The sequence below is a fragment of the Saccostrea echinata genome, unplaced genomic scaffold (genome assembly GCF_033153115.1).
Source record: "Saccostrea echinata isolate AGI-Se365-2 ecotype Australia unplaced genomic scaffold, CSIRO_AGI_Sech_v1 ptg000002l, whole genome shotgun sequence".
NCBI lineage: Eukaryota > Metazoa > Mollusca > Bivalvia > Ostreida > Ostreidae > Saccostrea > Saccostrea echinata.
In genome coordinates this window covers 18,637,496-18,709,584 of record NW_026889751.1, presented here as the reverse complement: position 1 = coordinate 18,709,584, position 72,089 = coordinate 18,637,496, and the positions used below count along the sequence as shown (strand labels likewise).

Here is a 72,089-nt window from a genome sequence, read left to right as displayed (position 1 = left end):
CGCACGTTTCTCACACGCTTCTCGCACGCTCGCTACACGGTTTGCACGAAACGCTTTGGAGCTTACACGAAACGCTGCACGGTTTACACGAAACGCTACACGGTTTGCACGAAACGCTGCACGGTTTACACGAAACGCTACACGGTTTGCACGAAACGAAAAGCGCACGAAAGTCACACGCTTTTTTGGGGTAGTAGCACGTTTCAGGGTCTGTATATTCTAAAAAATCTCTTGATTTATCATAGAAATATCATAAAAGAAACATATGATTTTGGCTCATTATAATGCTATAATGCTTTAATTTCCGTATTTATAAACTCTTTCCGATCTTACATAATGTGAACAAATAAAGACGTACTTTGACACTTCCATTCCTTCTGACTTTATAAACAGATCCCATATTTCCTTCACCACCATCTTGATTACCCCATTTCCAGTCTGGACCTTTTGAAATTCAAAAAATCATCCTAAAATATATATAGTTATCAAAAAAAGATAGTTAACGAAAATTTATTAAAAAGAAGGAAATTGTAACCTCGCACAACCAAACAACCGGTGCCAATTATCTCGCCCTCCTCTAAAACCCTTGGTATTTCACACACTATGACGTCATATATATCCCTCTCTATCGATGTTGTTCCGTACCTGTAGATTTTTCTAACACCGTTGTCCCACTCTACTTTTAGCCATCCGGCTGTAGAAAATAAATATCTATTTTTATTTTCACCTTGGAACTCCAGCTGAATTAGCGCTTTGCATACGCTTATAGCTTATAGCTAACGCGTGTATAACGAATTAACGCTTTTCATTCTCCATGGTTTTAAAATAGATTGTAAACACAACGGGTATAGTTAATTACATGTACGTTTGTAACGAAGCAAAATCGTTCGTCCTGGCACTTCGTTATAAGCGTGTTTTACTGTATACCGACGGAAGAAAGTTACTATGTATATTCACAAGCTGCGATATGTGATAATCAAGATAACATAATGGAGAACTGCACAAGAAAGCTAAACTGGAATAACAGGAAAAACACAATAATGATGTCGGAGCATCTTTTGTTTAAAAATCATGAAAATCGTGTGCAAGATATCAAACACACATGCTTTATTGATAATATTTACTTCTCTTTGAATATTTTGTGACCGTGCCTGGACCATAACTGTCTTGGTCTCTCCATTTCCAGTCTGGTCCCCGCTTTACTCTGGAACCTAACTCGGGCATGCAAGGATCTCTCTTTTCGTAATCACTATCACTAGAATCGCTGTCATCCGAGTGTAAAGGCTCGGTTTTGTAAAGGGATTTCTTCATACATATTTCAAATATGTCTTCCTAGATAATAAAAAAATAGCTTAAGATTTTAATCAATTCAAGTTATCAATTTGTTGATCAATTTTTTATTTAGGATTTTCACCTTTTATATAATGTTTGAGTAAAAACACACTGTATAACTTATAATATGAAAATGTTGCACTGTATATTTTCCTAAAGAAATCCTATAATCTATGTTTTATTTTGTGTTGTTTTTTTATTACTTCTGGAACCATAAACAACCATGAACGTTTATGGATAACCCTGCAGCAAGATTAATAGTCTGAAGCATTAGGCGCTAGATCTAGGATCTGAAGTTAGGAGGCACAACTATTCTGACAACGGATCTGGGACCGCCTGGCAGTGCCCCGGAAGCATTAAATTCAAGAGATTTGGTAGAGCAATAATAAAGTCTTCTAAGTGTTCTTTTTAAAATTCCATGTCATCATGATTAATGTTTGGAATTCATAAAATCATGAATATTTTAATATTTATGAAAACAAAGCTTGGGAATCAAACTTCCATACGTTTTAACCTTGCAAAACCAAAGAAATAAAGCCATAACTTAATTATCTTAAATTTGACATATTTTCTTTCGGGGGACGGGATGGGGTGGGGGTTAATTCCTCCGATAATTGTTAATAGTTAGATATTTAATTTGCTTTTAATTTTCTAGGTCTTCAAATCTTTGCTATTATGTTGGAAGAGAAGGACGAATATCTTAGATTTCGTTTTAATTTGACTTCCTATATATTGGCACGTTCCTACTTTATGAAAAAAAAACTTAAGTAACGGTGGCACAATTTTCTTCGGAAGAGATTAGAAATTTCGTAATGAATAAAGCACTGAACTGTACATATTGAGTACCATGAATTTTAATAGGGTTCATATGTTTCCAAATTTTCCATAAATGCAGATAACTATTTCTGTTTAAAGATATAGGAATACAAATGACTGGTACCTGGTCCATTTCGGTGAATATCTTTCCAGGGCATTTGAACGACAATTCAGAAAGTAGCAATCCTTTATCTGTCAATGGTTGCTTATTTGAAGAAGATATCACTGAAGCTGCTCTCTGTAGATACAAATGACACATAATTACCATTTTGATATCAAATTCCTCAAACAACGTACTTTATTGATACGTAAATTGTCAAAACAAAATTTCCAAAATACGTTCTTTTTCTCTGACAGCTAGCGGAGGACATATATATTTGTTGCAAAATTAAAAAAAAAAGTTAACCTGTCGCTTTCTGGCAATAGTATTCTTCAAAGCATTAAAAGCCCAATTACTTTAATTCGTTTAAAACTGGTCTGTTTATATTAGTATTACAAATACCAATGGTTTTAAATACTAATTCTAGTATTTTTATACTATTTATATTCTACATTGTGACTGGTCATATAATGTCAAACTATCAAAACTTGATCTGTGATTGATCCGGAGATGACGTTTACAATTATCATTAATTTAAGAAAAAAGTTATCATTCTTAGAGTTTCATTTAATTTATTTCTTATATTAATCTCTACCTAATTTTTATTCATGTTACGTAGAAAAATTTTCACTATTTAGACTTTGTTATGGAAGTGCAATATAACGTACATGTACGACGTCATGTGACGTCACAGTCTAGACCTTCCAAAGTCTCGTTCGGTTTCTTTTCCTTACCAAGAAAGTTTGATCACGTGAAAACCATCATGTTATTTAAAACTGAATGTCAAATAAATACAAGTTTTTTTTAAAGATTAGGTATGTGTTGACAATATGGAATATCCAAGAGATATTGGTCAAAACTCAAATTTAACACTATGAAGTCATTGATTCTGGCATGTTCTTATTACAAACACTATCTGCAGTCCTATCAAATTTCAAATCTTAGACTATTATATGCACAGGATGTGTGTTCGACGGAGTATATAGTCTCCTTTCGAGGCAGATGATTCAGACTACGCTCACATTAGAAATATGTTGTAAAGGTGAACTAAGAGTAACGCAGAGACATATAATGAATATTGTAGTAAAAATAATAATACTTTTACAAACTTAAAAGACATTGTATATATAGTTATAGTAATGCATAAATTAAGCAGAAAGGGATATGAATTTATTACAGAGTTCTTTTTTCTTTTCAGGAACATATGTAAATAAAAAAGGCATTTTCAAATACCAGATTTCTGGAATATCTTGCAAACTGTCTGGCTTCATATGGATGAACTATCTTCCCACCTCTGGACAAAGCACATAAAAACTCTTAGGTATATCTAGAATCAATTAATGTTAGTTGTAAGTTAGCAGTTTGGTAACTTTGACTTTTTGTTGACACATCAAAGAAAATTACAAACCATGTCAGGATTTTTTCCTATTGGTATGCAAAACACAGGGCTTCTTCTTCCAACTCGTCTAACTACCTGATGAAGATGATCTTTTGCCTACAATATTTACCTTTTCTTAATAATTTGTTTTTCCACCACTACCGTTAATGACATTTAAACAGTTAGTGATCTTTTTATTATTTTTTTTTCAAAATACCTGATCTGTTTCATTGAACGATGAGTCATTTTCATCACTCATGATATAGAAATCTGTAGGACGACCATCCGAAATAAGAATTATGCGAGGACGAACATTAAAGTCCCCCATCTTCAACGCATGACCTATATATAAAATTATATATATATATATATATATATATATATATATATATATATATATATATATATATATATATATATATATATATATATATATATATATATATATATAAGTAAAAGTAAAGCAAAACGTTATGCATTGTAATGTACATTTAAAACATCTTTACTTTTCGTTAAGCAGCTTACTTGCTTCATCGTTAGTGGATTCAATACAAAGTAGGAACGCTGCTGTTAATGGGGATAAACCTTCACATTCAACATTTTCTGAAAACAAAAATAGTAAAAGATAATAAATTATTCAGATGATTTTCATTTATTCCGAAATTCAAATTTAATAATCATGTTCAAAGGGGAAAATTCCGAAGGATATACAGGATGATAAAATACGTTGTAGTATTGAATGTGAATTATTCACACTTGAACTATAATTTACAGGAACATGTAAATTGCAGTATTTGTAAGTGTTTCCAGGACAGCATATATATAACATTGAGTGAATTAAACGTTGCATCATATGAACTTCATTGTAGAATCTAAGCATTTTATTGATTAATTAAGGGATGATGAGAGGGTATAATGTATAGCATTAATTTTTTTTTCACCTAGACACTTTATCAAATCAGAATACTGATTTGAGAAATAATGTTGAAATCTGGTGCATTTCCCACAAACAATGACAGCCACGTTTTCATCTTCATCTGGGTGATCTGCATACTCTGTAAAATGAACATTTTTCTATAGATTATGTATTTATGCCGTCATTTTAGAAGCATTATTATTTCTTTTTTTTAAAATAAAAAGAATGTGCTTGATGGAACTTCTATGCAATTTATAGTGTTAGATATCCCTTGTTTCTATTATGGTGCTTACACATCGGCAAGCATTCAATTTTGAAATAAAGATGTCTGCAAACTGTTATATTCTGTAACATATCTCACCATTTACTATTGTACAAAATGTTTCCTTCATTTGCATGAAGCCTTCGTCACCAAGACTTGAGGAGGTATCGAGTATGAATATATTACAAGGTCCTTTACCATGTTGTTGTCTACGATCACGATCTTTACAAAAGTATAGTAAGCACTATTAACATGTTGTTAAAAACATTCATAATTTAAATTATTGAATAAAATATCCATTTCATGGATTGGTACAGGGAAACACTTACTATTTTTAGCATCAATGAGTGATTGTTCCTTCCAATACTTTTCGCCATTTTTCAAACCAAAATCCATCCGTAAAAAAAAGAAATTTTAGACTGTCCACTCAAACCTGATAAATCTATGCATAAATTAACACAATTGAAATCTAAAACAAATTTGTTTTACCTCTTACTTTAGTACGGAATGTTTCTAATATCTGTAATTTAAACTATACATGATTCAATCATATTTGTATTTCCGTTTTCAACAGATTCTAGGAAAAAGTTTGTTACCATTTTTAATAGTACTATTATATGAAAATAATTTGAGGGACGGAACAAACTTTCCCTTTCATTTCCGTCTGCTATACTCTATGTGCAGAGTTTTCATAAGTTTATCTGAAAGCTTGCCAAGGGAAGAAAATGTAGATAAACAAAAGTTTGTAATCACTGAAAGCTTCATATTCCAGTTCAAACATTTGCAACACTTAAATTATAATGATACAACATTGAAGTTTTTTGTGTTGCAAACTAATAAAGTAAGGAAGACGTCGAATTTTTTTTACTGACCCAGCATTAAATCAATTTCTCAGGAGAAATTTACAGATTAAAGGAGCACTTTCAATTCATGACTTAATATATAAATTGTTCACAAGCAAGCAATTGATTGGCCTCTTTAAAATTCTGGAATTTTTTTTATGAAATATAAAAATATTGATTGTGGTTGTCACAATAGAACAATACGTTTTTAGTTTGTGTCCGATTAAGGGTACTGATTAATTATTTTACATTTCTTTGGGTCAATTTTTATTTTTTCAAAGAAATGTTTTGGATCGTCGGGATATTTTTCATTATTTTCCTTCTATTTATATACATATCAATTGGAAATGGACATGCAGCAAATTAAAGATACATGTAATTTATTAACAACGTAGAAATTGTCCTTCAATAAATAAATTTTCCGTTGTTATTACATTTACAACATGGCCGATCTTGTTAGTGGATGGTCTTTTTACTATCATCATGCCTGTTGAAAACTTGTAATGAAATATATTCAAGAAATTGCTTCCACTCCATATGGTCCTTGTGCATTAAGCTTGCAATGCGAATAATAATTCATATAACTCTGTACCAGCATGCAGTTATTCTCTTTGATCCGATACACCACTTTTGATATTTTTTTAAATTAAAAATTTATGTAATGACTTTGTCAATGTATCAAAAGCTGTCATAGTTTTATTTTCTTATCTAGCTTTCATTCACTATTTAATGATAAACATAATCATCATCACCAACACCAGCAGATGTTCATGTCCAAAATAATTTTAACAATCATCATTTTGCTCACTATTTGCAGTTTTGGTTTGTTTTTAAGTTAAAAAGTATTGCAAATGTACAAAAATAAATAATAAATCAAATCAAAGGAAGATTGATGATATATGCACTGTTTCTGACTATAAATGCACGCTGATAACATTATTTAGCAACAGTAGTCTCCCAGCGAAAATATTGTCACACAACACAGACGTAATAATGCGATAGAATACACCAATTTTTACTGAAAAATGGTGCATAAAAAGGCAATCAACATCAATAAATGAAGGACAGCTCAAAGTACTGCCTTGCTAAAATACCCTGTAATAGGGGAGGATATAAAGAAAACATGGTTTGGACAAAAAAACCTTATTTTTAGTTTTGTTCACTTTCATTATATTAACTGTTACCTGACGATGTCCCTGAAGTAAACTTACACTTATATACTTTTCGTATGTCAATTCTATTTATTTTTCTCTTATTGAAATATATACACATATAGAGAGAATACTCAATGTTTTGTAGTTGGATATGACATTTCTTTCACGAATGGGAAATGAATTTTGAGATTTTCACGAGTGCAAAGCAAGAGAGAAAATATCAAAAAATCTTGTCTCGTGAGTGAAATAATTTCCATATTCAACTATAAAATATAGAATTTTCTGTTCATTACATTTTCTTTGATTTGCCATTTGCCTCTGTCTTTTCGTAACAAAGTGTCATAGGCTGTGACATCATAGTTGAAGGCTTGAGACGTCATAGCTTAGCGATTGTGAAATTGAAAACACTGTAAACATGGATTTCAACAACAAATTTGGAGATTTTTTTTTACAGTTCTAGTCTCTTTCAGGATGGTTTATTTACTCTCTCCATCTTATAACAGACAAGAAAACAATTTTTACAACACTCTTCGTTAAGAAAAGGAACATCTGGAGTTTTGTCGCACTTCTGATATTCTTTCACACTGTGACGGAATATCATATTTGTATTATTTCACAATGTGACATAATTTCTCTAAATTTAATAAATTACATTATAAAAAGATTTGACAAATTGTTCTTCCTTTATATATGTCCACAAAGGTGAGTAGAAAAAAAAACAAGTAATTACATTTTTATAAGATCCAAGTGATAACTGCTTACAAAGGTGTTCAGGTCTGAAATGAAGGACTGTATATAATGAGTCAATTTGGCTCCCAAAAATTATCATTTTAAAATGTGAGTATGTTTAATGTGGTTTTTTCGTAGAAAAAAATTATATTCGAGATACTTTCAATACATTTGTCTCAATTATATGTACTCACTGTAAAGAATTTAGAAATGATGCTATTTTTGCAATCCAATCAACGTAAGATTTTTTCTTTGGAAAAATAAAGAGCGCATCTTTAAACAAGGAAAATGTTTCTGTCAGTAATTAATCTTGAAAAGATTGATACATCTGTGCTGAAAATATAAAGTTTGTTCAAGTCTGCGTTCAATATTTTCTGGAAACAAAATCTGCTTGAAAATAATCAATTTTATGAAAATATGCCAAAATGGTGAGAAAAGGTGAACTTCATGATCATGATGTCATATTTCTAGTAAATTAATGGCATTCCGATCAAATTGAAAATTATGAATAAACGTCACGTGTATAACCTTGGATACATTTACTCATTCTTTACTAATTTTACATCAGTTTTTTCCTTTGTTGTCAAGTTAATCTGGATACTTTTCGCGAAAAGTACTCTGTATCTGAAAAAAAAAGAAAATAACGTACTTTGAAAAGAGACTTCCTAATTCTTTACAACTTTTAAAGTAAAAAACTTGTTTTTTTAATATACAGGTCCAACTGTTTTGGGTAAAAGATTTCAGTTATTCAAATTAACTTTTTAAACCATATTAAATATATTATTTCAGCTGAAGAGAAGAAGTGTTATCATACTAGCCATTACGAAAGTCTAATAATTATCGGAAAAAAAACCAAAGAAAGTTTAATCTTACAGATGTTCTTTGAATAAGATCACAACAGTAGAATTAGGACTTCTTTTGTAGCACTTCATGATTTTGTCATTTATCTTCTTTGGATAATGATTCCAGATTCCATCTTTATCTTTCCATAACCAGTGATCACAATTAAGAGATAGTGTCTCTACAGCAGAACAATCTTCTTCTATATCCGAATGTATGTCATCATCTATAGAGTCATTCTTAAAATATCGTCCTTTCGGTGTTTTGAGTACTAAAACTGTTTTGGCCACTTCGTGATTTTGAGCCATTTTTCTGTTTGCTGTACCATCACAGTCTGCTTGAAAATTGATATCCAAAACTTTTTATCTTCTGTTTTATCAATACGAAATAAATACAATGTAAACTGACAATTTCATCGTAATAAAGCTAGCTCATGTACCTTCAGCTGTAGCATCGCAATAGATATACTGTAATGATTTGGAAAGCTTAGAGGCAGCGCGTCCCCTCTGCTCTTTCAAATAAATTTGTGCCTCCGGTGAGAAAGGATCACTGAAAGCGAAATAAGACGTTATATGCATTGTGGTCCACGCAGATGGATTTTAAATACCACCTTATACAAAATACAATACTTTTTGTAATAATTCCTTTAGTATCTTAAAATATACTGCTTAAATCTCTTGCATATAATTACCATAAAGTCAAGTCAAACTCTCCTTCTGAACCATATTTGTAGTTTCCTTTGCTCCCATTTGACCAGCTAACCTGTTCAATAATGCAGAAACGAACTATAATTATTCATTTCTCTGTCTTAAAACATTCATTTCCTGGTAAAAATATCAAAACTTACACAAAAAATTAAATGAATTAGAATTTATTTTCGTACGTCAACAACTCCGTCTGGTTTTACTTTATACACTGCACCAATACTTCCTGTTCCACCATCTTGATCGCCAAAATTCCAATCTGGACCTAGAAAACGATTCAATTTCAAATCATTTAAGGTTTAGAACATATCCATCCTCTCTCTTCTTCTCTCTTTGAAATGAAATTAAACAAAACATATATCAAAAATTGTCTGCATATACTCTCCTTAGTGAAGTCATGTGTTTGAACGGGAAAAAAGGCCGAAAATGGTTCAAGATGAAAAAGTGATCGCAGACATAAGCCCAGAACGAGTTCTTTTCTTTTTCTCTCACAAAAGGGATGGTTTTGATTTATTTTAATTCTTTTAATAAAATTATAAAATAATCAAAAATAAGGGAAAAAACTGAGGAGAACTGGAATTGTTTTCGGCATTGATTGCGTAGTTAGCTATGGACAATGAATAATTTATTGTTACAGAAAGCAAAGGTAGGGTAAGGGCTTCAACATTTTGTTAAGTAGATTTTCAGTTGCATCATGTAATTTAACAAAAGGTCATTGTATGACGTATATTCTAAAACAGAAGAATTTTTTAAAGGTTTTCTTATTTCATTACTTTTTAAATTTTATTTCTTTATTTTTCTTTTAATTTAAACCCATCTATCGAAACATGTTTGTAAGAGTGCATAATTTAAATTTATTTAATAAAAGATGCATTATTTTTAATGCAAAATTTTTGAAATTGATGTCGATTTCTTACACAAGATTCTTTATTAACCTACCTCTTCTTACCAAACATCCAACAGCAATTAGTTCATTGTGTAATATTCGTGGTTCTAGGCAAACAACAATATCGTATTTATCTTTTTCAGCAGTAGTTGTTCCATATCTGTAACTTGCTGAAGTGCCAATGTCCCAGTGCACAATCAACCATCCAGCTATTTGTAAAAGAGCAATAACAGGTAACTTAATAAATTTAAATAATAAAAAAGGGGAAAAACTTAGTCTTGCAACTTAATTTGATATAATCCGTAGTTTGTTTACAATTCGATAAAAACAAACACTCAGCTTAGCAGACAAAGATATTTTTCTTTCTCAGTCAAACCCTAACAATATATACATGTACTATAATAGACATTTATGCATTTTTTCGATATTCTCTGACAATTTGATAGTTTACTTTCATTTACCTATTAAATGATTAACGAACATTTTTTATTTACTTTGAAATTTTCCTTTTGAAGCAACAAGGTTTACGAAAAGTCTTCTTTGGCCCTGAGAGTTACCAAAAAATCAGAACTGCTCAGTTTTAGTTGAAAATTTGTTAGATTTCACTTGAACCCCTGATGACTGTATATCAATTAAAAATGACGTAATTTTCTCTCTAGTCCATGACTTATGACGTCATGAATTGCGTTATTTTCCTCAAATATTGAAAATTTCTTTAAAAATGGCTAGAAATGTTAGCTGTTTTTGAATATTTTACATAGCACACAACCTCTACTCTAAAATGTTTTATTACATCATGAAAGAACTGTTTCAGAAAATTCTTATCCAAGAATTTTTTTTTTTTGATCGCAGGGTGGGCTCATATTTTAAATATTAGTTGAAAATGCTCAAATTCACTCATTTTCTTCAAAATTCAAGAATATTGTTTCACAAAGTCTGTTTTTCAATACTTGGACTCTCAGGGGAATTTTTTTTATTGAAAATGAAAGCACATAGTCTCTACTTTATATTAATGTTCTAAATGGGACACCCGGACTCAGTTGACTGGTTTATGGACAGGGCCATTTTATGGAGTTAGTGAATCTACCTTTTTGTTTGAGTTTCTAATATATATCTAAGATAATTTAGGTATAGAAGTACATGTCATGCTACCTTTGTCATTAAAATCTTTTATGGTAATTGAATGAAATACAAAAATTATTTTATTAATAAAATTAGAGTAAAACAAACTTCGATTTTAATCAGAAACATCAACATGAGAAGCAAATTCTTGCTTTCAATTCGACTTTAGATATTCAACTATACAACGACGTTACGTCAATTAACAATATTTTCTTTCATTTATTTACACATATCTTGGTGAAATTGAAAATAAGAACCAAATAAGTCTCATTTTTAGATTTTTATTTTTTACTAACTTCAGTTTTTTCGACCGTTAACTTCCCCTGTTTCATAATACTTGTATTCAGAACTTCACCTGCATTTGATGTTGTCGTCTCCAAACTCATATGGTTAACAAAAGTGATCTCAGTTGCATGAATTTTAAATTGAACAGACTATGAAAAATACATGTAAGTTTATGCTCAGGACTTAATACAATCTCGATAGAAATATTGAGTATTTAATAAATTCTATGGTCGTTATAATGACCATGTACGCAAATGATAAACATTATTGGTTCGTTTTCTGACCGACATGTTTCATACAAATTGTTAGGTCATTGTGTATACTCATTTCGATTAGAAGATTTCTCCGTTTATCTGATCAACACACTCTTGTTTGATGTGACCATGAAGTTGGAGATGCTTACTTATTCTAGATACTTTTGGCCCTTTTCACAAAAATCTTACAATTAATTGAAACTTATTATTTTGTTCCTTTTCATAAAATTTCTTTCATTTTCTTAAGTGTAAAATTTTTCGCAAAATTACGGGAGACGGTTATCAAATTGTATATCTTATATGTATTTTTTGATTCATTAAACTGTATTTTCTAAAAGATCATCGTATTGCATTTGGTCTGTTTCACTTTTATATTTTAAAACTAACTGTAGTATTTAATACTGTTGATTTCAACAAAATCAAACAATCCCCCCCCCCCCCCTTTACCATATCTAATCGCAAAAAAAGAGAATTAGCTTACCATCATCGGAATGTGCAACTACTGTTCCGGGGCCGCGTTGATCCTGGTTTTTCCACATCCAATCTGGACCTCTTTTAACTCTACTTCCTAAGGGTGGCATACTGGGATCCATGAATTGGAAGAGATTTTGCTCCTCGTTCTTTTCATTCTCAGCTTGGATCTCATCCATTGATATAAATACTGATTTCAATGAACAAATTTCGAAAATATCGTCCTACAATGATTCACTGTAAAATTTACTTAAGAATGATGTGTGTTCTATCTCATACTCTAAGTTATTTTGAGGAGTAAAACAACTATTTTGCTATTGCAGACAGGAAATATTCATAAAAATTGCAAAAACCTTATCCATTTCGGTGAATTCCCTCGCGGGCATAGCTTGAGACATCAGCTGCATTACCGTCCCTCTATCTAGTATATCGAAGGTATTTGAAAATGTTAATATTGCAGCAATTTTCTGAAACGCAAAATATTGATCTTGAACCAACGTATTTTACTTGAAAAAATCCAACTTTTTTAATTTAAAGTGTGAAAAATCAGTATGATAATCTTAAAAAGGACATAATGAATCCTTTAACGGTATATCAAATATAAAGATTTGAACTCTTTTTCTGTATAATATTATATTAAGTTTTATTAGATAACATATCAATGTAGCTAAATAATTTTACCTTAATATAATAAAATAAACTTTACTGTAAGCTTTTCAAATCACATGTACTTTGGACAAAAAATTGGATCAAAACATTATCAGTTTAGAAGATATTCATAGCAATGTAACTTTATGATTTTACTTTAATATGATATATTATTTGCATTTCCAAATATTTTTTCCATAAGATTCTTTTCAAATTTGAAATAAGTTCCCGTTCTCATGAACTACCGTGGGATGAATAAGAATATTTCCATCGTGATGTAATTGAAGTCCAAAATAGTGCAATCTCTTTTTTCCTCAAAAATGATCGTTGAATGACAAAAACATGTGGAAAGTCATCAGAAAAATAAGGTAAATATAAGATATGAATTTTTATTTCAGAGATTCCATGAGGTACATGAACTACAACGCTTCACGCCTGCATATTTATCATGAAGCGCTAACACACTTTATGAAAAATGCCGGCGTGAAGCGTCGTAGTTCATGTCCACATGAATTCTCAAAAAATTAATTTAATTTCTGAAATAAACGTTACTTTCACTGGTAGTTAGGTTTTCAAATTACATGTATTTTGGGCAGAAATTTGGATTAAAAATATCAGTTGAGAAAATATAATCATAATGACCCAAAAAGGGATGTACAAAGGTACGTTCAAAGGTCTATCAAGTTAATTAATACACCGAACACTTTATATCATTTCTTGGGATTGGTAATGGTCAAATGTTCAATTCATTTTCTGATTTGAAAACTAATTCGATTGTTACACTTTGTTACACTTTTTGTGAAAAATTAATTGAGTGAAATAATCAAAACGCCACGTCTATATAAGGGAATGTATAATAGACGATGGAATCTTGGCAGATGATGATTTGTTACACACATTTATTATTTTTAAATAATAATTTTCATTTTACCATATTTTCTGAAAATCTTGCAAACTGTCTGACTTCAAATGGATGAACAATCTTTCCTCCTCTTGAAAGAGCAGAGATAAATCCTAAACTTGCCTGTTAAAAGTCGTTATACATTTTTTTAATTTCATAGCAAATCTTTAAAAATATGTTTACATATACATAATTACATTAGTAAAATATTGCCGGAATTCGTTACATTTTGTAGATTGATATACAGTTACGTTGTATTTATCCGTCGTGTATGAGTGATATTTTTACAGTGTGAAAATACGAAATGAAAATAATAAATATTTTCAAAGTGTGAACATATTCGTGGCAAAATGTCATTCCCATCGCAAAGTGAGTTAAAAAAATATTCCCTATAAATTGCAGGAGTGAAGAAAGCATCAAAAATCATAGTAAAACAGCCAAAGTTTCTTCAATTCTTTTTCTAAGAGCCGTGTTAAATGGTCAGTCTCATTAATGACATAAAAGCGTACACATGTGCGTTGCGACAAAATGATCAAAATGACTATAATGAACTTATTTTGTATTTGGACCCTGAATCTATTTCAAGAGAATTTTTTATATTAATGCTCATGCTTCACATTTGTGAAAATATATTTAAAAAATCTTTCTCACGCATAAAATTTATTCCACATCTAATCAAAAACATTGAACTTTTTATGAAAAATATATACATGGAGCATTTACGTATCAAATTAGGAAATATTTGTGCTGAAGGAATACATTTCATTGCGCTATGGAGGTTGTCCCAAAAAGTCGAAGACAAGAAAACAATTTAGTTTCTCTTTGGTAAATTAAATTTCTTTTTTCTTGTCTTAGAAAAAAGCAACATTTTATGATCATGAATTCAAAATTTCATGATAATAACACGTTTAATAAGAAAAGAATGTGAAAATGAAGAAAACACATGAATGTATAAGCATATGTCTGAAAAACAATCTTTATTAATTCTCTTTAAATCATATTCTCTATAATTCATTAACAAGTTTTTAAATTAAGTCTTGATCACAGATTCTCTGGAATTGAATTTAACTGCAAGAAACATGAAACATAATTAAGTAAACCTACCATGTCAGGACGTTTACCGACTGGAATACAAAAAATTGGATGGAATCGTCCTATATTTCTTGCCATCTGATACAAATGGTCTCTCACCTGAGCATAAAATACCTAATTTTCAGTAAGTGAAATTCACTCTGCTAAATCATTACAGTTTAAAAATATTGACAGATTACCTGTTTGGGTGTGCAAGAATGTTTGTTAGGATATAGAAAATAGATTAAAAAGGCTCTTTCATACTGCTCGCCCGGGTGTCTCGTCTCAGTGGTGAGAGTGAGTAGAACGTTTACTTAAAACTTTGCTCTAGAGCCGCAGAGAAAGGAGTTGAACCTTACGTCTCGGGTTCGAATCCGCTGGGTGACACACAGACCGGTTCTTTGGATGAGACCAAAAAACCGAGGTCCCGTGTCGCATTACGTGCTGGTACAAAAAAAAAGATCTCTCACTGCTCAAAAGCCGTAAGTCCCGAGTACAGGTCTAAATTTGCAACCTTTCACCGGGAAATGGTTGCGTTTCAATATGAGTAAAAATTCTCAATAGGACCTTGTACAAACAAACAATTATCTTTCATACTGAAATCAAAATTTGGTTATCACAAGATAAAATTCTTAAACCTTAGCGGGGCTATGTGCTGCCATATTTTTAAAGTCATTCATCGCGGTAAAATCCGTAGGTCTCCCAGAAGAAATAAGAATAAGACGTGGATGTATGTGAAAATGCCCCGTCATCTTTGAGTAGCCTGAAATGAATTTTAACAAGTCTTTGAAATAAAATTTTAGAAAATAATAAATAAATCACTGTTCTTTATCTTCACAGTTTACATAGATATGAATACAATTTCAAAAGTACTCCAAAATATTTTACGATAGATCTTCTTGACAATTTTGTCTTTCAATATAAAATTCATCTTCAATGCTTGCTTTGAAGATATATTCTAATCTTGGCATTTATAAATTTCATCTTTAATGCTTATTTTCAAGAGACGAAGTTATAGTATTTGTCAATGAAAATGTATCTCTAAATAATGAGTAATACCTGCACCCTCACAAATTCCTCCCTCAGACAAAATAAATGCTGCTGTAAGAGGACAAGGTCCACCATATTCGACATCATCTTTAAAAGAATATTTGTTGCTCGCAGAATAGATTTGTTACATATTTTTGTATTTATCATAGTTGGAGCAATTAAAGAAAGATGTATACGTACAATAAATAGTTCGAGAATCCGTACATTTGGAAAAATTAAACTTGGAATTTATTCCCCAATAACGTTATTACTATGACAACAGATAAAATTAGGAAATCCGAACAAAAAATTATCGTCAGAATCCTTTAATTCTATATATATATTTTTTTAATTTTCAAATCAAACTGCTTAGGGTGCACTGGAGTTTTTTGACAGGATAAAGCATCAAACATATTTTGAGATCACAAATTATAATTTTTTAATAAATGAAGAGGTATTTTTGTATAATATCAACGTTATACAATGCAAGGGCACAATAATAAACTTATGTAACAATGAACTCAAAATAGTGTAAAAAGAAAATCATATCAACAGATCTTATTACGAGGGTTGTTCGAAAAGTTCGTAGACAAAATCAATCCTCGTTATACTACTTTCAAGAAATTTAATGTAAGCACATTATCATATGTAAAAATATTTATTTTGTTGATGTGTGAAGTTTCATTCCATTCTATTTAATAGATATCAATTTACTTTATTTTAAAATCAACATGTTTGGTTACACCGGAGCAAACTAAATAATATTATAACGTCAAAAATATAGCGTCATGAGATTCACAGAATATCCCCCCTATACATTTCACACAGTCTGGTCCAATATCTGCTCATTTCAAACGTGTCTCTATCAATTGAAATTCATTTTGTTAACAATTGTTCCAGTAGCATAATTTTGATTGTCAATGTTTTCTTTTTTCACCGCTTAACTATGCTTTCACAAGACCAGCAACCGTGAAACGCCTTTCTCTTTCCAAGACATTACTAACTGAACGTTTTTGGATTGATTCTTTACAGATAATCAGTTTTCTCATAGATCGTCCTCGTCTGATAGAGAGTTTCTATCATTCAAACACCGCCTGGGCCATTTACACACACATATGCATAACTCGCTTTTGAGATATTTCATGTTTCTTACAACATTTTCAGATTTCATTCTGACGTTTTCCAGAGTACAACAGAAAATTGTATCGTAAACTGCTGCTCCGTGACGTTCTACGACGTCACCTTTTTCGCCTTTTTCAATAAGAACTACCTATCTTTAGTAATTGATTTCTTTTCCATGAAGCAATCTATTCAGTCATAATTTGGAATATATGAAACGATGTAACAATTCTTAATTTGATGGTCTAGATTTATTTTGGTTTTCAGCCATTTTACAGAGGATATGACTACAGAAATTAATTAGTGTAATGTTTGTAAATTGCTGAATTTTGACTTCCTCTGCGAACCAATTTTTGCAGTTTTTAACTCCTAATAAGTTTTAAATAAATCAAGACATTTTAATTTTTTTCAATACATTTGAATTTATTGTTAAAATGTTTCTACCAAATTTGGGTATAATGTGAAAATAAATAAAAAAGATATGACAGAAGTCCACGAACTTTCCGAACAACCCTCGTATTATTATTATTATTATTATTATTATTATTATTTATTTATTTATTTTATTTTTTTTTTTTTTTTTGATTTTGATTAAGAAAAAATTGTGAGATGGAACATATAAAATAAGTTACCGATACAAAGCTTTAATCGATTGTACTGATTAGAGTAATAATGCTTGAAAGTTGTTATTTTTCCACAAATCAACACAGCCACATTTTCATCGATCTCTGGATGTTTTGCATATTCTGAAATATATACATGTAAATAATTCAAGTAAAAAACTTATTTATTGTCTGGATATTTTGCATATTATGAAACTTAAAAATCAATCAAGTAATCAATTGATTACATAAAAGAAAAATTCAATTTTTCAAGACGGAGAACAGCTTATTTCAGTTGATCGGAGTTTCAAGATTGCCATACATGTATATGGATAATCTTAGATTGTTTGTTTCCCTAAACCCCTTTGAGAGTTCATCATCCACATTTATTATAATTACGCCGACAATTGCAGGTGTTGAGTAGAATTTTACATCTCTTATCGTCCATTACTGCCAACGTACCCTTTTCGTGCTGTTATGATTATCAATGTATATTAAGGATTTATAAATAACAATTTTACTAATTATCAATCCATTTTTATATATTTGTTCTATCAAATCTGGGTTCTACTTAATCTCTTTAATTGAAGTTTAATTGTTTCATTTGACATCTGTAATTGAATTTTGTTTCATTTGATGTTTGGAAATAGCATTTTGCATATGTTAGAAATTCAAATCCTTGACGTCTTTTTCCTGTCTCTAGTTATCCATGTTATGAACTATCAATTTTATGGTTAGGTCTTAGAATTGTGTTCCTTGAATTTGTTAAGCTTAGATTTAGCTAATTTCAGTCGTGTAAATTAATATTATACGGTTTTCCATTTCCTTAGTTTTCTTATCCTTTTGTTCTTTAGTTAATTGGCTGGTCAATACTTAAGTTGACGGAGTGAATGTGAGTTAATTTGTAAGTGAGTCAATCTACTAAATTCTTTGTAAAATGCAGTTTGTTTCTAAAATGTATTAGATTAAATGTGTGTGAATTTGTATGTGAGTCAATCTACTAAATTCTTTGTAAAATGCAGGTTGTTTCTAAAATGTATTTGTGAATTTATAATATTTTAGACTTTTAATAAATTCTGAACTTTAAAATCGTCTTATCATTTGAACAACTTTATAGGTGAAGAATACAAAACTTTCGTCAATTTGGACTATAGAATGTATAAACCAGACAACTATACGTCTTCAGTATCTACAAATTTACTTTCATCACGAGTGAACATATGGATTCTTGGGAGGAAACACTCGAATTCCTTCCAAAAGTACGACAAAACTACCGCGGATTTAATACACAAACTAATTTGCTTATATCCGACCGCTTTCATCTGAAAATTTTTTGCCAGTGAAAACAAACGTGACTTTCTTTCAGAATTTGAGTTTTACATAAAACCTACTGCTAAAGAGGATCAAGAAGAGAAGGAAAATGGAAAATAGAGACAGTTGCAATACGTGTACCATCCATGATTGTGCAGAATGTCTCTTTCATTTTTATGAAGCCCTCTTCCCCGAGATTTGAGGACGTATCTAGAATAAAGATATTGCATGGTCCTCTTCCTTGTTGATATCTTCGTTCTCGATCTACAACAGATAGTTTACAAGGGTTGTCCGCTAAAATCGTAGGCAATACGTTCTTTGTTTTGAAAAATAATGTATGCACTAAACCAAACATTTCTGTAAATATTTATCTGTCATATTTGAGTATATCTAAAATTTTCTGGAAAAATAAAGAAAGGAATAGGGATTGTATTATACTGGAATGTGCACGAACAAAACTCAGGGTTTCATCAGAGAATACGTGAGTAATATTTCGATTGATTCATTGATTGATCGATTGTTATTTTACGTCTCATTCGAAAATATTTTACTCATATAGATACGTCACCATATACTGGTGAAGAGCTTCATATTTAGATATTTACTCGCCACTGAGGACCCTTGAGCAGTGAGGGATCTTTATCATGCCAACACCTGCTAGGACTTTTACTCCAAAGTGCCGAGGACTTGTTGGAAGAACGGTTGCTAATACTTTTATCGACTTAGAACAGTCACGGCAGGGGTTTGAACCCACGACCGAGCTGCAAGTTGAGTCAGAAGCAGTATGTTTGGGAAACAGGAGATCTCCGCATAAGAATTTAAAATAATCAGCGTTCGACCATTAAGACCAAGAAATCAATGAAGCAGTTGGGGAACATTTCAATCTCAAGGTCATAAATGGCAGGAAATGATAGCAGTGGTCATTGGCCATAACCCAAGATGGACAGACACTCAGAAAAAAAGCAAGGAAAAGTTCTGGTTGCACAGACTGAAGTCATTCCGCCCTAATGGTATTAACAAACTGAATGACTGCACCAAGATGAACGTGGACTAGATCTAATTTCTGATTTTGACAAACAAAACTATTCTCTCCATACAGTGTAACTTTACAGACAATTCGCTTCAACAATTCTAGGTAGTTAAGTTGTAGTGCTACATGTAGTTGTTTTTTTTTTTTTTTGTTGTTTCTCTATCTCCTTTCTTTTTATGACTTCTTAACTTTTTTCTTTGTCCTGGGGAAGGGGCAGGGCGTCCTGAAAAATTGACAATTTCTTTTATTCATGTCGTTGGTCATTTTTTAGTGCCTTGTATAAAATTCCCTTTTGTGACCTTGTATCTATTTACATTTTTAGTAATTAAAATATACAGTGTTGCTCTCTCTCTCTCTCTCTCTCTCTCTCTCTCTATATATATATATATATATATATAATTATATGGTTGTCAAAAAATTTCGCAAGATTGCCTGTTATTTACATGTAAGTTGAATGAAGAAAGACTACTGTCCGAAGGAAAAAAAAAAAATTAAAATACTAATGCAACTTCAGATGGTTCCCTCTGTGTGCGAAGTTTGTTCCTCACCTGTCTTCGTAGAATCAAAGGGGAGTCTGAGTGCGTACATCAGGGGAATTCCCGGAATTGTGTGGGGTTGATCCAAATTTTATTAGCAAAGATGACGTTGCAATAGACAGTTTGACGTTATCATCCGCATATAGTAAGGCCACGCATAATATGAAATGCCACATTTTGTTTATACAAGAATATATCTATTTGGAATTTTCTAATATGTATATTGATGAATAATTACTAAAGAATAGAAAAAAAATATAATGCAGTATTGATTATTTTTCACTTTAAACAACATGCCCATGATTTTACTGGACAACCCTTTTATTATCAAATGTATCAAGCCAAATAGGTAATAGATTTTTTTCCAACATTGCATTTTGAACTTACTTTTTCTCGCTTCAAGATGTGCTTGCTGTTTCCAGTATTGCTGTGAAAATTCCAATGCATAATCCATTTGTGAAAATATTGATAACGTAGAATATATGTAAAAATTAATAAACTAGTGATATAAACAACCATTTAGACAGATTGAAGATGTTTTTAATTGCGAACTTTGATTCAGCTTAAACATAAGTGCGACAACAGGACGGATAATGTGTGTCTTTCCTGCATTAAATATGGCCAGCATTACATGTATTTCCTGGTCCTTCAGTGCATTTTTTATCAAACTGTTTATATCCAAAACAGAATATTATGGTATATACTTGTATGAATTACTTCTGCCTTGGATCATATCACTATTCCTATTATTATTGATATGAAGTACTAAGGATCGTCTTTACACTGCACAGTAATTTAATTAAGGATATTTTTCATTACATTTAAGGGTGCATTTGTGCAGTTGGACTGTTCTACTTTTTGATATGGAATAAAATAAACCAGTCTGTATTGTATATATAATTTTTAATTAATTCAAGTATTCAAAGCCTTAAACCAAGATAAGTAATTGAAAACTTAATTTTTATGTATTTCTCCCATTGGGAAACAGTGGTGTTTATTCCCTTTTGCTAATGTGTATGCTAATGTGAAGTCACAGATTTCACCTAAAGCGCATCATTGCCGAATTGCGGTTACATGTACGAAAGGAGGGAGTCCAATAGAGGGGGGGGGGGGATCGGAGGACCACTTTCTGCGATCTTGGAGACATCTACCATTGTCATTTTTCCAGTGAATATAATTATAAATCATTCATAATACAGAAATTAAAATCTTCATGACCACTCTTGATAAAATTGAGAAATTTTAAAATCCTTACACAGTGCTTGGAAATTATGGAAACTTCTTTACTGAATAATCTAATTTTTAAAATGTTTTTGTTTGACTTCCTACTAACCCAAACATATTTCCTAATTTCTATTCCCTGTCCTAATCGTAGACTCCTGTTGCTGTCATTTTTAATAGTCTGGTAACATTTCAATTTTAGATTTAACCAGCTATAAAAATCAAAAGTTTTGTATACTGTAAAAATTGGATAAGCATAAAAGTGTGGGTTGCTAAAAATACTTTTATTGCATTTGATGAAAAAAATATTCTAGAAACTGGTAAACAAATAAGATTTATGATTAACTTTCCCCCATTTTTCAACCAAATACATTTATTAATAATTTTTTTACATAAAAGAATGATGTGTAGGCTACAGCCTTTTTGCCTATATGGAATATACACCACTGGAAAAGCGAACGCGATTTTTCTTTATCACTACTACAATGTCTTTCAAGACACCCTGTGAACACTAAAAAAAGCATACATGAACTAAGTAATTTTAATATGTACTCCTTTAGGCCATACGATTTTTTCGAAGCCCTAAAGGTGTAAAGAGGGCCCCTTGTTTGTTAAAATAGTTATTTTTTTTATCATTATTAAATACTTTTATATCTTTTTTTCCTGTGGCCATTACATCATGTATTGAAACTTGTGTAGTGATTGGTTATGTATCTTGCGAGGAATGCCAGACATCTCGGCCCATTGACACCTCGGCTCAAGCTGGTCGGCCCAAGATTTAAGACAGGTCGGCCCGTAAAAAGACACCTCGGCCCAACCAGAATTTCATTAGGAAATATATTTATATATATTTCCAATTTTGCGCCTTGAATTAAATACATGAATTTAACACATCAATGAAGGATCGATTTTTTTTTTTAAATTAATATTAAAAGACTTTTCACGAGCACATTGATGATAATCAAGGAATGAGGGGACAATATTATTAAAGTGCTAACTGATAAAATAAACAAGAACTTTGAGGGTCAAGTACGTATCCTATTGGTGACAACGAGGGGTAAATTACGAGCTGGCTTAATTGTCAGACGGTTGTTAAAGACCTTGGAAAATAAAACAATTATCTATATCTAACCAACCAACCAACCCCCACCCCCCACCCCCCACCCCCGCCATTTAATTTTCATTTAAAAAATCATGTTATTGTCAGAATAAAAATAATAATATAAATTCAAACGCTGAGTTAATCTAGTTATTTGTTTTTTTTTTTTTCTTCTGTAATCTCCTTAAAAATAAGTTTAAAATACATATATATGTACATCTTTGAAACACTACAATATACAAGGATATACCATTGTTACATTTGTACCTTGATCTCTAATCATCATTTATCATGCTAATTCTAATATAGCACATTTTTGCCTGCGGTTCAATCCATGTTGTATAAACCTCTTTGTGTATCATGAATAGAACAATTCTTAAATTCAATTAATATTTTTTATCATAAAATTTTTCTTGAGCCGAAGTGTCTTTCATATAGGCCAACTTGTCAATAATCTTGACCTGTCAGGGCCGAGGTGTCAGACGTGACGGGCCGAGGTGTCGTTGGGCCGAGGTGTTTGTCTACATGTACCTCTTGCGAGACCCGAGCGGTTTCCTTATAAGTAATTATCGAATATATAATTATTTTGCCCAAGCATCGCAAGATTGACACTGAATGTTGATAACTGAACATTTGTCTACCGTTGTAATAAAATAAACAACATTGTCATAGGACCCTGGTCACTTCCCCCCCCCCCCCCCACACACACACATTCCCCTTTTATGTTTTACCTATATAATATACTACAGGAAACATAGCAACTTCATGGTTGTGTCCTTTCAAAAATAACGTCTAATAACCGTTAAAACCTCCTGTAGTTTTTTATTTATTTTTTTTGGGGGGGGGGGGGGGTTACAGTGAGTTTTTAATTGTTATTTCCTACGGGCCTGAACAAAGAGAAATCATTATCTTTATTAAGCATGTATATAGCAGCCATCCGTACTTAAGGGACTGTCTCTTGGTTTCACAAATTTGGTCACTGGTCACTTTCTTATACATGTACCTTGTCACAAACAATATCCCATTCTTATTAAATTAATCGCTCCTCACTTGTTTTTATTGCACACTTATTTTGAAACCTGTATTAGTCACCGGTCACAATCTAATACTTTGTCACAAAATATATCCACTTCGAAACCCGTATTACTATTTATTATTAATTGCTTGTCACTTGTTTAATTGCACACTAGTAATTCTCATCGACTACAATACGCACCCCCCTTTGCTCTTTGAATCCGATTAACAATATTTATTATTATGACATCGAACCTGTAAACAAAGTAGATAATACGATATAGATATTCTTGATATAAATCTATTATAATATTTAAGAACTTATAATGTAAATTTAAGCATATATTGCAGACCAAAAATCCCCAATTTTTTTTCTAATTTCTGATATATATAACACTCTTTCTTGCATTGATATATAATCAAATGACCTCTTCGGTTTGAATATATTCAACGATTTCTTGAAGGTCAAAACTTAGCAAAGGGGAGTAATTGAATCTTAAACCGCCTTTTGATTGGTTAGTTTGGATCTTGAATCTCGAAACTCGAATTTCGAATCTCGAATCTCGTATTTCGAAACTCGAATCTCGAATGAGCCTTCTGGGCTTTCGTAGATGCCCCCCTCCTTGTTTTGCAACTCAAGGCCAAGGCTTAAGTTTTGAAACGTAGCTCAAATCCAAGGGCAATGTCAAGAGTTTAAGAAAAGTTTGATACTCAAAGAAAGGTCTTGTCACAAGGACTACACGTGTGATATATAATAGCCCTAGATCAAACATTTCGAAAATTTGACCAAGGTTAAAGATCTTCATAAGTAGCTCATACTCCAAGGTCAATGTCATGATAAAAAAAAATAACGGTACCAAAGGAAATGTCTTTTCACAAGGAATGCATAGGTGGAATAGGAAAGCCCAACCGTTCTAGTATAGAAGTTCTATAATAGGTTTTTCAAACTAGGTTAACGTAGTTCAACTCAAAGGTCATTGTTATGAAGTAGAATTGTTGGTACCCATAGAAAGGTCTTATTACAAGAAATACACATGTAAAGTATAGAAGTCCTCGCAACCGCGGTTCAAAAGTTACGGCAAAGGTTAAAAGTTTTTCAAAAGCAAGTGAAACATAAAGGTCAAGGTCGGAAGATCAAATATGTTGGGGCCCAAAGAATGGTCTGGACACATTGAATATAAAAGTCTTAGCTCACATACTTCAAACGATATAGCAAATGTTAAAGTTTGGTAATTGTTGTGAAGGTAGTTGAAACTCCAAGGTCAAGAGGTAAGATGTGTTGGTATCTAAAAAAAGGTTTTGTTAAGGAATAAACATGTGAATTATAAATGCCCTTGTGCCAACCATTCAAAATTTATTGGCAACGTAAAAGATTTTGCGGACAAACAGATTAACAGATAAACAGACAGACGGACTGAACAAAAACCATATGCTCCCGTTAATCTTCGATTACAGGTCAGGCGTCAAAGTTAAACTAAAAGAGAAAACATCACACACAATATTTCTATTAATAATCGTAAACTTTGAAAGGTGTTGTTTGTAATATACATGTATAATGGATATGAAGTATTCATCAAACATTTAATCTTATTTTAATGCACATAAATTTTCTTTGCATTAACTAACCCATTAACCCAGAAAGGAATTGTCTTTATTGAAATTAGGAAATCCTCTCGTACCATTCTTATCTTTTTTAAAAAATTCAATTACTTTGGCGAAAGGTTCGATTCATCTTCAATTGGTAATGATTTAATATAAATTTATTCAAATATATTCAATTATAGACAATTTCGAATGGAAACATCAAATATTATCAATTCCAGGTGGGCTGTCACCCGATGGGGCTTATTATTCGTCATCTTTAGCATTTATTAGTTACCCATCCCGCATTCATATCAATTATATAAATATGAATATGAGTTATCTTGCTTATGATACTCCATTTTTAACTTAAGGGAAACAACACAGCTATAACCCTGCACGCTTGTTAGCGTTATGTCATTGTTATCTGATTTGCACGTGACCTGCTCAAAATCAACCAGACTGACTGTATAATTTTGAAGAAACTTTGCAGAATTTACTGCGAAGTATAATTCGTGTGAAACAGGAATTAATTTAATTCGAATCAATTCCATTCTTAGTGTACATGTATGGGCACGTTTTTCAACAATTGAAAACATGCTGGTTGTTTTGTTTGTTTTGTTTGTTTGTTAATCTCGGTGGAGATTCGGCTGGGCTAGATATTTGGTCTGACGCCCACCGAATCTCGGGACAGTCCTTCATAATTCATGTCTGGAGATTCAGCCCCAACTTCGGCCGACTATATCAAGAATTATTCACCTAGGCGACACTGCCGTTCGCTTCAATTAAGTCATTTAGTAGTTTAATTAACTCTTTGTCACTATTATTTCTACCTTGCTTACCGTCTAGGCATGTAAATCCCAACATAAAAACATTCACTGAAATATCCGTTCAAAATATGGCTCCCCTGACGTAATTGTTTATCTCCTCGCACTAAAGAGTTCCTACAGTATGTTTTCTTTTATGTGATACTGAACCTTTACTGTGGCTTTTAAGTATTTTTGATAGAAATGAAAACAGACCATAGAGGAACTCTTCAGTGCGAGGAGATAAACAATTACGTCAGGGGAGCCATATTTTGAACGGATATTTCAGTGAATGTTTTTATGTTGGGATTTACATGCCTAGACGGTAAGCAAAGTAGAAATAATAGTGACAGAGAGTTAAATAAACTACTAAATGACTTAATTGAAGCGAACGGCAGTGTCGCCTAGGTGAATAATTCTTGATATAGTCGGCCAAAGTTGGGGCTGAATCTCCAGACATGAATTATGAAGGACTGTCCCGAGATTCGGTGGGCGTCAGACCAAATATCTAGCCCAGCCGAATCTCCACCGAGATTATTTGTTTGTATGTTGTTTAACGTCCCTCTCGAGAATTTTTCACTCATATGGAGACGCCACCACTTGCCGGTGGAGAGCTGCAAATTTTGTCCTATGCTCGGCACTTACGGCCATTGAGCAGTGAGGGATCTTTTTCGTGCCAACACCTACTGCGACACGGGACCTCGGTTTATACGGTCTCATCCGAAGGACCGGTCTCCACGTCCCACAGTGGGATTCGAACCCGCGACGTAAGGATCAACTCCTTACTTCGCGACTCTAGAGCAGACGCTGTAACCACTGCGCCACGCGGGCGACCATGCTGGTTGTAACCTAATTTTGCTACCACGCATGGTTATAATTTAATTTCGAAATACTTTTGCTTAACGATCGCCGACCGCAAGGAATAAATGCGAAGTACTTTGATGCGCATTATAAATTGAAAATACATGTATGATATATATTACAATTAATAAGCTAATATGGCTTCTTTTTTGCAATTTAAGTCCCAATTCACATATATGTCAAAGTGTCTGTACACATGTTTAGTACTAAAGATTTTTTTTTTGTTTTTTTTTTTGTTTTTTCCCCCACTCAAAATAGCAAAAATACCTAATTTGATCACCAACATGTGTCCTGTTACTTAGTTTTGCAATTACTATTATGCATGGAACAAAATTTAATTATTAATTTAATTTATTTGATTCTCCACCAGTTATTTTTTGTAAAAGCGGTATAGAAGCAATTGATAAATTATCTGTTGAATGTTTTCAAGTAAAAAAAAAACTGCATAGTTTGGCATTGAAGAACTGATTTTAAAAAAGGTTTATATTCATAGAAATTTGACATCACATATTTCAACATCAACCACAACAAGTCAAGAATATAAACAGTTCAATGATTAAATTGAAGTGACGATTTCGCCAATTTGACCACTGTGAAGTATGGTCTTTCCCCGAACTCCTTGAAAGGATACTTCTCCAAGTTGACAATTGTTACGAATGGTATTTGGCTCAAAATCATTCCAAAGGTCCTAAACGGAAATAACAGGCAATCCTAATCAATATCTTTCGTCTCCTTCAACCGCACCACAAATTTCTGAAAACATACACAAACACACACACACACACACACACACACACACACAAAACAAAACAAAAAGCAGAAAGAATATCAATATCATTTCCATAACTGTCAATAAATATTGGTATAGTTCAATTATGTAAAATTATGTAAACGTACGGAAGGAGAAAGGGTATACTTAAACATTAGATACTTAAACATCTAGCTCAAGGGTTGAGGTAGGAGGGTATTTCATAATACAAAAATTAAATCAGATACTTTCATGACCCACATTTATTTTTTATTTATGCATAGAAAATGGGAGATAACCTGGAAATGTAGTGACTAAGTATCGACACTGTATGGGTGGATAACTAAATTCTTACTTTACTCAATTATCAGGTTGTCACAAAATATGAGGCGAATGATGACATTAATAACAGGGTAGAGCTTTGATAACGATGCATTATGTTAGACGAACTCAAAAAAAAAAAAAAAAAAAAAAAAAAAAAAAAAAAAAACACTGCGGGGTTCTTCCTAGTGTTTCAAAGCATTCACAGCACTGTTAAGGCTGCATAAACGGGGCGGAGCCTAATTGATATGGAAAATGTTTACTGTGACATCACACAAAAACACAAAAATAGCAATTCCTCACAGAAAATGTAATAATTTGTGATTTTAAACTGTATAAGAGTAATAAATGAACTAAAATCAAAACTGACCACTGCATTTATTTTTGTCGCTATAGTTAAATCCCACAGAGTAAGACATAAACAAACCTCAGTCTGATCGCAATGCTCTTGTCGACTTGTTAACATTTGGCTCATTTTATATGCAGTGAGAGGCAGATCAAGTAACATTTTCACAGTGAAAAATGCATTTTATTATCAAACAGAATATTATCTACAGATGTTAGATAAACCATCAATACCAATGCGAAACCTTTGTTTAGTGCCTTTATTCAATAATTATTGCAAGAATGTATTGAATTAATTTTCCGTGTTTTCGACACCAGAATACAGGCTCGGATCTGTGATTATGGACATTGCCAATCATAGGCTCTTTAAACCGCCACGTTTCGCGGAAGAAAATACCGCTCAAACAACCCGCTTGTTCCTTAACTTCTATATACCAACAAAGGAATTGACGCAATCAATATAAGTAATATTCTTAGTCAAAAAAGGTCAAGTATATTTCAAGTTGAAGCTAGTGGTAATCTAACTTATTCCCTTTCTAAGGAGGAAAATCTTCAAAAGCATACGTCAGTTTTAAATATTTTTAATATTCCAAACAATCAAAATGAATTTGACTTACCATACCTGTACTGGATTCCAAAAGTCCCTAAAAATCCTTACAAACAAAGGTAATAGCGGGTTCAAGAAAATGTTCTACCAATGCAAGCCTCTTTCTTTACTCATCATTAGAATATTTACAGCAGTGAAGGAGAAACTTCAGGAGTTCTGTACAACAGTATATTCGAGAAGTGGTGTAAATCAGATGTGGATACTTAAAAACTCCAAGGAACTTTAAGAAAATTTCGATTCACAAAATTTTACCAAAATCAATAACAGCAAAACATACGACTTTTCAACACTTTATACAAGCATTCCCCACGATAAATTAAAATCCAGGCTTTTTGACATCATCGACAGCTTCAATTTTAATAAAATTGGAACTGGTAAGTATACTTACCTTGCCATTGGTCATTTGCAAAATTATTTTGTCAAAAAACATTCTGATTGTACACACAAGTACTCTGAAGTTGATATTAAAAAAGATGCTTGTGTTTCTGATTGACAATATCTATGTAGTTTTTGGAGATCAGGTCTTCCAACAATCTGTTGGAATTTCTATGGGTATAAATTGCGCCACCTTATTAGCAGACATATATTTGTATTCAAATGAAGCAGAATTTAATCAGAAACTTCTACATGAGAAGAAGAAACACTTGTTGTGGCCTTCTACTCGTCATCTAGACATATTGTCGACGTATTATCAATTAACAATAGTTACTTCCATTAATATGTCGACTCGATATATCCCAGTGTGCTTGGAATAAAAGAGACCACAGAGTCTGATACATCTGTTTTATATTTGGATATAATTTACAAAAAAGACATTAATGGTAACTTAACAACAAAGCTTTATGATAAACGCGATGACTTCAATTTTTCAATCGTCAACTTCTCTTACTTATGTAGCAATATACCCTTATCACCTGCATATGGGGTTTTTGTCTCCCATTGATTCGATACGCAAGAGCATGCTCTACGTATGAACAATTTCTAAATCGAGGCAAGCTTTTGACAAACAAGTTGATGACACAGGGATATCAGCAGTCTAAATTGAAGTAATCTTTTCGCAAGTTTTATGGTCGATACATGTAGTGTTCTCTTGTACCAACGACACAGGTTCAATTCAATGTCTTTATTAACATGGGCACAGTCTGTCATTGTATGACAAAGTCCTTGTCTGTGATATAATATGACAAATATGATAATATGTCTGGTACTTTCAGCTAGAACACAACAAACTCTACTGCACTCACTGATCTGAATATTTGATAAACGTATCATTCTGATAAAATTGGATTGCACAGAAATCGAAACTTACGGACAAAATTGGAATTCAGAATAAAATATACAGATTGTCCATTACAATACAATGACCTTCTCAGCAAATACAATCTATCATTAAGTCAAATGCTGACTGACATTTTCATACTAATTGTTATGCCATTATTTACACATTGAAATGTCTACGGATTCTTCCGTTTTTTCCGATCATGATAGGGAGTAAACGGCGGGTGTGACCGGTCGGCAGGGGATGCTCACTCCTCCATAGCACCTGATCCCATCTCTGATGTTTTTGGAGGTCTGCGTTTTCTCTGCTCACGATTTGTATTGTTTTAATGGACTTTGAGCTTTAATACTGTTCGTTCTCTCCATATGTCAGGTCAAATAAGGTGACCAAACTTAATTCAATACAGAGTAAGGTATATATTTTATATCAATAGATAAAAAAGTCATGTGATAAATCACTAAAAAATTCAGTTGAAAAAGGTATCTATTTGTGCACGTCAATACTCCGTTGATTTCTTCATTGTACGCCTTAACAGTGCTGCATTTACTTTTATTTTAAGATTGATTAAGGAATTTAAGACGCAAGTATCCCTGCCACCGTGCTTTCATGCATATTGTCTGAAATCCAGGACTATTGCCTCTAAGTCTAAAAATTTCATGTGAAACTAAAATGCGTGTTTAATAATTGAAAAAGCTCACACACCGCTTGCTTACATACGCACAGTAAAATTAACACATAAATAAAATTAAAAAATCATATAAGATGGGGTTGGCTTAGATGAAGGGCTTTTAATAGACCGACATGGGTTTACAATGGACGGTAACCTACACGTTTGGAGCTTACACATGGGCAACAAATGCTGGACTTGTAAACCTGCAAATTCCAATGCCTTCCCTGATGGATTTGTGGTATACAACCTTACTAAAAAGCCGCTGTTTCAGGCCCAATTCCGAAAGACTGAGCTTTAAATTCCCCATATCCCAATTAATTTTAAGGCCTCTTCTAAAGCAGGAGGAAATTGATATAATATCTTGTCAGTGGCTGTCAACTGTTGTGACAAATAATAAACCCAGAATTTTGAGTCGCACTGAAAAATATTTTGTCAAACACCTAACTCGGCAAGCACTATCGTTTACTTTGTTGATACAAAGAGTAATCCCTGTCTCATGTGCTGATTGACTTTGGATCGTTAAATCTGGAATTTAAAAAATGGAATAATTTGCTTGAAACATAATGTCAGACGCCCCTAATAATGAATTTGCATTATTTCCAGTTGTCAATGCAAACCCCTCAGTTTTAGAATTCCAAAGAAATGCATTAAAAAAGAGCTGGAAAAAATTTCTCGACTCATAATCATTTTATAAAGTAAAACTGATTGGTCATAAAGAAACTAAATTCAGATTAATTCCATCGGGCTAGAAACAATTTAGGAGGAACTCAGACAAACTTGGAAATGAAATTTTAAAACCAATATTATTTGATGAACATCAAATAGTACAAATTAATTTAGGTTGGCTATGTGTTGTTCTTTTGATACAGTTTTGCGTTTTACAGCTAATTGTTTGGGGGTGATTAAAGACCATAAAAGAATGAGTAAAGTGTATCTATACACAAAGAGAGAAAGAGAGGTAGAATGTCTTATTGAATATCCCAATATCAAAGTTTAAAGTCAGTCAGACTTGTACAAGATAACAATAGACCCAAGCTCTGTGGATTTTATTTACATATCGATGTACACAGTAGTCAGCTAGCAGGGTCAAATTCAAAGAAGTCAAGTCTATAATTAATCATAATACTAGTGCTACATGTATATATTAAAATTTTTGGGACATTTCTATTATTAGCATAAACTAAATTAAATAATATTTTCTTTGTCATATTTATGCAAAACAGGATTTGTATTACTTATTTCTAAAATAACAAGGAAATAAAGGATGTCCGGTTGCGTTTAAATAAAAGCTATACAGTTTAGATTATTTTCATTGTGGTTAGAGAAAAAAATAATAAGTTCAATATCTCTTTAGTTTAAACGTAGCGCACAGCCAAAATCATATGGAAGTTTTAGATTTAAGTAGAAGTCAACTGGGAAACAAAGCACAAGAAGAAACTTATAGAAGTAGGTAAATATGGAGTATATTTTTTTTAATATCTTAACTAATTAAAATAAATATATAGATGACATTGTCTATTTAGCTATACATTGTCTAAGATGTTGGGAAAAAATACAAACGATGAGATAAAATAACAATAGTTCATTTTCATTATTATAATCATAAAACACTAAATTGTTGAGAATAATAATCAATTGATTATGATATGGTACAATAATCTTTTATTATCAGAAAATATAACTCTATCCAATAAATTTTGTTAAAAGCAAAAAGTACACATCTTCATGCTACATGAAATTTGTCCGCAGGAATAGTAAACAACTTTTGAAAATGAGGAGTAGAAAATGAGTAGGATCTTTCTGATATATACATGATTGTATGATTGTTCCATTTTTCTTGGAAAGTTTAAAGTTAACTTCCTTCTTTTATAGACCGAAATAGTTTATATAAAAATGGCTGCATTTATGGTTCCTTTGTTACGACAGTCTTCTTACTTGATACGTCGGCAAGCATGACAGGAGAAGGTCTGCAGCAAATGAAAAGAGCATTTAGGGATATCATTTCCGGTATATTCTTTCGTACAACGATCATATACTTTCTTAACGGGGCATGGACACAGATCTAAAGTTTATAATCTTCAAAAGTCATGAAGAATTTCACGAATACATATTGCAAGAGCGTTTAAGACCGATGTAATATAGAAACTTCTTATTTTTAAAATAATATTTATAAAAAAAAAAAAGTATCCCAGGCGTGTTTGATTATCATACAATCTTGCATAAACTAAAATTTATCCAAAACATTCCAGAAAAGTGGAAAATCTGAAGTATATTAATTTTATAAAAGATATTAGAACTAAAATACATCGATTGAAAGTAAAATAAAAATTCTAAGAAAGCAGAACATACACTAGTGTCGTCAGTATCTAGTCAATCATGGTCCTATGATTAATCTTAGCCCTGAAAATGCGTGTTTTTCAGTATAAATTATTTAAGAAAAAAACCTATCGTTTAATTTTGGGAAAAAAAAATACTTCTACATATAGCTAGTTGCCAATATTATTTTTTTTTTTAAATACTCATTTCGAAATTATTGCGGAAAAATCACACACACATACACACCCTCCCTCTCACACACACACACACAAACACACCTTTCTCCCTAAGTCACGTTTAAACAAAACAGCAATGGAATTGTGTCCAGACTCCTTTAAGACGCATAAAGCTTTTCCAGTGATATCATATTTTTATGACATCATAATTTCTGAAACATAAGATTTATGATTATTTTCAAGAGTTTTCCAAGCATTCCTCTGCCATACCAGAAAATGTCTCAATTGTAACTTTTGGTGAAGAGGTAAAAGTACTTCATTACTATTCCACTGATTACACGACGATCGCCCAATGTGTAGGTAAACAATTTTATGAATTTATGTTTTAACAAAATACAGAAAAAAAAAATATCCTCTTCAATATAAGAATGTTTCATTATCATCAAAATCATTTTAAATTTCCTTTTGTACAGATAATATACATTGTGGAGGATCAAGTCCATTAGAAGCAGGCATTATAATGTGTTTGTCAGGGATAGGTTCAGGTATATTATAATATTTTAAAACTAAAGGTACTGTAAGCACTGAACTCACAAAATGATACCCCGCCTCCCATATGTATATCATGGCAAAGTCCATGTTTTGCTATGGGAGACCCGAAATAAATGTCCGATCAAAAAGTAAAATTGGTTCACAGTGACGCTTTATAATAAGGATTCTCCGAATGTATCATTAAAATTTATTCAGTGGTATAGGGGGATTTGTGGATAAGAAATGGGTAACCCTCAATGTTATATGTCTATGTTCGCTATAGGTAACCCAAAATATGTGTCCGATCAAAAAGTAAAATAGGAGGTGCAAAATGGCAATATGTAACAGATATTCTGTGAAAATTTGCAGACTAGCTAATGTAAAAATAATGCAACTAACTAGTTCTTTATTCGGTGGTATAAGAGTAGTTGCAAATTAAGAGATGTGTACCCTAAAGCATAACAAACGGACGGACGTACAGCTAGATGGACAGACGGGTGGACACCCCCAATCACTATACTCTTCTTATTTTTCAAGCGGGGTGTATAATAAGATGCTAGAGCTGTGTGCATATATACCCGCTGTACTAACTTAGTGAGCGGTATGCGAGAGGTTTTAACATCTACATGTAATTTTACGGACACTTTCTAAAGAAAGTTCAGGTATATTGTTGTTATCCTGGTCCGTCCGCCTGTCACACTTTCTTCTTCAAACTCCTCTTATAATTTAAGCAGTAACCAATTTATCTTATGGAATATGATAGTCCGTGTCCTGTGGATGTGCAGTATGGTTTCAGAGTTTTCATTTTCACTCTGGGGCTAAATTGAAATCGAAAAAGAACGTTTTATCTACAAAAAGTACGCAATTCATTTTTTGCAAGATGATTTGTGGGGTAATGTAGATCTAGATGTGCACTGAATTTTCGGAAATCTTTATTTTTTCAATGGGTCGAAAAATGTCGTTTTCAACCGCAACCTGGTTTCCAAAACTCATTATACATTTTACTCATTAGCCATATCATACTTTGGAAGGTAATTTGGGGTGTTCTGTAGATGTTCATCTAAGTTTTGGAATTTTTATTTATATCCCCTGGGCCCTAAGAGGCCGAAAAAACGACTTTTTTTTAATTTTACAAAAACCGGTTTCCCAATACTCAAAGAACTTAACACATTAGCCATTTCATCTTTTGCAAGATAAGCATCCTGCAAATGTGTAGTAATGTTTCGGAATCTTCATTTTCAGCAAAGAGGGTTAAACGGGTATCGAAAAATGATGATTTTTATTTTACAAAAACCTTGTTCCCAGAGCTCATTATACAAAGTAGCCATCTGATCTTTTGGAAGATGATTGGGGATGTTCTGTAAATATGCAGTAAGATTTTGGAATCTTCATTTCTTATTTTACAAAAGCGTGGCCCCCAGAACTCCTCTTGCATTTATGCCATTTCATCTTTTGCAATATGATTGTTGATGGCTCAAGAGGTCATGGTCTATATACAATTTAAGGCGTCATGACACAAAGAACAAGGTTACATATGATTTAGGTTAGAGCTTTCAAATGTTTTTAAGATGTTTGACCATTTTCAGTTTAATTTCCTGTTTGAAGAAGAAACATGATACTGTTATATGAAATTTAAGCAATTCCTTGGGGACATAAGTTAGAGAGTCCTGTCATTCCACGAAAACAATGACAGTTAATCCCCACGAAAATTAATGATTTCACATTCTTTGGGCGATTCGGTTAATCAAGGTCACCTGGCTGATTTTGGAAAGCCCCTTCCCCCCAAAAATATACCGATATTATAATTAAGTTTGATAGTTCATTTTTGAAAAAAAATCTCATTTCAGCGTCTAAAATTTTCAATTTCATCCAAGTCCCAATTTTGGCCGATTTCTTCTTTTTTGTTACAAAAAAGGCATTCTTCAGGAACTCCTTCTTTTAGAATTACAATACACTTCATAACAATCTTTTATTTATGACCGGTAATGAATTTATATTTGAAATACTAAAATAATAAGAGGCCCCATGGATCATATCACCTATATACATTTTATGCTCAGTTTGATATATTTATATTTGTCTAAATTATAAATAATTATTGTGGTTTCGTCGCTATCCTAGCAGAAGTGAGCTAGCCTATATTTAGAGGCAAACACTTAGGAAGAGGTATTTCATGTACTGTCTTACATGTATGACAGCAACTAGTTTTAATTTTATTGCACTGCTTATATTACTTCCTTAACCCCTTTCATTTTTGTTAATTTCGAATTAAGCTTAGAAAATTGATATCATATTATCTAATTGTGTAGCACCCTACATCGCCATTGGATCATATCACGTCAGGACAAGAATAGTAATCATCACTGATGGTAAACCAACAGAGATATGTACAGGAAACGACCAAGAAATCTACGAATCTCGTGTATTAGATGAAGTAATGCCTTAACTTTCTTAAGGACATAGGCAACATACCTTACCTACTGATAATTTTTCAAGATTTTCTTAATTTAAGATTATAGTGCCATTAGATGTTCATAGACAAAAAATCAACATGTATTACCATGAGTTTCGAAAAGATATGAATTGATGAAAATTATTGTATAATTCAAAGAAAAATATGAAAAATTACTAAACATATATTCTAGATGTCTTGCTTATCCAAACTTTTTTTAGAAGAAGTGTACGAAAGCATATATAGACATTAAAATGTAACTTACAGTTCCTTCAAGTATTGGAACTCTTCAACTCCAGAGAAAAAGACAATAAATTTCAAACTACATTGTGTATGTCCTTAAATTAAAAAAAATAGTAATTTTCCTGCAATATTAAACTAAATATTCGGAGCATTTTCTCTCTTTTTATCGTATATTATGTCACAAGCATTCTGTGGTTTATATATAATAATAATAATAATTATAATAATAATAATATATATATATATATATATATATATATATATATATATATATATATATATATATATATATATATATATATATATATATATATATATAAATATAATATATTTTAAGTTCAAAGCTATTTTTAAACCTGAGATGAAACATTTTTACTTCATAATTTAAAGACAAGTGACAGGATCATTGATCTAGTGAGAAAAATAGGAGCAACTAACCCAATCTTCTGTATTCCTGTTGGGGCTGATCCTGACATCGTGAGTATTTCAACACGTTTTAAACTTTCAAGTGTGTTTTGCCTACACACAAGTAACAACCCCAAAAAGAATTTAAGTACATTTCTGCAGAGATTTTCTTCTATCAGATATCAAGCTTTCATAAAATTGAAAGAAGCGTATTTTCAAATGGAGATTAAGTAAAGGAAATGGACCAAACCGTGACTTCTCTTTATTCTGTCGGTCCGTGCGAACTGACCGAAAAGCTTCAATTTTAAGATGTTAAAACATACTTTCCCTTAGAACCCAAATAAAACCCTTCTGACCTTAAAATGCAGATTGCTCTTGAAGCATGGTTTGAAAAAACTAGTATCGAAATAACATATCGTCAATTAAGTTTAAAAAAGTGTATGCTTGTCAATTTAATGGGTTAAAACGTTGACTTTGAGAAAAGGACCATAAATAAGAGCAAAATGTTCCTAAAGAAATACGATGATAACGAACAGTAATAAAGCTCAAGAGCCAATTTGAACAATACATATTAGGAGCAGAGCAAACACTAACCTCTAAGACATCAGAGGTGGGTTCAGGTGCCATAGAGGAGTAAGCATCCCCTGTCGACCGGTCACAGCTGCCATATGCATGTGCTCCTTATGAGGCGAGCTATATGAAAATGTATTTATTCTTAAATTTGTAAACTTGACAAAAGAAGTTTTCTTTTATCTGAAATTTTGCAGATACATGTATCTTTTTTGTTTTTCCCCCCAAAAATGAAATATGTTTGGCTTGATTGCAATAATAAGAGCAAATATTAATTTTAAATCATTAAATGTCAATAAAGTATTAGATAAGTAGGAGCATTGCTAAGCTTGATTTGTTAATATTTATTCATGATTTTTCGAAGCAGACGGATGTTATTTAGCCAAATTTTACACAGGATTATGTCGTACCACTAGCTTATAGGTCTAGGAAATACTAAAATAAAACTGAAATTTAATATCTATAAAACACCAAACAAAGAAATGGACAATGTCATTTTTTATCAAAAGCTCTCTTACATCCTAAGCTGATTAGATGAATCCCCAATAAGAGTAACAATCTTTCAGACAAAAATTGAATTTCACCTTGTTGTTGCTGTAATTGTAGTGCTTTCTTGGAACTATGATCATGCAATCAAAAGGAGGAAAGATTATTCCACACCAGGAGGCTGGTCAGTTTGGCAAATACACTGTCAATACGGTAAGTGCAAGTAAGGGAAACATCAGATATTGAATAATTGGCATAGGAATAAATCAAGGTCAAGTGCGTTTAAGCAAATGAAAATGGGCCCTTTTCAGTGCAATTTTTATACAGAAACCAAATCGCTCTCTTTAGGTAATACTTAAACATTTCCGCCATTATTAAACTTTAAACCTTTAACTTTTGTTTCATCCTTGCATACAAGTTCTGCGACAATGGTTAATACTTTTAATTTTAAACCACGTTACATATCACCAAACTTAGCATGGATTGAAACAAGAGAGTTTTTTATATGCCTAGAGATACCACAACTCCGGAAAGTCGTACCGAACCTATTTAAGTTGCGTGTATTTAAATAAGAGGAAGGGACATTAAATTCGACAATCGAACAGTCTGATTATGGATCGATAGGCGCATTTGCTGAATGTTACATCTTGCGTTATTTCATCTGTGAAAAAAAATGAATGAAGCTATTTGGTTGCCTATAGCCAAAGTGATCAAACGAAGAATTTAACACGCTTGTCTTTGATATCATACAAGGAAGATTAACGTCAATTTCTTTATCATTATTTAATTATAAAATGGTATTTAAGTGTGAAAGGGCGAACTGTGCTACTTTACTACCATTTAACAACACATCTTTTTAGTACATTAAACCAGTAGAGCCTCTTAATAAGTATATAAGCAACACTGAGTCAAAACTTTGTGCAAATCATTTTCATAATGTGTTATAAGAATTAATTTAAAATAATTGTTGATTCAAATTTTTACATCTTTATTTTTAAGCCTAAACTATTCAAAAGTTATGGGCAAGGTTAAAGTTTTTGCTGACAATCAGACAAACAGATAGACAGACAGACGAACAGCTAGACGAACAGGGCAAAAACTATATACCCCCGAATCTTCGTTACGGGGGCATAAAAACAGAATCTGACACATTTGTTTCATATTTGGATATTTTACTATTGAACGATATAATTGATGGCTAACTAACAATAGAACTAAAGTTTCTGATATGACATTGAAGTCAGTATTTCTAAAAATTTATGGTCGATGCAATACCCTTGTTTACAAATACAACCTCTTTAGGTCGAATGTTGACCGACTTCTTTCATAAAATTGTAAGGCCATTATTTTCCCACTGAATTGAATATAATTTTTTTCGCTTACCCGATCATGACAAAGGATACACGCTGGGATGCTTACTCATACTTGGTACCTTTTCCCATCTCCGTTTTTAGAAGTCAATATTGGCTCTGCTCACAATTTGTACTGTTTAAATGGATATTTCAACATGAACATTTTTCGCTATCTTCACATTTCATTTCTACAGAATGATACGGATATATTATTAATAAACGCAATCTGTACGTGTAACTGAAAATATTGAATTTTGTTAGGAATTGGCATCCAAAGTACTTCAACGAATGCCGGTAGAAAATCTAACTTCCAGAGCAGCAATTAAAGCCGAAGTTTGCTATATGCAGAGTGTTTCTGAGAAGGATTTAGTTTGTTTCTAATTATATTTTATTTTTTATATACAAAGAAGAAGGGAAAATGAAAGCAGGTTTTAAAATGGTAGCAATTTCAAATCCCACCTAAAAACAAAATGTACCAATTTGAAAGTTATGCATGCAATCGAAAAAAAAAAATACTCATTTGTATTTATCTACCAAAATATCAAAAACTTTTAATATTTTTGACATACTAGTATGTATTACAGGATGACGTCTGTGAAATTATTGAAAACAGAGAAGCATATAAATCAGGTCGTGAATTGAGAGAAGAAGCAGAAATTGAGAATGAAATGGAGTATCAAGAGAGATATGCACATATGCCTTGTGTAGGTACTCGTGTCCGAAGAGCACCAGATTGGAGCTGGAAAAACCAAGATGGACATGGTGCAGGAACTGTTGTAGGACATTCTAAAAGAGGTGCAGGACAGTGTTCATTTTTATTATAGTCAACATTTCAAAAACTCAAAAGAATAGAAAAGCAGTCGAAATGCAAAGGGTAAAATACAAAATAATAGACATCTAGCATCAAGAAAATCAAATTTTCCTTCCTTACTGTATGTTACTAATATATACATGTGACTAGTCTCTAATAGAAATGTTTCTGAATATGAAACGAATCCGAATCTGAAAATGAATATGAAACGAATCTGAATCGGAGGGATCTCGATCCCGATGTGAAAATGAACACATGTATGATTATAGATTTTTTTCTTTGGTACACATATATCATTTTGTAACCATTATAAAAGGTTTAATGTGTATGTGACCCCCCCCCCCAAAAAAAAAAAAAAAAAAAAAAAAAAACTAAATCCTGGGAGTAATAAGTCCATTATTTAAATCATATATGGATGTTATATTTGTACATTACTTGTAGTGATGGGAAAAATAAGAGTTAATGAAGTAAGCTAGATTTACTTTTTCTTGGGGCTAGGGAGTGTGTTTGAAATGTCAAGGGAGAACCAGGAATTTTGCTTAAGGCGGGGAGGGGGCCATACTAATAAATTCCCACAGGGAGATAAATAAATACCCTATTTCTCCGACTACGATATTTTTTGACCAAAAAAAAAAATCCCAACTCTCCCCGGATGTGAAAAAACCTATCTGTGTGTGGGGACTTGTCATGCTTGTGTAATTCTCCTCGACCAGCTTATGAGGGGTCCGCCCGTGTTTCTCAAAGGAGGGGAGGGGGGTGGGGGGAGGGGGCTGGCAAGTTAATCTTTGCTACCAGGTAATTATATTACATACAATTTAATAACTCTGGATACCTGGGGGCGGCGCTTGACTACTTTGACACCTTCCATCGCTTGATCGCTACTGAACGGCCTCTCAGTTCGTTGTCAAAAAACAATTGTATAATATCAGGCCCGTAAGATAGAGACCAGCTCCCCTTCCTATTAATTTTGCCGTTATATACTACCTAGTGTAATCAGATCAAAGTTATCAAAATTACGGTTATGTCCCTCATAGATAAAGTTTGTAGACTTGATTTTTGTTCAGTTGGGCCCCATTCCCTTACTGTAACTGTATCCTATAGATTAGCCATATTACATACTACATGTAGTAATAAGTGTCTTTTAAATACATACAAAAGCTATCAGTTTCGTATAATTTTATTGTTTAACTCACTAGATATTCGTTCCTCGGGAGAATTGTGATTTCTTTGAGATGTAAAGAACAAATTAAACTTTTTACTATTTATTTTAACAAGCTACATTTTACGCCAATCAAGAAAATTTTCAGTAAAATGAGAGGAAACGTTTAAACTAAAAAGAAAAAAAAACTTGTAGACATCAATGTAAATCGCCGAAAACTTTCGACAAAAAATTTGGCCTGCGAGAAAGTGGCCAAGGGGCTGCTGAAAAGGTTATTTATCCGACATATTTGCAATTGCATATAAATATATAAAAAGACTCGTATGTATACAGTCATTTACACAGAATATTTTCAAGAAAATAGAGTCCAGAACACGATTATTGAGAGAAACAAATAATGTAAGTAGGCGAGTAATACAACAATGATACTTTTACGAGCTGTTTTTTCCGTGAGTTGAAAGGGTACCTGTTCTGTTATTCAGTCTATAGAATTTGACTTGTCCCTTTTATAATACGCCATCCCAATGACAAAAATATAAACATCATCCACTATTTTTTTTTTTTTATGTAATGACATATTAAACACAGATACAGATACATATACTTGTATTTCGCCATCGTCGGATACCCACGGGTGATCTCGTCTTTTACTCATCACTGGGGTGGGTATCCGACGATGGCATTTAGCGAAAGTAATTTATGAACTAGTTAAATTTAGAAGGAGGAGGAGGATCAAGCACTTTTCAAATGTAAACTTGATATATACCTAGTCATCGTAAAATTCAAAAAAATAAATCACAGAAATAATCATATATTATTAATGTTTAATGATTAGTTTTTCTGATGATATTTTTCTCAGTTTTCAAATCGGGATCGAGATTCTCCCGTTTCAGATTCGTTTCAGATTCATTTTCAGAGTCGGATTCGATTCATATTCAGAAACATCTCTAATAATAAATCGTAAATTTTCCTTTGGACAGTTGTTGGAGTCTATATACACAGTGTTAGAATATTTTGGAGCTTCTGTCTAATTTAAAAGTTGATTTATGATTATCTTACATGTGGTTTTTTTTACCTAGTTACAATATTGAACAATCAAAAATGGATTTTTTATTTTTGGGATCTTTTTTTTTTAAATGAACTTCTTTTCAGTTGGATGGATTAATGTTGAATGGGACACAGGTCTTCAGTTGTCATATAGATATGGTGACAATGGCGTTCTAACAGAGTATGACATTGTACCTTGCGATGAACCTAGAATACTAGAGAACCAAGCAATTGCTGTTGGATGTCTAGTCATGAGAGGTATAATTGTAGCTTAATGGATCACATTTATTAATCGTAGTAAAATGGATCACTTTCATATGATCGTAGTTAACTTGATCACTTTCATACGATTGTACCTAAATGGATCACTCTCATATGATCGTAGTTAAATGGGTCATTTTCATATGATTGTAGCCAATTGAATCACTTTCATATGATCGTAGCTATCTGAATCACGTCATATGATCGTAGGTAAATGAATCACTTTCATATGATCGTAGCTATCCGAATCACTTTCATATGATCGTAGCTAACAGAATCGTAGCTATCCGAATCACTTTCATATGATCGTAGCTATCTGAATCACTTTTATATGATCGTAGCTATCTGAATCACGTCATATGATCGTAGCTAACAGAATCACTTTTATATTATACATGTAGCCTACCTGGGTTACTTTTATTTATCACTGAAGCCCAAGTATATTGGAGGGTTTTATTGATTAAAATAATGTAAAACATATTATGATCAGGAAAAGTAACTTCTGTTAAATCTGTTGACGGACTAAACTTAATATATTTAAACTGAATATATTTAAAATATCCATGTAGGTAGAGACTGGAAATGGGATGAACAAGATGGAGGGGAGGGAAACATCGGAACAGTGTATCGCCTTAAATCGCCAACAGAGATTTATGTGAGAAAAACATCTTTTCATATATGGAATATTCATTAATTTTCATTTTTTTTTTTTACATTTTAAAAAACATAAACGTTTTTGTTAGGTTCGCTGGTCAAATGGAAACAAGAGCAATTACAGATACGGATACAATGGCAAATTCGACGTAGAATTATGGTAACTTGATATACTGGTATATAAAAATTGAGTTATCTGCAAATTAAATAGTCTTAATTTAATTGTTTTTGCACAGTGATCCATTTGATCCAAATATAAGAGAAATTTTAAAAAGACAAGAAGAAAAGCAAAGAGAACCAAGGGCTTATTCTAACACAGGTATTATAGGTATTTTCAGTATAGTTCTATCAAAAGTATTTCTTATGTCAAGTCGTAAAATTTCAAAATCTGTCTGAGGTTCAACCCAAGCTACATTTGAACAGTTTTACAGATAAATTCTAATTCCATACTCTATATCTTTACTGATTATTTTTCGTTATACAAGTAGGTCAATGTGAGACAAGGGAAACATATGCATCTTCATATTTTCGAGATAATGCAATCCCACGTGATGCAATATTAAATCCTACAGAGTCAAACAGAAAAAAATCCAGCATCACTCCAAAGACAACGTCAGTAACAAATAAGACTAATACACCATACTATAAGAATTCTAGGGACAGATCATCAAGCAGGAGGTGGCAATGGAGAGCTGATAAATGGACTGATTTTCCAGATGAAGAAAATGAAACAATACAGCAATTTTATACACAGACCACAGGAAGAACTTTCCTTATTACTCTTAATGGACAATTGTAAGTTGAACATTTTAGATTATTTTTTATAGATAGGCACTACCTTTAAAAATTTGAACATTGATTATCATAATATTTTGTTTTGAATAATTAAAAGTGAATAGGCTTTCTATTTATTTTTCACAGTATTTATGAGACTTTCAATGATTGTTTTTTTTTTTTTTAAGTTTTACAATGTAAATCTACTTTTCTCGAGGGGTTTGGCTGCAAATTTTCAATTTTGAATACACTACTGGAGACACAAACAGGAAGCGATTTCTCGATAAATTTTACTTTAATTTTATGTTTACATTTCTTTATCACATACTAGTATGGAATTCTTGCATTTTTACAATTTCTCTAACATTCTCCAATCATTGACTAAACAATGTAAGAGGAAAATTTTCCCCGCTCTGTTTTCAAATGATTGTTGAAGATATGTAAAGTTCAAAAGAAAGTAAATTGACATAATAAAAACATAATCCAGTTTTTCATCCTATCAGTAATCGCTATATATTCTATTGAGTGATTCATTTTATGTTCATGCCACGTAACTTCTTAGAGAAACAATATCAAAATGAAACCAATCAATCAGCGTACAACCTTTAGTCAGCCAACGAAAAGCTTTGTTTTAAAAAAGGTAGATCATATAAAGAAAAAAAAGATTGGTGATAAAGAAGGAGTCAGTCGTTTCACTTCCTCTGCCTCTTAATCCCTAAAATTGCATTGGTTGTGATTTAACTATGAGCTAGCTCTCAAGGCCCCTGTTTTCCTTCTTATATTTCTGATTTAGCAAATAGATCAGTTATAGTTATATTACATTACAATTATAGCCATACGTTGCAGTTTTTTTTTTTCTACTAAAATGTAAATGGGTCTCAGAATTTGCAAGTTTGAAACGAAAAATCGACGAATGAAAAGAAGTAAAATGTAAAAATGAAACATTCCATTCACTTTTTTTCACTTTACAGGTATAGAATTAATCTTCAAAAGAAATGGATGGTGAATACCAGTACCAAAGAAGTTATTGATATCAGATTGTTATAATGAAATACATTGATACATGCATGGTACTTGGCAATGTTCAAAAAAGAAAGGTTGATAACTTAACGTAGGTCGCGGGTTTGCTGACGTCGTTAAAACGGGGTACGCAATTTATATGATTTAGGCGACTTTCTTGTGCACATTTGATTATGACGTCACAATAAAAAAGAAATCATTATTTAGCAATAACTTTTGTTGGAATTGGTAGTTTAGTGTTATATTATTTAAGCAACAACTTATCACAAATAATGAAGGTTTTTTAAGATTTGTATAGTCGATACAATACTTAGATATAACTTTTGTTATTACATGTACGATTCGAATGATCGACACTCTAAGTATTAAAAACGTTTGATTATTTGTTATCAATCGCATCTTCTCGGGCCTTTCCGGCAAGCTTGGAAAAACAAGTGGTTGTTTTTCGGCTTGTCGGAAAGGCCCGAGATATTGCGATTGATTTGTTTTCACTTGGTATCGCGAAACGATATGGACACAAGGTTCAACTGACCTTTTTCCTTTGATTGTTTTTGAATTAACAGTTTGTTTTATTAATAAAGAAGCCATTATTTCAAATAATCGCAAATTCACCTGTTGCACCAAAAGATTAAACTTTATTTTTAAAAAGGATATTTTTAAAATATATAGATTTACAAGTTTAAATCACAAATTAAATACTGCTAAGGTAGAACTTTAGAACTAGTCATGGACAAATTATTTATTTTCTCTCCCAGTCGAGGACAGCTTATTTATTTTCAACATTTTCGAGGACAGATTATTTATTTCCCATATCTGCCAGCCCCCCCCCCCCCCCCCCCCGATTGAAATGGCCGAGCCCTAAGCAACAGCTTACAATGCTTTTATTCGCTACTTTGCTTTCCATATCCAACAAGAAGAATTAATGTTCTATTCATTGAAAAGTCGCCAAAATAAACAAAAAAATTGGCCGTTGATTACGTCGGATAAAATTAATTTTTAAATTTTCGTCCCATTTACCCCTCTGAAAATGTGGCATGTTAAAATAAATATTTTGTTTCAATATATACTGAAAATATATTGTATTTAGCCGGTATATTTGGCAGAAATTGGTAGATTTGAGCGCCTTGCTGAATGGTCTAAAAAAAAAAAAACATTTTATATACTTAAATTACTTGAATTAGAGGATACCAATTTCCGCCAGCACGCTGGAAAAGAACAACACAGTCAAATGTAATATTAATGATACATCTTATCTACGAAAAAGAAAGCAAAACAGAACAAACAGAAAAGAAACGGTAAGAAAACAACACATAAAGAAAGTAAATTGGAAGAGAGAAACTAAAGGATTGATTTTTGTTTTACGTCCCTTGCGAGAATTTTCACTAATATAATACGTACAAAAAAACCTAATCTGAAGAGAAACATGTCTAACAATCATTTCATTGACATTGAATTATTATGATAAGATTCACGGGTCACTTGAAAGCAGATAGACGTGAATTTCTTTTTTTTATTAAAATTATTTTATCTTATTTTTTTGCACTGAATACCGCATAGATATTCACGACGTCAAGCGTGACTTCGCGATATTTTATGACGTCGTTCTTAAAATGTTACATTTTGTGATATAAAAGCAATTATCCACATTTAAATTACGCGAAAACTAACTCGAAGACATATTAATTTTTTTACATTGATTTATTTCAGATCAATTCTTTGTTAAAATACCAAAGGGGAAACAATTTCGTCTGCACCATTTAAAAGTTATTGATATTTTTTGGAACAAAATCTTGCCTCAAAACGAGCCGAAAACGACGTCGAAAATGTAACGACAACAATGGCATGTTTGGGATTTAATAACACAAAAACGATGCAGACGAATTTTTTAAAATTTTCAGAGAATGTAAAACGAAAGAAGAGGATTCATATTACGAATTTTCATGGTATGTTTTCGGACACTTTTAAATGGCCTGCAAACCCGCGACCTACGTTAAATTCAGAAAGCTTTCTTATTTTGTATTGAATATGCACTTGTTTACTTTAAAAAATGTATGGTTGAATACGTATTTCATTTCTTTATAAATTTTATCTTTTCCATATATCCAACGATTGATTGTTATATCTATCTGATCATTATGTTAAAAGAAGTAATGAAAAACACACATTGTATCATTTTTTTTTCAATCTACTTTTGTGTAATGTTTTTAATTGGACGAATTCACATACTGTATGGAGGTTGTATTTATTTGTTTATCCTGTTAAATAACCTGTTAAGATTTTCTAAGGGAATATTGTTAAGATATATATATTGCAGTTGAGAAACACTAGGAATTTTATAAATAATGATTTTATCCCTTACTCCCCAAAGGTGTGTTATCACAAGCAATAAATTTCAGAGGACATTGTAAGGTTACAAAAATTTCTTCGGAATGAACTAAGATGGCTATTAACCAAGTTATTTGCTGCATACGTATGATGGGAAAAGTCAGCTAGGAATATTTCTATCAATGCCCGCACTATGGCAAGCCTTTTAACGATTTATTCGATTAAAAAGATATCTATTTCAATTCGAGAGATAACTCTTTTAATTTGCTTAAAAGATATCTCTTTTACCCAGACAGAAATCCTTAACACTTTTTAATCAAAAGAAATATCTCTTTTACCTAAGATATATTTTTTACTCGAAAGAGATATCTCTGTAACTAAAAGAGATATCTTTGTTACCTTGAGAGGCATCTTTTAAAGCCAGAGAAATATCTTTTATAGATAGAGAGATATCTCCTTAAGGCTAAGTGTTATTTTTTTTAACCCTAAGAGATATATCTCTTTAACGCTTAGAGACATATATTTATCAATGTTAGAAGAGATTTCTCTCAAAGTTAGAGAGATGTTTCTTGAGATTTTCAACAAGAAATGTCTTCCTAAGTTAAAAAAAAAGAAAGAAAGATAACTCATTTAACAAAGGGGATATCACTTTTACAGTGATCATAAAAATGAAATAATTCTCATTTTCCTTCTGATTTGAAAAAAAGAGACCAAGAACTTGCAATAAATAAGTCACCTCAGTGGAATAATGTAGAGAAAAAAAAACACCGAAGATTACACAATACGTACTTTCAATAATCTAATTATTGCTAAATTTTTTATTTATAAAACGTTTAATAGACGCAATAATTGATCCGTTTTTTAAACACAATAAGTACTTCGCTTCACCAAGATTGACACCAATTACGTCAGAGCAATGGCGATCAAAATATGCATATCAAGAAATTCAAACTTTGAATCACCGAAATACCAGAAATACCAAAAATATTATTTTTCTTGCAAAGAAATTTTAATTGAATGATTTTACAGGCATGTAAGCTTTGATATATCAATAATTCTTGAATCGTCATAAAAATCTGTTAAGAACCATACTTTTACATGCATATAGCATACATGTAAAATAGGCTTAAGATTCTATTACACTAGGCTTTAGTTTTCTTACTGTTTTGTTCTTTCTGTCTCTTTGTGTTATATACTTTCCTTCATATTGTTAGGCCATTAATTTTACAGTAAACTGTCCACGGATTTCTCGTTTACTCGATCACGACACGGGGCAAACTGGGTCGACAGGATATTCTGAATCCCGCATGCACGGCACCTGATCCCTACTCTGCTTTTAAAGGTTCGTGTTTGTTCTGAATGCAACGGAAATTTATTAGACAAATCGTACAAATAATTACATTTAAAAAAAATGAAATTGTTAAGTTTGTTGGACAATTTTAAACTTTTTTACGCCGAAAAACGTTAATAAATTACATTTTGAATAGTAGATTAGTAGATATGTAGTCGAGATTGTGATGCTAAAAATCGTTTGTCTCTGACTTTGTTTCTCTGTTGTGTTGGGAGCAACATATTGTTGTTGAAGGACTCGGCGTGTATTATAGTCCAACCTACTATTTTCAAAAATTTAAAATCTACAGCCTGTCACTGACACTGCCGTTTAAAACACAGACTTTATATAATGACACTGTCGTCTAAAACACAGATTTAATATAATGACACAAATGCAAATCCCTTTAGACAGAAAATGTTCCAGTAGGTAGGGAGGAGCAATTAATATTTGATGAAAAAGACGCTGTTAGCTAAGACAGCTGTTATTAAACACAAAACACTAATAATAATTAAAAAAAAAAACATTCAGATATTATTTTCTAAATTCTCCGAGTTGCAGAGAGAAGATAATGAACTGGTGTTGTTTAATTATCTGTGTTTACTCTTCATGTCTGCAAAACCTCCTGGTGCAATATTAATCTATCGATTCAAAGAAAAAAAATGATACACTAAATGATGATACCCTGCATTTGCCTAGGTTTTCGTGGTACTTGAAACTTTTCAGTTGAAAGGATATAGTACTTTTAAACTGTGTGCTTAGATTTACCTATATGTAGTTCTAAAATGTACTCCATAACAACTCACCAAACAAGCGATCAGCTTACGAATGGGCTCTTTCTGGATTCCATTAATTAAGGAAAACCGGACAAAACAGGTTCTGATGAATATCATATCACGTCCCGGTAGATGATTGTGTACATAGACATAGTATAAATGATTGTCGTCACATAATTACAGGATTTTCAAAACAAAATAGGCTATCAATATCATCCGTATATACCTGAAACCTACTGGCGGGCATCCAAAGACTTGTTTCAAGATATGTCGTTGCTGGAGAAAATGTTAACAAGTTTTGTTTTTTGATTTTGAAAAAAAAAAATGAAAATATCGAAACCGTTCAATATCCTCAGTTAATTGTTGTTACCTCATCCAACTTTGGACATGGAAAGTAGTACGCACTCAGATTTAACTGAAAACACAACTGCATTGGAGACAACTTTCACAAAAAATTTACCTGCCAAAGGAATACAAAGTGGTTACGACTTACCAGTATACGGTCTTGATAATGGACTTTTTTATTCAATACATATTCCTGCAATTACTTGCATCTTTCTTAGCTTTGTATCAGTTTTAGCGGTCATAATTGCATCTTTTAAATCACGAAGCATTAAGACCTTTTTTTCATGGACAAAGAGCGAACGATTAGTTCTGTATCTGGCTCTGTGTGATGGACTTTTCAATATCGCTCATGCCTTGGACCATACTCAAATGATTGTAACTAGAGACCATGTATACCCGAAGGAATTGTGTAACTTTTATGCTTTTATGTTGATCGAATTTGTCACTGCCCAGAACCTAATGGTTAGCGCTGTTGCACTTAATGTTTTCGTCCTGATTTATTTTTCAATGGATCTGAATTTTGGCAAGTATGATTGACGTCTTTTATTATACACTTTCGGCCTTCCTTGCGTTGGAGGAACTTTAGCCGCAATCTTTGAAAAGCTTGGACCTAATGGTTATTCGTATGTTTTTTTTTTTTTTTTTTTTTTTTTTTTTTTTTTTTTTTGTTTTGTTTTTTGTTTTTGCTATTTTCATATTGATTTGCATAACTTGTTCGCTGATTGAATTTTTTTAATGAAAAGTAAAATTAAAAAAAAAAAGAAAAGAAAAGAAAAGTCAATCTGGTAAATCAAATTTTTCACTTAGGTTTTTCAAATTATCGAGTATAATAAAAGTATGAACTATGATTCTTCAGCAAACTATTGTTAACCAGAGTTAATTTGAGTTAATTGTAGTGTTTTAATGGAATTTTTCTCATTAGTTGATGGATTCTTTCCTTACCCGCAATTTGGCGGTAAATATTTAATTTGAATTTTTGATACAGTTTCAACAACATTTTCTCTTAGTTGATGGATTTAAGCTGTTAAAATCTTATCAATTAAAAAAAACCCTCTACAATTGATTCCTTCTTTGATTTTAAATTACTTACTAGATGCTATATTGACAAGATTAAAGGAGGAGTAGCCATTTTCTTCCTTACCACGGTCCCATTACTAGCTGTCCTTATTACAAACATCATATTCTACGGTTTGACATTGAGGCGGATAAGGAGCGAGTCGCGGCGCCTACAAGACACACTGGGACAGGAGGTCGCCACCACTCGAGCTGCATTAAAAGCGGGGAAAACCATGTTGCTTTTTGTCACTGCCTTCATAATTCAATGGTGGCCCCTGTCTCTGTATGGAATATGGCAAATGATTGCCCCGGTACCTCTAGCTTTGTTTCAGTTTGTGACCACGTTTTCAAACGTTGGCGGCGTTTTGAACGGAATTGTTTACATCATTATCAGACGACGAAGGAATAAAGCCAAAGCAAGGAATGCAACAAAGAAAAAAAAATTTCAAAACGTTACCACTATTTGCGAGAGAGTAAAAGATTCAAATATTTGAGTCTGTATTTGTGTGATTTTCTTTCTTAGAATAAGGATGCGAAAATTTGGTAACTTAAAACGTTTTCTTTTATGCCTCTGGTCGTTCTGCAATATAGACAATGTTATTTGTTTTCATTTTAGCAATAGATATACATGTATATCATTATATCATTATAAGTTTAGGAATCCAGTATAGGTATTGTAATTCTTATTCATTTTGATTGTTGGGAATATTAAAAATGTTTAAATTTGACAAACAATTTTAAAGAATAACAAACAGACAAACAAATGAATAAATAAATAAATAAATAATAAATGAATATATGCATAGTGTATTATTTGATCTGTCCTACATCTATGCCTGTTTCTTTAATTTACACAAGTTTGACGAATTTCTGGACAACTTTTTAAACTCTTTATACCATGTACTGGTTCATAATTTGAAAAGTTCATATTTTAAATGATATGGTGAAATTTTATAAACGACTATATTTATCATCTATTTCAAGCTTCGTTTATGTAAGGGAAATGGCTTCAAACAGTCCATTCTGTAAAGAACAGAAGGCTATAGACCCGAGATCAGTTCCTTCTCTCAAAGAACGTATTGTTTAAGGCCTTTCCCGCACTTAAAATATGATTTTCCTAGTTCTACGAATCAACCACAAATATGTAGAAAATAAGTATTCGTATTCAGAATGCATTGTGTCAGACAATGACAAGTTCATTGTTTGCAGAATGGACAGGCATAGGTAAGCTTGGACGTGCATCATTTTGTCGAATAGCTATTGTGTTCCAAGAAAGCAACATAGCAAGAGGTCTTTGTCTTAAGAATATACAGATACAAGTGGGTTGTAAAACAATTATAGACATGTATGTGATACTTCAAAATCAATTCATTGATTGCTTTGTAGAGGTAAACATGTCTTCTGATGGGGAGAGTATAGTCTTGAAAGAATTCAAATCCAATTTACTCAAAAATGCACAAAATAAGGAAAGAATTTCGAGTGATGTTTCGAACTTGAAACAGAAGTAAGTACAGTGCAATAGTAAAAGATAATATTTAGCGGAACTTCGACCCGAAAATGGACTTCATTTCCCACGAAATAATGATAATCAAATCAGTCCTGGAAATGTTTCATTTGAATTCGTGTTGAGGAGATGTTACATGTAGCTGTAGCAGTATGCTGGTGAGTGTATAATCTGTGTTATGTATGTATTGAATTAACGATAAGTCGAACCTCGACCTGAAATTGGATTTCCTGTTCAACGAAATACTGGTAGTTAAGTTCAAATCAAATCTGGAAATATTTTGATTTAAAATATTTTTAGAGGAACTATCAATGACAGCAGCGTAATGATTTTGTGCAAACATCATTACTGTTGAATTTTAGTATGCGATCTTCGATCTGAATTGTGGAGTTCTTTAAAATTAAAGTTGTTTATGTCATTTAAATCAAATCTGAAAAGGATCTATTGAAATCCGTGTCTTGAGTATACGTGTATATTAATTACAGGAGTGTGATGATGAAAACGGTCTTTTATAATTAAGTATTGAATTAACTTACGTATATCATTCATAGATTTAAAGTGTAAAATCAAGCGAATGCTGTGCAAATATTATGTTTTGGATCAATTAACTAAGATGTAAATTTTCTTTTAATAATTTACATGTAAATTACATGTAAATGTTTTATAGTTAATGTATTTGTTTTTTCTCTCATGGGTACATTCCAATCTATACCCTTAATTCTCCCTTAAACCTTTCGCTCTGTTTGTCATAACTGTCCATTATTTTTGAAAAAAAAAGACATTTACAAGTAACGTGATGGATTGTTTTCGGAGCTGGCACAGCAATAACCTATAGAATGAACAAGTGAAAAATTCTCGAATGGGACGTAAAACAAGATAGAATCAATCAATCAATCAATCAAATCCTAAGATATAGCTTACATAGCCTTGGCCATGGGGCCATAAAACAAAGCTGAGCTCACTTATGATCTCAGTTTTCTACGATAAATTCTTTAGTAAAAGTGAGATTGTGAAAAAAAAAATCTGAGTTCCTCTAAGTTTTATGGCAGCACATCCTGGTGCTTTACGAATAGAGATTCGTCTCATCAAAATAACTAGAATGTTCCAAGGAAAGCATGTGTCGCCTGCTTTATAGCTTCATTAAAAATGTAAATTAATCTAAGAGTAGTCAACTATTTATTTACCACTAACATGATACTCCACGCTATTGCCTGAAAAGAAAATATGGTTTCTCAACCCACAAATGAATAATTAAAGTGAAAGGGCTTTTATTAGTAATAATTATTTATCATTTTATTAAGTGTTTTCAACAATCCTCTGAAAGAGATTTCAGTTTGTCTTTACTGCAATTGCAAGTGTACATGATCCATTGTGGAATACGGATCACGATGTATTTTCATAGTATTTGAACATAAGTTTGTGTGGGAATGGAATACCATACAGTTTCAAAGTACAATATCATGAGCTTATAAAAATGCATAAATGCTAATTATCAAAATCTTGCCTCTCAAAAGTCATGCGTTAAATTATACTGCTTGGGGTATTTTTCGCAAAGTAGGTCAAAGGTCAAGGTCAAGTGGATTGTATCTCTGGTATTTTTCTTAATGTTTCATGCGAGTCAGTGCAAATGTTCAGTAGCATAGATGTACCTCTTAAATGTCGAAAACATGCTGTATATCGGCACTATAACTACCGGTATTTTGAAAAGTAGGTCAAAAGTTAAGGTCAACGGTCATAAGGTCAGTAACTGTGGCTATTTACAAAAGTCATAGTGCCAATTAATATGTTTGCAAAATATCATATACCTCTTACAGTTCTTGAGATATTAGTTGTGACAGACGGACAGACAGACAGACAGACGCCAGTTAAAGTGCTGCGTAAGTTTCGCTCTGCTCTGCGAGCGACACGAAAAAAGACAGCAAGGACAGAAGAAACGCAAATGAAAACAATTTTTAACAGCAGTTGAGCCAGGACTTTCTGATAATTTTTGTCTGCCTGAAATATTGTAAAAGCCATGCACAAACGGAAAAAAAATTAATTCTTACAAGGAAATATACACTGGAATATACAAGGAAGCATCTGAATTTAGATTCTCTCTTCCTATATGAAATTCAGAATCGCTTCATGAAAGGCATTGCAATGCAACTCATTTTTCTTATATGTTCAATATGGAGAATGTTATAGCTGAAGAGTTCTGGAGAAAAAGAGCTGAAGAGGAAATGATACAAAGTAAATCTACTGCGTGTGTTTACATTAATAATTTTCATTATTCTCAGAAAATATTATGTTTCAAAAATTAGCATTGACGAAAAGTATATTTTTTTGTATTTTTAAGTCTTTTTATTAGAGATTATTTAATATAATTATTTCATATACGCATTTTAGCATGTAGATTCTGAATTCCTATGTGTTTGTAATTATTTTTTTTTAGATACTCGCAGAAAACATCAGCATGGAAGAGGAATATGCACTGTGTTTATTCTAGATATGTCGGAAAGCATGGAAGGCGAAGGATTTCGTCAAATGAAAGAGACTTTTATTGACATCATGCAAGGTATCACAGTCGTAATTCATGTAAACATATTTAATTGATTATGATCAATAATTACTTCTGTACACCACTTTTAATGAAAGTCTATTGCTTTGAATTGAAATAAAAGCCCATTAAAATTAATACGTTTATTTGCTTGGCATTTCTTTTTTGTCATATTTGCTTTGTATTTTATTTAAACATGCACGAGGGTATTGCGAATCAAGCACGTCCGCTGAATTTGTGTTGTGTGCCTCGTGTGAATGCTTTGGGTGATATTTGTCATTTTCTATATCCACGTGTTTCCGGTAAGATAACCTATATTGACCTTATTGTTGACCAATACATGTCAATTGTGTGTTATAAATAAGCATGTTTCAATTTTTGCTCTAAGTAAAAACCCCACCAATATTTTCCAATATTTTACTTTACGGTAGAAGAGGTTGCCAGACTGCGTCACTGAAAAGTGTTTCTTGAAAAAAGTATTACTGTACAAATTTCTGTAATTCCTGGTACATGTAAGATTTCTGTTAACTTAATTATTTATTATGGATATGTATTATTCTTATTTATTGAGAGCGTGATTTAACAGCAGTGATTTAATCTATCTGTTGTTAACGTCTAATGTCAATAAATGCTCTACTTATGTGAAGTAATTGAGTGTGTTTAACGTTTTAATTCTAAAAGGCACAGTAAACTAATCTAAAGCCAAAACTAGTGTTGGAAATTTATTCCTACAAAAGACCCGTGACATATTTTGTTGGTTTTTATGTGTACCAGTTGATTCGATAGAAAGAGCATATTCTACGTACGAACAATTTCGAAAAAGCGGCAAGCTACTGACATATAAGTTGATAATACAAGTTTATCAACATTCTTCATTTAAGTCAGCATTTTGCAAAGTCTTTGATCTATACTGCTGTCCATTGACCATGTTTGCAAATATAATCTGTCGTTATGTCGAATGTTGACTAACGTCTTTCATACAAATTGTTCGGCCATTATTTTCGTACTGAATAGTCCAGGGATTTCTTTGTTTTCTCGATCATGACTAAGGGCGCATGGAGGGTGTTACCGTTGGACAGGCATGACTACCCTTTTATGAAAACTAATCTTATCCTATTTCAGATGTCCTTTTAGGCTTTTCTCAATATCTCTATAGTTTAATATTATTTTACTTTTGAGCATGGTAAATGTTCGTTAGCTTTACTTTTTCCTTTATCTGTCTATTTGCTTGATTTTTTTTTGATTTTTTTTTTTTGCTGGCCAGTGGAATGGAGTTTATTTAAACAAAAAATTTCTCTTATTTCGTGTGATTCTAGACTGTTCTACTATTGTGCATTCTATTTTGTATTTTTTCCTTCTTTTCCAGAATATGAAGCTTTAAATTTAGACGACAACATCGCTGTGATTGGATTTGGAGATGAAATAAGATTTCTTCATTATTATTCCAACAATTATCATTCTATTAAAAATTGTCTAGGCAAGTAGCGTTTACATGTATCCACAAGTATTTACGAGGGTTGTCACAGAAAAACGCGAACTTTTTCAATATTTCATAAACTACCTGACCAATATTATTCAATTTTGGCTTAATGTTGGGAAATGACATTTTTGTCATTTTGGCTAAATAATATAAGGTTCTAATGCCATTTGCATTTATAAACAACATTTAAAGGGTGTTAAATATCGGCGCACTGCGATTTCTTGACTTTGTGTAAAAAGTCAATACTTTGACATCATAAATAATAAAAATATGACGTTATATGCACAAACACTTTTAATTAGATATTGCCAAAAACGGCAACGTCAAGCTATATATAATGCGGCGCACCAAAATATCGCTCATTATTGTGTGGAGCGGGGTTTGACTCCTGTTCATTCGGAAAAAGAACTGGGAACAACACAAATACATGTATCGATCACAGGTTTATACATAGTAAGAGGTTCAAAGATGAATGGACTGGTTATCCGATAGAAGAAGCCTTTGGTAGACCAACAAAAATGACGACAAACTGAAAAGGCTAGAGCTGGACGTCATACGTGGAGACCACCGTTAAGTATTCGAGCAGTTAGGTTTACATGTGTATGAACGAGGTTGGGGAATTGTCTCTTAAAAGAATTTATTCCTTTATTTATTCTTAACCGTAGTACGTGTGAAATGGATAACTATTAACTAAAAGAAAATAAAATGCAGTATCGAATTTATGCTTTGAACGAATTTTTAAAGACGCACGATTCCTGAACAAATTCAAAAACTCCACGAGCTACATGTACGTTTTGACGTCGTCGGTGTTGCGCCGGCACCTATTTTGAATGATTTGTTTACCAAAGAGAAAAATGTTATTTATAAACATATTTCACTGAAATTTCTGTCAATTATTTTTAACATGTTGATCTTAATGCATACCAATTTTAACTTTATAATATTAGTGAAACAAAAAATTTTGAAAATGTTCGCGTTTTTCTGGGACAACCCTCGAACTAAGCCTTATCTTTGTAGAGGTTCTGTTCTTAATTCTGATAAGTAAATCTTTTTTAAATGCTTCGCAGCACTGTTAAGGCACACTATGAAGAAATCAATGGAATAAAGACGTCCAAAAATAGATGTAATTAATTTATAAATAATTAAATTTAAAACTGCATTCATTTTTGTAAAGCTAGTCTTTTAGCAAATAACTTTAAAATTAATTGAATAAAAATAACATAACCCAGTCTGTATGGAATTTGGTTTGACAGTCACGTGATAAATGCATATAATGTGTGGTGCATGGAGGTCATAAACGAATTACAATATCGCAAGGGTATACCCTAGATCAAATTAAAAATTAAAGTTTTAAATCCTGTCTGTATATCTTAGAAAGAAACAAAATTTTATTAGTTTAAATTTCCATTAAGTGGGTTCAAGCAAAAATGTGGGTGATCTTTACCAAGTATTTTATGTATTTGTTGAGTAATGCTCTCGGTTTTAGAAAGCAGCATCTTTTTTTCACATTAAGGAATATTCCTTTTATGCATATTCACAAAATGGTCAAGATCTATTGAGTGTAGGCCCTTCCGAAAAGGTGATTTAATGTGGCACCTCGATGTTAAACATGCCAATCTAGTAACTAAAACATGGTAGAATCAATTCTATAGATTATCTCGATAATTATTAAATAATGGCACTAATTAAACAAAAATAATACATTGGTATTAGTTGTCTTTCTAACATCTGTAAAATATTTTCTGTTTATTTATAATTAAAAATGCATTCCTCACTTTAAAAAAATAACTTCCACCTCTGGCAGCTCATAAAATTGTCAAATTTTACCATGATGTCGTCATGTCGACAAGTGCATTGCGATCTGTAACTTGTTTATACATTACTGTGTGGGATTTAATTATCGACAAAAATGAAAGCAGTAGTAAGTTTTGATGTAGTTCATTATTCTTATGAAGTTTAAAATATTTCATTTTCTGATATTGTGAGGAATTGTTATCTTTTGTGATGTCAAAGTAAACCCTTGCAGTACAAAATTAGGCCCCTCCCCCTTTTTGTGGCCTTAAAAGTGCTGTGCTGCATATAGATTATCCCATTAAGGGAACATACCAAAGTTTTGCTAGTTCTTGTATGAGAAAAATTGGTATTATACGCACAAAAATAACTACTTTCGTTAGATCATTTTGGTTTTAAATTTTATTCGAGAAAACGATAAATGATTCACTGTAACTAAATTCATCAGAAAAAATCAAAGAAAGTAATATTTGATATAATCAATCCCTGTAAAAAAAATACTTACACCACCAAAACTGCCATTGCAGATTTTTAACTAGTGCCGTAATACTCTTCCTGTCAACACAAACATAAGAAAATTTAATGCCATTGGTCAAAATGCTCATCTACAAAGCATCTTTTATGAGATCAAAAACTATTGCATGAAAGAAACTCCTTATAGAGGCTTTAAATATCAAATGATCCTGATAAAAAAATACAGATACTTAAATATCATTTTAAAAAAATATGTCTCTGTTGTTGACATGACAAATATCCAATATCTGCAACATCTGAGTCGCAGTATATATTTACAATGGCGCATTGCAAAATACCAGGTGGATACATGCGCTTTTTGATTGATCAATTGTATTTTATTTTAAGCCCCATTCGAGAATTTTTCACTCATGTAGAGACGTCACAATATACATTGTACCGGTGAAGGACTTAAAATTTAGACCTATACTCGGCACTAAAGAGCATGGATGAAGTGATAGTTCTTTATCGTACCAACGCCTACCGTGACAAAGGATCTCGGTTTGTAAGTTCTCATTCGAAATTTTCACTTATAGTGCGGCACTCTTGGCGAAGGAACGGGCACTTCATATGTTTACGTTTTAGGTTTGACGCGGCGTGGCGAACGCTACGAGAATCAAATTCAGGGCCCTCTCGGTCACTAACGCTCTACCACAAGGCTACCGTGACTGGTCGCGCCTATTTGATGTATCATATGAATAGAATTTTATAAAATCTCTAATTCATCAATTATACCTTTTCATCATATACTTAGTAGTAAATACATCGATTCCGCACTGTGTGATACGAGTGACGTCACAATACCTTATATCAACAACCGGTCCGAAAACCCATATCACGTGTTAGACCGGCTTTCAAAAATCTATATCAAACCGCAAGTAACGTTTTAATAACGTTAAAATGTTAATTAATACAAAATATATATGAAACAATTCATGAACTAAGATTTGTTGACTTGATTTTTGAAATGACCTAAAGTTGTTTCTAAACGTTCTTAACAAAAAAGAGTAGAATGGCACGAATCATTCGTATATGACTTGAGTAGACTCACATAATGAATATTTTAAATATGATAGATAGAATACTACATACTAAAATCTATATCATATGTCATATCAGTCCTCGGGCCTTCGGTCCTCGTGCTGATATGGGGCCACTCGGGCTAATAAGAAATATGATATGGATTTTTGTATATGTATAAAATATTCTTTATATAATACATCAAACGATTTTTCATTTACATTTGATCTAAAATTTATATTAACAGAAAATATTGACTGCAAGGGACCATCCCCTTTGGAAGCTGGGATACTGCTGTCTTTGTCGTGTATTCAGTTAGGAGGAGGTGAGCGTTGATAATAATGAGGGAACAACAAAAGGGATTCTGAATGTAGAGTTTAAAGGTGCTGTGTTTTAGCATACCATCTGATAATATGTATGGAAAAAAGTTTATGGATAATAAACAGCGTGATTGACTTTCTCAAATATAAATATGTTATACCCCAGGCCATTAGTATATATGTATGCATAGAACATCATTTTACAAATATATGAAAAGTTGAATTTACATACAGTACATGTGTTTGATTTTTAGAAAGACATTAAATCACTCAAAAGTAGCAAATGTATACCGTACCATTGTAAACTAGTTATATTACTTTTAGAAAGTAATATTCAAAGTGGACTTGTTCACACAAATTTTACTTTTGCTCTTAGCCAAACTTGTAGTCCATCGGATGTTTATATTGCTTATGAGATACAGTTTAATAACATTATTCAATAACATATATGGTTATGTACAATATTTGAAGGACACACAACACCTTTGAATCCACTTGTGATCAGAGCTAGGGTTGTCGTGATAACTGATGGAAACCCCACCGACTTGTCTAGTTCTTTGGAGTCGTACAATACATCAAATGACAGCGAGGTGTATTTTTAAAGATACCTTTGAAATACTTAAACTATACCTGTATATTTCATACTATACATGTATATTAAACAATATAAAGTTTACTGTAAAATCCTCAATAAATATTTTAAGGCATTCAATAGACTCTTGTGTCTTGTTGGTGACCAAGGAAAATGGAATCCGTTTACATTCATAGCTGTTGGCAAAACTCCAAATTATGTAAGTGTCTATTGGATCCATTCAATAATTTGTTTTTAATATATATATATTTTTAAATTTACTCTCAAAATAAAATTTATCACCTCCTAGTGCCTTTTAGGAGCATTGGCAGTTGCATCTAGGGGTGGGAGAATATTAGCACGTGATGAAGCTCGACAGACTGCACGATTTTCATTAAACATTGTGAGTTTTCTTGTATTTAATGCATATCAAATGTGAAGTTGAAAATATGACACAAAATGTAATTTCACTTTTTTTTAAATAATTCAAATTGCAGAGAATGGTTAATAGTCTGCTAATTGATTTTCCCGAGGAGTCTATAACGGAATATTTAGTCAGAAGGATTGTGTTCCAAACAAGAAATTATCAACGTGCAAGTGAGGAAGACATTGTAAGTTTTGTTCTACATTATATATATATATATATATATATATATATATATATATATATATATATATATATATATATATATATATATGATTCTTTATATATATTTTTCTTTTATGAAATACCATACTCATTATACATTTCTATGTAAAGAATTCGAACATTCAGATGTATTTATGGAAACAAAACAAAACATTTTTGACATTTTCGTCTTCTTTAAAAATGTCAAAAAAGATGCTTTCCCCTTCCTCACGGGACTCAACTGAAACTTCTAATGGTTAGATATTATGAACATTTTTGAAGCATAATAAATATTCCCTTTCTAAAATTGAGTACACAGGTCGTTCATATCACCTAAATAGTGACACGATTCCTCTGTTTATCATAAGTGATAATAGGTTCATCACAAGAACGGTTTATCATTTCACTGTCTGCTACTCTGCACTTAAAACAAAGCAAGACACTCGATAATTACAGAGTTTTCAACTTTAAACTGGAAATTAATTGCCATTAAATTTATATGTAATCATGTTGTATTTGGAAACGACTTTGTCGTGAAACAATCACAAAATACGTAAAGTTGGTGATTATGATATATTTGTTATTCAGAATCAAATTTGTGAAATATTGAATGAAAAAGGAGTATACAACAAAGACGAGGAGGTGGCTGATGAAAGTGTTGATGAAGAATTTAAGGAGAGGTACTCTTCAATGCCTTCTGTTGGAACAAGAGTGAGAAGAGGACACGACTGGGCATGGGGGGATCAAGATAGTCATGGAGTGGGCACTGTAGTTGGCCACAGTACCAAAGGTATTTAGTTAGAATTTTAGTGGGTACTGTAGTTGACCACAGTTCGAAAGGTATTTACTTACAGTTTTAGCAAAACTGATATATTGATATCGTAAGGTGGAATGTAACATATTCTCAATTTTGTTAAGCGAGCAATGGTAATGAAATAGATATTACAATTTGTTAACATTATCTTAGTTGGATGGATAAATGTTGAATGGGATAATGGTAATCGCCTTAATTACCGCTATGGATATAATGGAGAATTTGAAGCATATGACTTAACCATTTGTGATGAACCAAGAGTACTAGAAAAAGGAAAAGTAGCAGTTGGATGTCTGGTGAGGAAAGGTAAATAAAATATCAAATAAAGAAATAATTATTTACTAGATGATTTCCTGAACCTTTTGTTGGGGTTAAGGACTAAATGGTTGAAATTCAGTTAACACGTAAAGGAGTTCTATTGCCCTATTCATCCAGTCCATATAAAGTTAGAATATTGTGATGTTAATTTGCACGCAGGGGGCAATATGTAAGGAAAACGTACAAATCAATTTAACAACTTTTCTAAGGACCAGATTGGGAATGGGGTGACCAAAACGGCAGCGATGAGAACATTGGGACTGTCTATCGAGTAAAACACAATGGCGTTGTGCATGTAAGAATGTACATGTTCTTTGTAATATATATCATTGAATTTTATTCTGATGTATAATTATACTACTTTTTCATTTATACATGTAATTCTATTACTTTCAGGTGCGGTGGCCAAATGGTAATAAAAGCAATTACCGATTTGGACACAGAAATAAATACGATCTCGTATTGTGGTGAGTAAACAAGCATAATATTCTATACTCTAAAACATTTCAAATATAAGATAATAATAATATTCTTCATATACCCGGTAATTATGTATTTTCGTTTCATTTTATTTCAATTAGATTCCGTTCGTTTGTGGTTTTGAGAGTTGTATTTAATTGTTTTAAAAAATTTATCTAGTGATCCAAATGATCCTGAAGTTATGGAATCGTTAAAGTTCATGGGAAAACAGTAAAAAAAAATCCAGTAAGTTGTCTACACGGTGAAAAATCAGAATTTGATAAGCCTTGATCTGGAAGAAAATAGGATCGTTTTACTAAATGTAGCACATGAATGACCTCATATAATGAACATTTTACTAAGAATCGTCTTTATGTTTTCGGAATTAATCTTAAATTACTTTTTACCTATAGGAAAGACTTCCATAAATTTTCTCTTGAATTTTAGCAAAAGGTATTCATCAGTGAGAAAGGCTGCCAAAGAACACCGAGAAATCCTGAATTCAACGTCCCCGGTACCTAGAATGAAAATTATCGATACATATGTTGGATGGTAGAACACTTTGATGGGAGTTTGAGAATTTGGCCATGACCCTTAACATGTTTCTTTTTTGATAAACAAAGAAAACAGACAACGTTTTACAGATTGATAATATTTTTATCTTATTTAAATTGAAAAAAAGAGATAATTCATCCATTCTTTGAACTACAACGTTACAAGAAACTCAGATATATGATATGCTTGTTGGTTTTTTGATATTTAACTGTATCTGTATTATGAATTACTAATTGTACATCTGTATGTGAATTTATTTTGACGATAATTCATATTTTCCACTTCTTTTGTCCTTATATGCAACGTTCATTATCAAGTAAATGGCATCTTTTTTAAAACTTCACTCTATACATTTGTTGTTTTCAGGGATCTTGATTTATTCTTACAAATGGGACAAAAATGTGAAAATCAATAGTTAATTTCCAAAATTAGATTTTGTCTGGAAACGGTTCGAAAATTATTACAATACTAGAGCCGAGCTCGTTGCAGAGCAACGAATAGGTCTTCCGTTGGAGCAGTGACCTTGAGTCAAGGTCATGCCATATTCTAAGATGATAAATAATCTTTTAAGGGACTATCAACTTGCAATGCTTCGCCAGTAGAAAGACAATAAAATAATGTACACTTTCTATTTTGTGACCTTGAACTTGTGCAGATGACCTTGCATCAAGCCATGACACACTCTGGTTATGACGCAAACCTATCTGTGTTACCGACTTGACAAGTTAACACATGTTCTTTCAGACCACACATCCAGTAAAAGCGTCTTGTTCTTAGTGACGTTGAACTTGAGTCACGGCCATGACACAGTCTGTATGATACCAACAATACCCATTCTGAGTGTTTCCAATTTGACAAGTTTACACATGTTTTTTTCATTTCGTTTCCATATAGTTGTAATTTATTACTTTTAACTCGCTGGCTTCAAATTTTATTGTATATATGTTTTATGTCCAATTTCGATATTGAAAAACGTCGGCATCTTTGAGTACGTGTACAAGGTGCATTACGTTACCCTATCACATCATGTTTTATAACACAGACCATACATGTATATATAGTCAGCGTTATAAAAAAGGTTTAAAAAACCCATTTTATTCATCAAAAATCTCTGCTTAATTATCTTTGCTGATTTCTTACAGAACTAGAGTGTTCCCAGGAATGCATGTGTCGCCTGCTTTTAGCTTCATTAAAGATGTAACTAAGTCTAAAAGTTATCAGCTATTTATTTGCTAAGGCATTGAATAGTTCATGCCAAAAAAACAAAACAAAACAAAACAATCCAGGGATAGTAAGACTGCGATAGAATCTAACAATCAAATAGAAATGCAAATCCTTAACCCCTGAAAGCTAAAATGGATATTAATGAAATTTGAATAAATTTATTATAAATAATTATATATAAATCATTTAAGTACGTGATTTCAACAATCCTTCGAAAGAGGCTTCAGTCTTTCATATCAGCAATTGTCAGTCTACACCATCCATTTTGGAATACCGATCCCGTTGTATTTTCATAGTACTTAAATTTCAGTTTTTGTTTTTGTTTCTTCTTTATTTCATTCAGTGTCAAAATACATTGTCATGAGATCATAAACATGTATAACTGTTAATTATTAAACCCTTCCTCTGTAATTTCAAAAGACATAAGTTAAATTTAACCCTCCGCAGTATATTTTACAAAATAGGTCAAAGGTCAAGGTCAAGTGAACTGTAACGCTGGTATTTTTCAAAATGTTTTATGACAAACAGTGCACACTCTAAATAGCATAGACTTACCTTATAAATATCAAAAAGAAGTTGTATATCGGCATTATTGGTTATTTTGAAAAGTAGGTCAAAGGTCAAGTTCAAGGATATCTAGGTCGGAAGCCATGGAAAAATACAAAAGCCATAGTGTCAAGCTATATGTGCAAATTATCAAACCCATACCTCTTACATTTCTCGAGATATAAGGTGTGACAGGCGGACGGACAGCAAGACAGACGCCAGGTAAATTGATCGCTAAGTGCTGCTCTGCTCTGCAGGCGACACAAAAATGTTTGTTTGATTGTCTGTTTGTTGTTTTACGTCCCTTGAGCTGCCAGCATTTGCCAGTGGAGGGCTGCAAATTCAGACCTATACTCGACACTGAAGGCCATTGAGCAGTGGGGAATTTTTTTCATGCCGGCACCTACTGCTAAAACGTGACCTCGGTTTATACGGCCTCATCCGAAGGACCATACTCCACGTTCTGTAGTGAAATTGTTTGTTTGTTTGTGTGTTAACGTCCCCGTCGAGATTTTTCACTCATATGGAAAAACCACCACTTGCCGGTGGAGGGCTGTAAATTCGACACTCAAGGCCATTGAGCAGTGAGGGATTTTTTTCATCCCAGCACCTACTGCTACACGGGACCTCGGTTTATACGGTCTCATGCAAAGGACCAGTCTCCACGTCCCGTAGTGGAATAGTTTGTTTGTTTGTGTGTTGTTTAACGTCCCTCTCGAGATTTTTCACTCATATGGAAACGCCACCACTTGCCGGTGGAGGGCTGCAAATTCAGACCTATACTCGACACTCAAGGCCATTGAGCAGTGAGGGATCTCTTTCGTCCCAACATCTACTGCTACACGGGACCTCGGTTTATACGGTCTCATGCAAAGGACCGGTCTCCACGTCCCGCAGAGGGAGTCGAACCCACGACGTAAAGATTAACTCCTTACTCCGCGACTCTAGAGCAAACACTCAAACCACTGCGCCACGCGGGCGACGTGGTGGTATTCGAAACCACATCAACGAATCGTAGGGGTAGAAACATTTTGATAAATGTATTATCATTATGAAAATCATGTTCTGACTTAAGCCTGTAGAACGCAATTTCATTTTTTTCTGGGACGGGGCACAAACAATCAAATTTTTTTGATATCTAAGCAAAAAAAAAATAATAAAGATAAAATCATAATTGCGGGGGGGGGGAGGGGGAGGGCACGACCATATAGCTTTAAGCTATATAGTGACTAAGAAGGAATAACTTGTCATTGTCAAAGTCTTTTACCTAAACTCTTCACTTTTAATTGTCAATGACAGATTCTTGTTACAAAGTGAAAAGTATATATTTATATGTAGTACAGCTATCCATCTCATATGCATAATCTGTTTAAAGGTGCTTGGACACAGATTTGAAGTTAATATTTTCTCAAATTTTCTGTATAATATCACGACTTATGTATTGCAATAGCATTTTACACGAAAATATAATTAAAAACTTATTTTATTTGGAAATTATTGGAACTACGAATTCCTGGACGCGTTTGATTAACACATCCTTGCACTTTCACAAATTTTATCTTTATCCTTAACATTTAAGAAAAGAAGCGATTTTGTTGTGTATTAATGAAAAACATTACATCTATAATCCAGAAAATTCAGAGTAGAAATGTTCGAAAGCAAACCCCCTCACTAATATCGTCAGCCCGTGCTCAGTGTTGAGTACAGAGTTTAACAAATTGAATACACCCGTGAAACGTAAACTGTTTTTGTAAACAGGGCACGAGCTCTGTTATTGTTTATGTTTTCAATTCACCGGGTGTGTTCAATTGTTAAAGTCTGCACACACCACTGAGTACGGACTAATAATACTGTGAGTGGGTTTTGCTTTCGAACATTTCTACTCTGAATTTTCTGGATTATACTTTTAATATTTTTCATTAATACACAACAAAATTGCCACTTTTCTTAAGTATTAAGAATAAAATTAAAATTTGTGAAAGTGCAAGGATGTGTCAATCAAACGCGTCCAGAAATTTGAAGTTTCAATAACTTCGAGATGAAATAAAATTTTTATTATATTTTAGTATGAAATGCTATAGCAACATATAAGTCATGGAATTATACAGAAAATTTGAGAAAATATTAACTTCAAATCTGTGTCCAAGCACCTTTAATGAATCGTTTTATCCTAAAGGGAAAGTGAAATCTCAATCAAAATTTGTCACAAATACTGGACTCTCTGATTAATTATAATATACATGTAAGAACGGATCGTCAATTAGGACTGCAGGTTTGATAAATTCACAGCATGCATCTTCAGCCTTAATTAAAACGTTGTTTCGAAATATTACACTGTATCTATAAAAGCGTAAAATTAGAATTGACCTAAAGAATATTTTACACCACAGGGGAAATGCTTCCGTGGCACCAGAAGTTTACAATTTTGATTGACAGGTGTAGCGCCGTGCATGGATTTCATGTAACTATGTACAAATAAGAAATGAAGGGCTCTAAAGAAAAAAGTTATTGTGATTGACATTGTAATTAAAACAGAGACAATTAACAGTAGTTTGGCTGTGCTTGCCTTTCTGACATTTGAAGTAAAGTTTAAGAATAACTTATCATTGAAATGAAGTTGTAAAAGTGTATTATCAATTATTTTCATTTTCATCATTAGATGTGCTAATAAGTTTGTTATATTCAAGTCCATGTATATGTACTCCTTGTACATTTTTTTTTTTGAACCGTGTGTGCAAGTGTAATTAAATTATAAAAAGTTAACATACTTCTTAAATGCATGGCATTTACGTTACACAGTTCTGGACATTAGAAATAATTAAGCTTATAGTGTTGGCGATATTTTATCGTATGCTAAAAAAAATGTATTACATAAAACATGTATTTTAAAAAATTCAGCACAATATAGCCTTTCAGATACTTATACATAGAAAATCAGATTACATATAATATGAATGATCTCTTCTCTGTAAACAGGTGTGTTTTGAAGAGGACATTGAAGGCAAAAAGGGGCTCGAATAGCCGCCAGTTTTTTTTTTCTTCGGAAAGCTGTACAGTTATCTTGGACGACATATCGCGTACAAGTACAGTGTACAAAACAGCAGTGAAAATAAAAATAATGAACTCAAAGTTTAATTCTCTTCTCTCAATTATTTTGTGAAACATAATTACCAACAAAGATATAAGTTTTTACCAGAGTGTATACAAAGCGACTTTTCAAGCGGTACATGAAAGCGTTTGACGCGTGACCAGGTACGTGCAATTGCTTTCAAAACATGCAAACTCAGACTACAGTATCAGGTAGCGCAGGTTGCTGACCTGTCAATCAAATCAGCAGCTATTGTTTTATTTTTGTATGATTGTCGGGCGGTATGTTATCGATCTTAAGCTAGGTAGATTTTGTGGGCGTTAATGGAAAATTGGGTGTTAAATAAAAAGCACATGTACTTGTCATATGCTGGAGTTACAAAACTATAGTCGACAGTGTTTTTCACACAGCATGTTAATAAGTTGGTGTAATCATAAAGATAGCCATTTTAAAAAGAAAATAATGTAAAAGTGTTTAGCAATGCATCTTATTGTTTTCAAAATATATCTCTTTTGAATTCTTTGTCTACAAACCTTGTGTGTCAAGTTAGAATTATCTGCAGAATTAACCACACGCAATGAATCTCCGAAATTAAACACATAATAACACATAATTGAGAAATAAATCGTTTATTAAATACATGTATGCAGTTTAAAGATTAGGATTCATGAAATCGGGGACCTTTATACGTCCTTAATAAAATGTTTTGGATTTAAATTAAATCAAATTAAGATAAGAATAAATGATTTAATTGAATGATCCGGTATGATTTAAAAAATCATTTTCCGTAAATCATTGTGTCAGCAAAATGAATATAGAACGACAATGTTTTGTGTATGAGCACTAATAACTGCTTCCTCGGCTACATAATTAGGTTACATAATTGTAAACAAACACAAAACCCGGGTATATGTGAAACGCAGTTAAATGCAGTTAAAGACCGATTTATTTTTTGCTTACTTTTTTTTTTTAAAATTTAATATAGTGTATGTGTCAACATTAAACGACGAAAAGATGTTTTGTTTACGAACGCAGGTCACTGGTTCACACGCAATGGATTTCTTGTAATTTTGGCCACAATAATTTAATAAGTATATCACCAACATGACCAACATAGATAAGATGAAATAATTTGAAAGATCCGATTTGACTAAAAAAAAACAATTATCCGTACATAGTTGAGTTTGCAAAATAGATTTAGAACGGCAATACCTGTTTAGTGTATGGCCACTGATCACTGGATCTAGGTCACGCGTGATCGGGGGATGGCCGGTTACGTAATTATAAACAAAAACAAACCCCGAGACGTATTGAAAATGTGTGACTCAATAATTTGGAATGAAACCACAGAACACGTAAAAACTTATTTTAAAGTAGTATTAGTATTTATTTTGGATAGGTTTATCATTTATAGCAAGTTTATTTCAGTTATGCGCATAAAGATTTCACCTTCACTTGTCTAATGAAACTAGTTACCTGTATATGGGTCAAGCTTCTAGCTCATTTATTAAAAAAGACTCGAACAAAATAACAAGTTCACGAGATCAATAATATGTTAAAGAACAACTTTTTTAGCGACAGCTATATCGAAATATTTACCGTTTTTGAGTTATAAAACGAAAACTTTCAAGGACCCTAGATCCCTAATTTAAGGGACCAGCCCCTTTTTGGAGGTGCCAAATGAAAGACCTTAAAATTGTGCACAACTTTTATTCAACATGTCTTAACAAAATATTTTTAGTTTAAAAGATACATAGGAAAATATGTGTAAATTTTCGCGCTTTTAGGCGTTCTAATTTTTGACCCCTATCTAGCGCCATTTTGAACACAGAAATCAAAAAACAAAAATAGATGTGCACAACTTCAATGCTTCTATTATTTAACTTCGGTAGAATTTCTACTCCAGCTTTTGTAGTCTCGGAGCCTTTATCCGGAAATGAAGAGTCCTAAATTTTCATTTAAAGGGAGATAACTCAAAAGCGGAAGTGGATTTTTGACATGTTTGACAGCATTCTTATAGAGTTTTGTAACGTCTACAAACCCTGCAAATTTGAGCAAAATCCGTTGAGAAATGAGCGAGATATGAGGCCTCAAAGTTGGCGTCTAGAAAGGAGAAGAAAAAAAAAAAGAATAATAATCTTAACCATCAGAATCAGTAGAAGGTCTTCCGTTGTGACGGAAGACCTTAACAATTTTGTTCCCAAGATCCAGATCGAAATATTTACCGTTTTTGAGTTATAAAGCAAAAGCTTTTAAGGGCCCAAGATCCCTTATCATAGGGGCCAGCCCCTTTTAAATAGTATAATATGAAAGCCCTTGCAATTATGCACAACTTTTGTTCTACATGTCTTAACAAAATATTTCTAGTTTTCAAGATATAAAGGAAAATATGTCAATTTTTTTGCTGTTTTCCGCGTTCTAACTTTTGACCCCTCTCTAGCGCCATTTTTAATGCAAAAATCAAAAACAAAAACGATGTGCACAACTTCAATGCTTCCTCTTTTCAATTTCAAAGGGTTTTGTGCTCCTATTATAACCATTTCTGAGCCTTTGTCTGGAAATCGGAGGCATACAAAATTCAATCAAAGGGGAATAACTCGTGAACAGAAGGTAATTTCCGAATTGTATTACGGTATTCTGACAGTGTTTTGTAAAGTCTAAAAGCTCTGAAAATTTGAACAAAATCTGTTTAAAAATGAGGAAGATATGAAGCGTCAAAGTTGGCGTCTAGGAAAAAAAAAAGAATAATAAGAATAATCTTAATCATCACAATCAGTAGAAGGTCTTCCGTTGGAAACGGAAGACCTTAATTAAAGCAATGTTGTTTATGTAATACATGTAAACGTCAAAATAGAAAGAGGTTACAGATAAGATTATAAGAATCATCAACTTCTTGACAATATTTACGGTTTTGCCGCAATACTATACTCCGAGATAGAAAAACGTTGACGCAGCATATATTTATCAAATTCTTGTCATCAAAAGAAAATATCTACATACTGTTTCTATAGACGAATACGGTTTTTAAAAGGAGAAAACAAATTGCGGTGCGCCGAACGCCGATATCTAACACCCTTTAAATGCTATTTCCACATGCATATGACATTACAAATTTATAATATACATGTAGTGTAAAATTGCAAAAACAATATTTCCCAACAATGTTTAAAAATTAATAGTTTCGGTTATGTAATTTATGAAATATTTAAAAAGTTTGCGTTTTTCTGGACAGAACTAATATAGATTGCAATAATTTATAGCCATTTATTTATTCAAAAAAATGAAAATAAAACAATAACGGTGGTCTTTAATATATGTACATGTGTTACATATGTTTCACTACCCACATTGACTATGTAACGCCCATTCACACGCCCCCTGTTTGTTTCTCCGGCAGTAACTTTTTCTGTAGGAGCATGTAGTCCCACTCGGTATAGGAGAGGAACATGTGTTACCCTGTCGAAGATTGCGTAATATTACACCATTCTTTTTCGTTACAATCTGATAAAGAAAGAAAAAAGCATCCCAGAATTAGAGTTCAGTTACTTTGATAGAGAATTGGATTTTGATTATCATAAGGTTTTCCAGTTTAATTCTTTTGACACAATCTCGAAAAAGTTAATAGAACTACATTGTATTTAAAATGGAACATTTTATATAACAACAAAACTCTAAACTGAAAAGAAATATCAATGTATCAGTTAGATATAAAGCACTCAAAATATAATATAAAGAAGAATATA

General features: G+C 32.2%; 4 protein-coding genes and 2 pseudogenes across 4 annotated transcripts in view; 3 read left to right on the top strand and 3 right to left on the bottom strand.

Annotated features, from left to right (window-relative positions):
• The window catches only part of LOC133178096 (uncharacterized), a 10,654-nt pseudogene extending 5,439 nt beyond the window's left edge, over positions 1-5,215 (bottom strand).
• A 3,183-nt stretch (positions 5,216-8,398) lies between these two features.
• LOC133178095 (uncharacterized) lies at positions 8,399-20,792 on the bottom strand. The gene is made up of 13 exons (XM_061312855.1): positions 20,726-20,792; positions 18,914-19,036; positions 17,492-17,605; positions 15,771-15,848; positions 15,350-15,474; positions 14,745-14,831; positions 12,445-12,558; positions 12,102-12,315; positions 10,013-10,168; positions 9,253-9,338; positions 9,061-9,131; positions 8,809-8,918; positions 8,399-8,703 (listed from the first exon to the last, which is right to left on the bottom strand). The coding sequence occupies exons 1-13, from the start codon at positions 20,790-20,792 to the stop codon at positions 8,399-8,401; spliced, it is 1,650 nt and encodes a 549-aa protein (XP_061168839.1).
• Positions 20,793-31,021: 10,229 nt separating this feature from the next.
• On the top strand, positions 31,022-45,174 carry LOC133178094 (uncharacterized). The gene is made up of 15 exons (XM_061312854.1): positions 31,022-31,253; positions 32,763-32,897; positions 33,626-33,742; positions 33,856-33,927; positions 36,223-36,347; positions 36,999-37,085; positions 38,190-38,282; positions 39,683-39,790; positions 40,006-40,216; positions 42,544-42,696; positions 43,269-43,354; positions 43,443-43,513; positions 43,590-43,672; positions 43,926-44,148; positions 45,099-45,174. Exons 1-15 carry the CDS (start codon positions 31,022-31,024, stop codon positions 45,172-45,174), a joined length of 1,872 nt encoding a protein of 623 aa, XP_061168838.1.
• Positions 45,175-49,965: 4,791 nt separating this feature from the next.
• Positions 49,966-51,473, top strand: LOC133178093 (uncharacterized; annotated as a pseudogene).
• A 3,178-nt stretch (positions 51,474-54,651) lies between these two features.
• LOC133178091 (uncharacterized) lies at positions 54,652-63,168 on the top strand. The gene is made up of 13 exons (XM_061312853.1): positions 54,652-54,712; positions 54,915-55,037; positions 56,386-56,496; positions 60,071-60,148; positions 60,615-60,733; positions 60,848-60,934; positions 61,025-61,117; positions 61,212-61,325; positions 61,931-62,132; positions 62,310-62,462; positions 62,684-62,769; positions 62,871-62,941; positions 63,114-63,168. The coding sequence occupies exons 1-13, from the start codon at positions 54,652-54,654 to the stop codon at positions 63,166-63,168; spliced, it is 1,353 nt and encodes a 450-aa protein (XP_061168837.1).
• An 8,470-nt stretch (positions 63,169-71,638) lies between these two features.
• LOC133173839 (uncharacterized) overlaps positions 71,639-72,089 on the bottom strand; it is a 1,554-nt gene continuing 1,103 nt past the window's right edge. The window contains exon 5 of the mRNA XM_061308915.1: positions 71,639-71,847. Coding sequence (XP_061164899.1) covers positions 71,686-71,847 — 162 coding nt within the window. The 3' untranslated portion in view covers positions 71,639-71,685. The remainder of the gene's footprint in view (positions 71,848-72,089) is intronic.

Bases quoted from the DNA above. Each gene is read 5' to 3' on its own strand.
- LOC133178094 (XM_061312854.1), top strand. From the start codon at position 31,022: ATGGGTTTACAATGGACGGTAACCTACACGTTTGGAGCTTACACATGG. The intron at 32,898-33,625 runs GTATATTCTTTC...ATTATTTTCAAG, and splicing joins ATTTAGGGATATCATTTCCG to AGTTTTCCAAGCATTCCTCT. The intron at 37,086-38,189 runs GTGAGTATTTCA...CTGTAATTGTAG, and splicing joins TTGGGGCTGATCCTGACATC to TGCTTTCTTGGAACTATGAT.
- LOC133178091 (XM_061312853.1), top strand. From the start codon at position 54,652: ATGGAGAATGTTATAGCTGAAGAGTTCTGGAGAAAAAGAGCTGAAGAG. The intron at 54,713-54,914 runs GTAAATCTACTG...ATTTTTTTTTAG, and splicing joins TGAAGAGGAAATGATACAAA to ATACTCGCAGAAAACATCAG. The intron at 62,463-62,683 runs GTAAATAAAATA...AACTTTTCTAAG, and splicing joins TGGATGTCTGGTGAGGAAAG to GACCAGATTGGGAATGGGGT.
- LOC133178095 (XM_061312855.1), bottom strand. From the start codon at position 20,792: ATGGATTATGCATTGGAATTTTCACAGCAATACTGGAAACAGCAAGCA. The intron at 19,037-20,725 runs GTAAGTTCAAAA...TATCTGTTGTAG, and splicing joins ACATCTTGAAGCGAGAAAAA to ATCGAGAACGAAGATATCAA. The intron at 17,606-18,913 runs GTACACGTATTG...TATATATTTCAG, and splicing joins ATTCTGCACAATCATGGATG to AATATGCAAAACATCCAGAG.